At 43.8% G+C, this 72,089-nt stretch overlaps 2 protein-coding genes and 1 long non-coding RNA gene across 5 annotated transcripts in view; all 3 read right to left on the reverse strand.

Moving 5' to 3' along the window:
* The window catches only part of PDK3 (pyruvate dehydrogenase kinase 3), a 59,593-nt gene extending 43,868 nt beyond the window's left edge, over window positions 1-15,725 (reverse strand). The window contains exon 1 of the mRNA XM_064473915.1: window positions 15,435-15,725. Coding sequence (XP_064329985.1) covers window positions 15,435-15,540 — 106 coding nt within the window. The 5' untranslated portion in view covers window positions 15,541-15,725. The remainder of the gene's footprint in view (window positions 1-15,434) is intronic.
* A 13,654-nt stretch (window positions 15,726-29,379) lies between these two features.
* LOC135317606 (uncharacterized) lies at window positions 29,380-40,896 on the reverse strand. 3 transcript variants are annotated; one of them, XR_010376390.1, is made up of 5 exons: window positions 40,159-40,896; window positions 32,960-35,970; window positions 32,747-32,848; window positions 30,275-30,418; window positions 29,380-29,578 (listed from the first exon to the last, which is right to left on the reverse strand). It is a non-coding gene; the product is annotated as an uncharacterized LOC135317606 (long non-coding RNA). The 3 variants fall into 3 exon arrangements; XR_010376388.1 differs by having other exon boundaries at window positions 32,960-38,417; XR_010376387.1 differs by having other exon boundaries at window positions 32,960-40,896.
* A 1,613-nt stretch (window positions 40,897-42,509) lies between these two features.
* LOC104051576 (organic solute transporter subunit alpha) lies at window positions 42,510-54,375 on the reverse strand. The gene is made up of 8 exons (XM_064473954.1): window positions 54,157-54,375; window positions 52,637-52,788; window positions 52,447-52,520; window positions 50,734-50,892; window positions 47,629-47,740; window positions 46,586-46,732; window positions 45,116-45,221; window positions 42,510-44,639 (listed from the first exon to the last, which is right to left on the reverse strand). Exons 1-8 carry the CDS (start codon window positions 54,233-54,235, stop codon window positions 44,452-44,454), a joined length of 1,017 nt encoding a protein of 338 aa, XP_064330024.1. The 5' UTR covers window positions 54,236-54,375; the 3' UTR covers window positions 42,510-44,451.
* Window positions 54,376-72,089: the final 17,714 nt, after the last annotated feature.

Below are 72,089 nucleotides of genomic sequence, written 5' to 3' on the forward strand. Positions count from 1 at the left end.
GGCAAAGGTTAAAACTAATAACTTGCTGCTGAAGCCAGGAAAACAGAACTAAGGAAAGATCAGTGAATTCCACTGATTATACACCATTTCAGAAGCATGGGCTATATATTAAAAGGCAAACAAGCTATTCTTGCACAGCCCAAATAAATGTAGCTACCAAAAAAAAACCTAACCCAAAACAATCCCAACTCCAAACCATTGCTATTCCCAACAGAAATAAGGACATTTTCAGCATACTCTAAGTATTTATCTCACCAACCATTAAAAATACCAATCCGACAAAAGGTATACAGGGTTTGTTTGTTTGTTAAAAGACGGGGCTTTGTAAAACCCGATGAAGATGATGAAGCAAAGGGGAAAAGAACATGCGCATCGTAACTGGAGATGTTAACTTTTGCTGACCCTTACTCTCTGCCACAGGCTGCCTCTAAGAAAGCTGTATGTTGAGATTAGGTTCCCTTTTCCATCCTACCACATGCTACAGGATAGCAACCACCACCTGTACAGCTGTTCCAACACAGATAGCCAGCAGATGGCCAAATTTAAGGATTCGGCCCACACTAACCTTAGGTATTCAGCCTGTTTTTAGACATCCCAGACCTAAACTTCAGCCCATCACTGCTCTCGATGGCTACTTCCACCAACACCTACAATTTTTTCTTTAAAGTGCCCTGTTTTAAGAACATGCTTTCACTTGGTGCATATGATCAGCATATTAAGAGATTGATTCTATGTCAGTATGGGAACTGGAGAAACTCTGAAGTTTCAAAAAAATAAAACTTGAAGAATTAAGGACAGGAAAATACTTTTACATCTTACTGAACTATAATAAATGTATCACTTTTATGAAGCCTGAACAATTAAGTTTTGTTAAACAACCACTGCCAGAAAACCAGAGGAATTAAGTCTGCAAGTAAGCTTTCCCACATAACTTGTTTCTGTTCTTCAGTCCAATTCCCACTACTAGTTGCACCTCTGCAGTCTAAGGGAAAGCACACTGATACAGGTACACCGAGTCTTCTCAATCTGAATTATTTATGTTCATAGATGAGAATTTAGCTGTTAACATCGTATGACCATCGATTTCCACTCTGTGCCATTTCATTGCTAAGTGTAATCCAAACCAGCAAGCCCATGTGCTAGTTAGCCTTCTGGTTAAACTTTCCAACAGTCATGTTCCACAGCATACGGGTAAGTTACCAGAGCTAAAGTACAGAAACAGTTGAGCTTAATAAACCATTTCTGATTTATGCAATTCAACTAACAACAGATTCAAGCACTCTTTGACTGCCAGGCCAAATGCAGCATTTACTTTCTATTCCAAAGGAAAATTTCAGGATACCATTCACTAACGAGAATGCATTAGCCTATACTCTGTTGTCTAAATGACCGGGCCAAATCCCATTGACAAGCCAAAAGGTCTAGACTTCAACTTAAGAAGTTCAAAATTAAGTAAGTGTAACTACTCTTCAATTTGTACATAATAAAAAAATAACACTTATCTCCACTTATCTTCAAAATCTCTAGAAGAGTCAGCTTAAGCCATATGTGTATTAATTACTATGGCCATATACATGAAGGGTATGATATCATAGGAGTAACTGAAACATGGTGGGAAACTCAAATGACTGGGGGATTGCAGTGGACGGTCACAAGCTCTTTCGTAACAACAGGCAAGGTAGAAGAGGTGGAGGAGTTGCACTCTACATCAAGGAACACCTTGAATGTATCGAAGTCAACCCTGGTGATTGCGACTGTTCTATCAAAAGCCTCTGGGTTAAAGTCAAAGGGGTCATCTCCAAGCAGGACCTCACAGTGGGCATCTGCTATCGACCTCCTAACTACAGTGGCGAAGCAATATTTGGGACACTAAAGCAAGCTTCTGGCCAACAGAACCTGGTCCTGATGGGGGACTTCAACTACCCAGACATCTGCTGGAAGAACAATACGGCAGCCCGCATGTCATCCACCAAGTTCCTGGAATGTGTAGAGGACTGTTTCCTGATACAAATGTTAGATGTGCCAACCAGGAAGGAGGCGCTGCTGGACTTGCTATTCACAAACTGAGAAAGCCTGCTTTGTAATATCTCAGTTAGTGATAGCCTTGGCTGCAGTGACCACAATATTGTGGAGTTCGGGATCCTGCTGAGTGTGCTGAAGGTCAGCTCTAAGACAAGGGTTCTGGATTTTTGAAGAGCAAAATTCAGTGCACTCAGGGCTCAACTGGGAAGGATTTGATGGAAAGCTTCCATGGAAGGCAAAGGAGCGAGTGACTGCTGGGAGTTCTTCAAGAACTCTCTATTGGAAGCACAAAGCCAATTTATCCTCCACAAAGGAAAGGGAAGTAAGCAGAGCAAGAGGCCCCCATGGCTCAACCATGACCTCCTGGGTCTACTCAAATCCAAAAGGGAAGCACACCAGAGATGGAGAAGTGGAAGATTATCCGCTGAGAACTACAAGGGCATTGCCAGAGAGTGCAGAGATGCAGTTAGAAAAGCAAAAGCCCAATTTGAATTGAAACTGGCTGTAGACATAAAAAATAACAAGAAAGGGTTCTTCAGACATGTCAACCATAAGGAGAAAAAGAAGGAAAACATAGGCCCACTGTTGAACAGAAAAGGAGAATCAATCACCAACGATGCAGAAAAGGCAGAGGTCCTCAACACCTCCTTCACCTCTGTCTTTACCAGCACTGTAGGGTCCCAGGCTTTGGGAACAAAATTGCCCATTGATCCAAACACCAACCCATCATCAGTGAAGGAAGAGTTGGTATACGAATTACTACAGGAGCTTGACTCCCACAAATCGATGGGCCCTGACACCATCCACCTGAGGGTGTTGAGAGAGCTGGCTGACATCATTGCAAGGCCACTCTCCATAATCTTCGAGAAGTCATGGAGAACAGGGGATGTCCCAGAGGACTGGAGGAAGGCAAATGTTACCCCTATCTACAAGAAAGGCTCGAGGGAGGATCCAGGTAACTATAGGCCCATCAGCCTTACTTCAATCCCTGGGAAAGTTATGGAACGAATCCTCCTGGGGCCATCACAAGTCCAATGAAGCATGTGATCGGGAAAAGCCAACATGGCTTCACTAAAGGCAGATTGTGTTTGACAAACCTGGTGGCCTTCTATGACAAAGTGACTTGCCTGGCTGACATGGGGCAGGCAGTGGACATTGTCTACCTGGACTTCTCCAAGGCCTTTGATATGGTCCCCCACAGTCTCCTCCTGGAGAAAATAATGCATTATGGCCTAGACAAGTAGTGTGTGCAGTGGGTGGGGAACTGGCTGACAGGCCGCACCCAAAGGGTGGTGGTAAATAGCTCTTTCTCAAACTGGCAACCTACCACTAGTGGAGTGCCCCAGGGATCGATATTGGGCCCAATGTTATTCAGTATCTTTATAAGTGATCTTGGATAACAGCATCAAGTGTAGCCTGATGAAGTTTGCGGATGACACCAAGTTGAGTGGGGAAGTAGACACTCCAGAAGGGAGAGCTGCTCTGCAGCATAATCCGGGAGTGCAGCACGGACTGGGATCCACCTGGCTGGAGAGCAGCTCTGTGGAAAGGGACCTGGGGGTCCTGGTAGACAGAAAGCTCAACATGAGCAAACAGCGTGCTGCTGCGGCCAAGGAGGCCAACAGGATGCTGGGTTGCATCGAAAAGGGCATCACCAGCAGAGATGAAGTCATCATCCCGCTCTACTCAGCGCTTGTCAGGCCACACCTGGAGTACTGTGTCCAGTTCTGGTCCCCGCTATACAAAAAGGATTGGACAGGCTGGAAGGGGTCCAGGGAAGGGCCACCAAGATGATCAGAGGACTGGGAAGCTGCCATATGAGGATAGGCTGGGAGAGCTGGGTTTGTTCAGCCTTGAGAAAAGGAGGCTCAGAGGGGATCTCATCACCATGTACCAGTACTTAAGAGGTAGCTACAAAGAAGATGGAGACCCCCTTCTCACACAGAGTCACATGGAGAGGACAAGGGGGAACGGACATAAATTGCTCTTGGGGAGATTCCGATTGTGCAAGCAGAGGGAAATTTTTCACAGTGAGGACAGTCACCATTGGAATAATCTCCCCAGGGAAGTGGTTGCCTCGGCCACATTGGACACCTTGAAGAGTCATCTGGACAGGGTACTGGGCCATCTTGTTTAGACTGTGCCCTTCCCAGAAAGGTTGGACTAGATGATCCCTGAGGTCCCTTCCAACCTGAGATTCTGTGATTCTGTGAATACCTCTGGTGCCAACAGAAAGTCAGTTCACGTTTTGATGTAAATGCAGGTTAAGGACAAAATGTCGGACAGCTGTCATTAGCACACCTGGACAGCACAACATGGATGAAATCGTTACATTTATTATTACATTAGCTATACACTAATGTAATAAAAAAAGTGGTAATAATACTGTAGTAAGTTACAACATGTAACTTGTGACTCCAGTAAGCCTGTTTCAAGTAAATGTTCTTCCAAAGGAAACTGACTGTGCTGGCAAGCAGCTTAACCTACTACTGAACTGGAACAGATAAACAGGAAGAATTAACAGATGCACAATACACTGTAGATCTATCCAAGTCTTAGTCAAACTGTAATCATTAATTTTACCTCTGAAAACCACAGCCTTCCATTCACTGAAAGGACTCAAGGGAAGATGTCCATCTCTCTCAAAAAGACTGGTTTGTCAGACAACCACTTGTAAAAGCTGTAAACCAGTAATGTGTAACGTCTAAGCCAACCTGAATTAAAATGAAAGTATGTTTTTTAAAAATAAGCTTCTCTGATCTAAAACTAATATTTAACTGCTTACCACTCAGTTCTAATAACGTTTTGAGTATTTTAAAGCATTTGCCAAGAGAAAGCACAGTAATCAAAAGGATCTATAAAGTTTAATGCAGAGGTGCTCAAGCAATTACCCATAGGCTGTACTATTTTTTAGACCAATTTACATAGGCCCAAGGTTGTCTTTCCTTAGGATATTTCAGGAATAGGCTGGAAGTCAGAGTTATCATTTTAGCAGCTAAGCTTTGCCTTGCCTGTATACAGGCACTCTCCACAGTACATGACAGGCAAAGAGTCAAAATGTTCTTAGGACAAACCATGGCCCTGATCAGGTTCCTGATCCTAGAGCTACACATACAACTCAAAGACTCCCTCCTTAACCAAGCGCAAGGAGCCTCTAAAAAAAAAAAGTGGCTCTTCAGACTGACTAGATCGGCTCCTCTTCCACTCACACTCCTGAGACCTAAGCATGAAACAGTCTGAGAGCAGAAAGCGGTGCGCATACCATGCAGCACATCAACCCTGGCCTACGCTGCGATGGGCCTCTGTGGCTTTCAAACAGGAGATCCTGAACAAAACAAAATTCAGTGTTTTGTTCTGGTGAGACTCAAAATTTTTAAAATGTTTTAAATTAGTTTTAAAATGGAGATGAGGCTTACAACACCAAGCCAAAGAAACCTTATTCCATTTGTTGCTCTCCGATCAGACTCTGTTAAAACAAACTGACTAGAAGAGACCTCATTTTGCTCCTTTGAGCTTATACTCACCTCTTCCTCACATAAAAGGTGAGGATCTATTTCACATTGAAAGTTATAATTAGATATTCCAAAATTTTAACACTCTCCCTAAGCTCTCACAGATTTAACAACTTCCTCCCTAACCTTTATGGAAAACTTCCATAATTCCCACTAACTGTTCCAGAAAAACACAAATCTATGCTTCATCCTTCAGTCCCTGTCAGCAGGCCAAAGGGAAAAATATTCCCAATAGCCAGCATAAATAAAATTAATGTTTATAAGCAAAGACTCACACAGTTAATACCAATTACATAAAAATACTGCCAATACCACATGGTAGAGTTTCCCTTCAGTCTCAGTGAGGTGAAATGTATTAGACTGTTAACCATGTTGTCACAAAATGCTTTTGATGATTAACAAACCACACTGCAAAAAGGATTAGAGGATTCCTCTATGCCACTGCTAGTTACCAAGGTTTGAATGTATTTATCCAGCCTATAAAATCTTTAAGAAAAGCACAAACAATGACTAAAACAAAAAAGTAGCAAATAAAATGTAAATTATTTTTAGCAAAAATTCATTTTGTAACTTTTTAACTTTGCCTCTTTATTTATACAGACCTAAACCTAATACTGAAAATTATCAGTTAAAATGTGCACAAATATATTATTTTAAGGAATTAAGTAAGTAGAAGTATTTCTAATACTGTGTTACTTATTTTACATTGACTACAAACTAACATTTCTGGTTTTATATATTTTTAAAAATATATATATATACATGTATAAACGTATATACACACACACAGAGTAGGAGTAGCCTCTTTCCAGGCAAAGAAAATAATTTAAACAAACAGGGCAAAGGAACATGTAAGAGACAATGTCACATTTACATAGAAAGGTTCAGAGTCAATATAATAGTCTCCTATAACACACAAAGCATCAGAAAAAGAATTAAAATTGTATATCTCAGTCACAGTTCAGTGCTATAATCTGTCCTTTGAACCTACTATTCCAAGAAGAAAAGTTACATTTAACTGACTCCAGGAACACACACAAAATCATAAACATTTTACAATAGGTAAGTTGCAGCCTACAAAATACTTCAGCAAATTCAGGGAAAAGATGGCTTTTAAAAAACACTAATATATTAAAGATAGCTGGCATCAAGAAAAGCTGCTTTAATATAGCAACTATGGAATTAGAATTGAGCATAGATTTAGGAATTGTTTTATCTATTACAGATTATATTGTTTTGGACCACGGAGAAGTAGAGAAATAGTCCTCACTCTCCACAGAACAGTACTGTGAAGATAAATGACTGCTAGTGAAATGCAGGATACACATAGCGTTCTTCATAAACATGTGTACTGAGCCTGGCTGGGACAGAGTCAGCTTTCCTCACAGCAACCCATAAGGTGCCGGGCTTCAGAGCTGTGACTGAAAGCATTGATGACACACCCGTGTTTCAGCTATTGCTGAACAGCACTTGCACAGCGTGAAGGCTTTCTTTCTCCTGCACTCGGCCCCCACCCCAGCAAGTAGGTGTCGGGGTGGGTAAGAGCCTGGAAGGGGACAGAGCCAGGACAGCTGACCTAAGCTGGCCAAAGGGATGTTCCATATTACCTGATGTCGTGCCCAGCAATAAAAAACTAGGTGGTTCTGCCTCCCAAGAGAGCCATTACACTGAGACCAGCTGGGCATCAGCTTGCTTGTGGGAAGTGGCGAGTGACTGCGTTTGCATCACTTGTTTCTCTTCCTCTTTCCTTCCTTACTAAACTGTCTTTACCTCAACCCACAAGTTTTCCTGCTTTTGTTCTTCCTATTCTCTCCCCCGTCCTGCTGCGGGGGTGGGAAGAAGGGAGCAAGCACCCACATGGGTGCCCAGCTGCTGGATGGGTTTAAGCCACCAGAAAGCTGCACAGCTACTATATAGCAATCTCATCTTAAAAGTTATTCCAGGTTTTTTTGTGTTTCTTTTTTTTTTAATTAAGAATTTGTTCACATGGGACTGTGCCAAAACTTCATAAAAAGCCAGGTACAGCATCTACTGCTACTGCCTTAGCAAACATCAAATTAACCTGAAAATCAGACTGCCTCAACACAATTGATTGTCTCTTTACCACCATATATCTCTTGGTGCTTATCTATGTATTACTTCATTATTAGCTCTATCATTTTTTCAGCTACTTCAGTTGGCCTGACTTAGTCTAATGTCCTCCTCTTCCATTTCTTTAAAAGTAGTGTATTTTCCCTACTTCCACAACCCTGGGGCCATCACCATCAGTTATTTCCTTACAGAAGCCTGTAAGCAACAGCTGAGCTGCACCAGGCCCTCCCATTTGCAGAAGAAAGTGGTCAGCTATGCACAAAACACAGCACTGGCTTAATTCTACTGGCACCCACGAAGCCAAGAGGGTCTAAACATACCACTTACCCCAAAATTGTACAGAGGGGGAAGTTCTGATTTTCTTTAACTTTCTGGATACAATTTATCTTTTTCTGAAGATCAAAGCAGAGATGAATTCGGTAGTCTTTATCATTATGTACGTACTTTAATCAAGTAAATGCTATACTTCAGCATTCTCCCCCATTGCTATAAATTATCTCAGCATCTTTATATCTGCTTTTCTCTCCCCTGACTTTTCACCTTAGCTGTTATGTGTACAGCAATCCAAGATACAGGTCCTTGTTTTCAGACAATTCTTTTTTAATAAACAGTATTTCTGGAATTCCTAACACCACTCCACTGCTCTTTTCTGCCTGCATCAGAATTTCTTTCAGAAATTGACAGATCATCTTACAATCCTTATGTCTTAGGAAAGACCCTATCCACTTATTTCCTTAGTTTGTAAAAATTGTGCTACTTTAAAATCACTAGCTGTCATTTCTTCCATTCCTGAGGGGAAGGAATGCTATCAATTCATTATCATTCTCACCAAAATTTAATTAAGCTTCAGATTTTCAAGCACCTCCTTATTTGTCCAAATCTAGCCTAAAGCAGGCATTTCAATAATTTCTAGCAGGTTGGGGGGGGGGGGGGGGGGAAGGTATCCCAAACATTATTAGATCTTCAAGAACTGCTAATCCCATCTTTTTGCCCTTCCAGAAGGTAGCTTTGTCAAGTTCCCAATTTCTATCAAGCTGCATTCTCTATTACTTGTTACTTGCTAAAAAAACCACACAAAACACACAAACCCAAAATTAAACAAAACAAAAAACCCCTACTCAAAAACAAGAAACCAAAACCTTGTTTACAGCCTCATGCAGATTAGGCATTCTTGTCTTCTTTCTTTCACCAAAAGACATTCCACTGTCTGCTTCAAGGCCACATTAGCTTGAGAAAAAAATGCACAAGTATGCACACATGTACATATGCAGCCTAACATTGTCTTCCTTTCCGAGCACCTGAAGGCAGAGGACTGCCGCAGCACCTTTGGTCAATCCACAGACTAAAATTTTCTACCATTTAGGGAAACAAAATAAAATCAGTCCCATCAGTCAGAGGATGTTCACTTGCAGACTACTAGCTTGTGATTACAGGCAAGAAGTGGCCAGTCAAATCACCTACTGAAGGCAGAAATTCCTGTGCTTAGCCTTTATAATCCTCCCTGCCCCACCCCAAAAAAAAAAAATCTACTGCCTTGGTGATCCAGTTCAATCATCCACAGCAATTTACGGTATTTGTACTATAACTATACTAAAATACTGAATTCAGACTATATAAAGTCTCAATTACTTGTAGAAATTAAGTGTTCCTTTATTACCTTATTAACTATTTAATCAAAACAGTTAGAAACTTAAACCAATGATAACATTTTCCTTGAGAACTTTGCAGAACTGCACTTAGGAAGATTTAACTAGCAGCATAAAATTTGAAAACAAACCTTTCCTAAAAAAAAGCAAGCATACTTAATCCCTGAAACAGTCTCCAAAAGTGACTGATACAGATAATTCTGTAAACGAAATGCACCATGATCTAATACTACATAGTGCTCACACACACAAAAATCTCTCTACCATACCACAGTTCAATAGTGACTGCTGAACAAAGTTATTTAACCACAATGGCTCTTCCAGACCTACACAACAATCAATATCAGGCCTTATAAAAACCTTCAATATTATATATAGTATTGGAATATCCTGCCTGCCAGAGGCTGGCAGAGTTGTAAATAGTAACAGGTTATAAATAACAACAGCTGCATCACACAAAGGCTTCCAGCTACTTGCTGTGCTGTACCCCACTCAAATAAAACCCCTTTTTATACTGGGAAACGCAAACTTTATCCATGCGCAGATCTAGAGAAAGTAGGACCGAATTTAAAGCAGCAAGAACCCCAAAATAAGAGCAAAAGCAGACAGACAATCTGGCTTTCACTGTGACAAAGGGATAGTCTTTCAAGGTAAAAACAAGAGTAGTAAAATGATTCTACTCTGGTATTAGGCAAATCAGGATTCTATTTAAAGCTTTAACAGACACATTTTAAAGAGTAATATTGCAAATCCTGGAAAACCCAAACAAGTTAATTCCATGGTATTTTCATGAGGCTTGAAATAACTTATTTAAAGAATGTATTTAGCTTTACAAAATCAAGATAAAAATATTCCATCACAATTACAAATACCTCAGTGAAAAACTCCCAGACATCAAAGGATCCCAACCTATCAATGAAAGCTGTAACAAAATTGCTGTTTGGAAGTTGAAGCCAGTCAAATGAAAATAAAAGACAGTAACGTCTGACTAGCATTCATCTTTCTGATCCGATTCAGTGGTTAACCTACCAATGCTTAACATTCATGTTACAAAGAAATTTTTTTTCAAGATGCACTGAAACTGCATGTAAGGTTTTAAGGTCAATGCAGAGACAGCAGTTGAAAAAACACAGCTGTACGCAATAAATGGAAGGTAATTATTTAACTGTATCTTCTAGCCCAAAACTTTGTAGGTGTCTTTGATGCACAGTCTCTCCACTAATGTTGTGTTTAAAAAAACCCCAAAGCCCACATTAATTCTAATTTTTTTTTTTTAATTAAAAAATATTCTAATAGTCATCTTCCATTAGAAGATTAATAATTATGTTTGGAGACATAAGGCTGCTTTCAACCTTTGCTTTCCTACCCCCACATCTTGTTGGTCAAATGGTATCTGCTAGTTACCTTTTCCATGGCACAGTTCCAGTTCCAGCGCTGATGCACGCCTGCTGTCAACATGACAACATGCACTGTAAACACCCTTGCAGAAACCTGATCTAACACCGCACATACAACTGACAGCAATCAACAGCAATGCCAATACCCAGCTTCCTCTTTATATCAGTTTTGGAAGAGGCCTACAAGTTTCCTCAAGACAGGTAAGTTTAATAGGTACCACATAATCTAGATTTCATACCAAAAAATTACGTTTAAAAATGGGGAGGATCCATTGCTCAGCTTTTCCTCCAGATATGCCCCAGCACACAGCAGTTCCCAGACTGCATGCACTCACTGTGATTATCTGCTGCATGCTCAGCTGTTTACGCTACAGTAAAATTACTAAATTACAACCTTTGTGATATTTTCAATGCCAGTAGCTGTAGCAGTTGCCACAGGTATTTTGATTGTAACGTACGAAATCAGGATCTCCTAAGCCACGTTCCACAAGAATTCACTATGCTTCCCTATCTTCTATCTTAAGTATAAGCATGACTTCTTTTGACCAAACTCATTAGTAGCTATGTGGTATATGAACACTAACAGATGACAAATAAGGAGGGGTAAGTGCCAGTTTGTTAAGTTCTACCTGTACACATGAAGAGCTAATCAAAAGCAAAGTTATATCTCACAGGTACAAAATTCATCCAAACTATTTGGTTTGAGACTTGAAACAGAAAACCCTAGAATATAGTTAAGTACAACTGGCTGAGAGAGCTTCAGTAGTAAACAAGCTCCAGAAGCACACGGTACGCATTTCTGATGAAACAAACCTCAGACTGGCAAAACCTCAGGCACTCCATCAAGCTGCACAGGGGCAACGAGAGTATTACACCAGTGCAGAACACTGGCATACATTCACAATACAGCACTAGCACAACTTCAAATTACTTTCATACATGATCCAAGGATTACACAATCTATATTTCACCCCGTCTTTATCTGTGCTTATTTTATATGTAACATGTTTAGTACCACCATTCAATTAATGGAACCTTTATTAATACCTTTACTGTCAACTGAGGTACCCCAACATGACCCAAACCGAGCAGTTGCATGAAGCTTGCTAGCTCGGGCACAGCTCAGCACTAGTATGGCTGTAAGGAAGGGTTTTGGCCCACACCTAGCCCTTACCCAGGCAGCTTGTAGTGCCCACAGAAGGAGTTCAAGCCTCTGAGTCTTCCTTTAAACACTAGGCACTTCTAGACACAGAAACTCTTCTACCCTCAAACAGACCTGTCTGATGGGTTATGTACTTTCCCCAGGCATACGTGACAGATTGGTTACCCATGTATGTAGTTGCTGATGAATATTATTGGCTATGTGGGATTACCCTGTCAAGATTGGTTACCCATGTATGTAGTTGCTGATGAACATTATTGGCTATGTGGGATTACCCTGTCACCCTCTAAGGCCTGCCTTGCATGCTGAAGCAAATCTAAATTGAGGTGCTGTATCAAAGCTGACACAAAATGCAGTGCTCCAGTATGGGCATTTTTTTACCCCAAACAGTCTAGCCCAAAAAAATGTACAAAGATTCATGTACTTAAATGTTAAACTATATCTCTTCTTATAAATTTTAGAAAATATATTTTAGTAATTATAGCAGACTGGGTCATCTAGGAACACCTGCACTTGGAAATCTGCAGGATAACTTCCACAGCTGAATCCAGTGGGTTCATTTTTGGCTTTGTTTTTTCCAGACCAGAATAATTATGGAGGCCTGAATAAACCTAGAATGACATACTAACATTTAAACAAGGTCAAAACTTGTTTATATTAGAACACACTTAGAGGTCATGATTTTGCAAAGGAATGAGATTGCACAAGAATCTTAGGAAATGCACTTTATAAAAAAAGAAATTGAACGAACAGTGTTCAAGAAGAGCTTGCCAACAGAAAACACACACACAGAAAAAAGAAAAAAGCAGCACAATCTGAGCACTCGTAGTTTGTGACATAGAGGTCCCACAGTAACCTCTTACACAGTTCCAGCAGCTACAAAGACAGCTGCAAGCTTGACAAAGTAAATCACACAGGGCAGAACTCGGTATGTAGACACAAACAGGACTCAGCTATAAAAACCAACTGAGAACCACTGCTTGAAGTATTGCTTTCTGGTTTGTTTCACAGGTTTTTAGTACTAGTCAGTTAGCTTAAACATCCAAACTGCCTTTTACAGTGGTTTAATTAACTGAGTTAAGCTACATGAGAAAGTTTTTAAATAATCATCATTAATTTCTGTCATTGGAAAGCAACACTCTACAGCCCCACGGTGCACACATACATATACATTTACGTAGCTCAACAAAAATACCATTTCTTTTGAAGTGAGACATTAGGTAGCCTCTATAAGCTGACTACAAAACGGTGCCTTCTTCCCATCAAACAGTCAGGCTAGGCAAACACAGCTGAACTGCACCTTTAGTATCATGTCCCTTATGCTTGGCATATTTGCTTTCTTGAATACTTGCCTATGCCACCAGCAAATTCTTTTGGGTAATTCAGGTAGAAGCAACACAGCTCCCTGATGTAGTGTATACTGCCCAGGCCTTCCACCCCTTGAGTGTTAAAATTCTTGCACTAACATCTTACATTTTGTTGCCCATTTCTTTCCTAAGCCTCTGAAATCCAAAACAGAACTTTAAATTACCCAAAGCCATCAACACCTAGGATCACACAAGCCAAGTAACTACATCGTTTTTAATGTATTTGATTAAACTGATGTAATCATCTGACTCGAGGTTTCTAAGTAAACACATGCACTAAAGAGAAAGTAAATGGAGACGTTAAGTGGCCCACAGGCCTATTAAGATCAAGCTGATAGTTTTAGCAAGGCTGATGCGACATAAGACTACTAATCTTAGAAACTCCTGGTTATCTTAGAAGTCCAGAGCTTAGAAGAACGGTTGTAGGCATTTTTTTCTTCAGAGGTTTTAAATGTCAAGGACTATATAGTTTGCCATTAGTCTTAAGACATGAATACACTGAAGTATATAGCCTACGCACACACAAGATTCCACAGACACATCCAGTGACAACAGACTGGAGCGCATCCAAAGAACAGGGCTGGCCAGGCTGTAACATACCGTTCTTATTCTGTTCATTTCCACTAACATAAACCAGGCTTACAATCATAAAATAAGACTACTTCTTCCTGGACAATCATGAGACACTTTTCAAACCATAAAGTAGTACAGACACTACAAGGTTAAAAAAAAAATAGCATTATTAAAAGGCTGCCACACAAGATATGTCCAAAAGCAAGTAGTACTGCAGGTACAACTTAGAACAGTAGAAATCCCTACCAAAAAGCAAAGTTTTGCCAAAACACCCAAGTCGTTTAAACAAAGACTGAAACCTTTACACCTCTCTAGTCACAACTGTAAAGCCTCACAAACATTAGTATTTCCACAGCAACAATTTACAAATGCCATTGCCACGTCTTTCTGTACTGGCAAGAGCCTAAGGAGCACAAATGACAGTGCAAGGAAAGTAGAGCAGCAAAGGAAGGGGTGGGGAAGTGAGAACAGACTCACGTGAGCAGAGACTAGAGAAGGAAAGCACAGGTTCTAGTCAAGTTCTCCTTTTAGTGTAACACAGGACATGGCATGATTTTATTTTTTTTAGGATAGTAGAAAACCCTGTCTCACTGAGACGTGGTAGCAAGCCCAGCATTGGCTCTTTAATGCTTGCAGCATTCTTTCACTAATACCATTGCCATAAACGTGCAATTGTTTCCACTTTTAATCACTTTCTGGCTTAACACCACTGGGTCATTTTTGTGTTCTTGCACCTTTAGTGTAATACTAGAATGAAGGAACATTCTACCAAGCTTCACAGTGTTCCACATGGCATTTATATTCACTCTACCAGCAACAATCATACGATAATAGAATCTAAACAACTCTTGTGCCAGACGGGGAACCAAATAACCTCTGCAACGGATATGAGGAGTTTATTGTTATCTAGATCAAAACATCAGTCCCCTAGCAGCAACACCAGTCATTCCTGGGTTTCAGTCCAGTGCTTCCGAAAAGAAAAATGCTATTTATTCATCAGCAACACTTCCTAAAGCGTGTGAATTTTCCAAACAGGCGAGTACTGTTCGTGCCGGAGATTTCAGCAACCCAGTCTCTGCAGCACGGCAGATTAGAATTTTCACTTTCAAGATCAAAGTAACTTACTCTTTCCTTCAGCCGCTAAACTCGCAGAATTTCAGGTCAGAAACCCTTATTTCGACCCTCTTCCCCGCGGAGCTCGCTATGCGGAACAACGCGAGGGAAGGGGGGCGAGCCGGCCCCCCCAGCCCGCCGCCACCTACCCCCGGGAGGCCGCGGCGGCCGGGCTGCGCGGCGGGGGCGCTCACCCCCGGGCTGCCAGCGACCGGGCGCGGCCGGCTGCCACCGCGGGCGCCCGCCCGGCACACGCCGTCCCCATCGGCCCGCGGGGCCTCCCGGGGCGAGGGGAGGGAGCCGGGGCCGGCCCAACGGACGGCGGCAGCGCACCCCCGCGCACCCCGAGCTCCCCAGGCCGCACGCAGGGACCGGCCCAGGCGCCAGGCGAGGAGACGAGGCCTAAGCACCGGCCTCCGCCGCCGCTGCCCCCGGCCCGCCCCGGGCCAGGCCCCGGCCACTCCTGCGCGACGGGAGAGCAGGGGTGACCCCCGCGGCGGGAACGGAGGGAGGAGGAGGGGGGAGCGCGGCGGGCGGCCGCTGCCACTCACCGAAGTCGAGGAACTGCTTGATGGAGAGCGGCGAGGGGGAGAAGCGGGAGTAGTACTCGATCTGCTTGGGGACGGGGCTCTTCAGCAGCGCCCCACACAGCCGCATGGCGCGGCGCGGCGCGGCCCGCCCGGCTCCGCTCCTCTCCGCTCCCTTCCCTCCCCGGCAGCAGCACTAAGGCGCTGCGGCGGCGCAGCCACCCGCGCTCATGCCAGGGGAGCGGCCAGACCGCCGGCGACCGTCGCCCTCTGTGGCCTGGCCCGGCCCGGCCCGGCCCGGCGGGAGGGGCGACCGGAGGGAGCCGCCCCGCCCCGCCCCGCCCCGCCCCGCCCCGCCCCGCCGCGCGCTCACGCCCGCCCGCGCGCGCGCTCACGCCCGGCCTGGCGCACGCGCACGCCGGCGGAGGGAGGGGGGAGGGAGGGGGAGGGAGGGGGAGGGAGGGGCAAGCACGAGCGCCCGGCGCGTGTCGCCCGCCCGCCGCCCTTCCCCAGCGGCTGGGTCGCCCCAACGCGCAGGCGCGTGGTCTCGAGGCGAGGGGCGGGGCCGGGCGTGAGGCGGGCGGGTGCCTGGGAGCTGGGCCGTCGGGTGGGGGGGCAGGGGCAGGCCGAACGGGAGGGGCGGCGTCCTGTCCCCACCCGGCGGGGTGCCGGCGGCATCCTCTCGGCTCATCCTCTTTCCCCCCCCGACATCCAGCTGCCAGCGCTGGACCAGCGCTTGGGATCGATCTACTGTTAATCTGCCTCAGCCAGTACAGAAAGTGTTGCACGCGCAATTGGCTTTAGCCTGAAATTTAGCCTTAATCATACCAGTGTTCAGCAGGTTTTACAGTTTGTGCGAGACTTAACAAAGAAAGGCCACCTTTGTTTTATGTAACAAAACAAGTTTTAAGCAATACAAAGAAAAAGGTTTAAAAACAGAAGAGTCCACTGTATCGTAACACGAGGCCTACTGTGGCTGTAGATGGGGCCCTACTGGCTCTCCTACAACACTGTACTCCCTGTGAAGACAGTCCCGTGTCCAGCGTCCATCAACTTTCAACTCTTGATAATATTTTAAATCTGCTGAAAAGACCATTTTTACCCGAGAAAGCACATGATTACAATTAAAGTTAATTTTGATTGCTAAAATCAAAAGTGAAGCCAGGCATTTGAGAGCTAAAATGTACCACCAAATTAAATCCCTGCCTACTTTTTCCTGCTTTGTTATCATGTGGTTTAGGTACGTTTATGACAAATGTACCTGATGACAAATAATTGGTCACAGATTCTCTTTTTTTGTTTTTCTCCAATGAATTCAGTATAAACTTCAGCACATAGAAGATAATATTACTCTAATTTTATAACTGACTTACAAAAGCAACAGGTACTCTTCAGTCACTGAAAGTCTCCCTCCATCCTTCCTCTTGTGATTGTCTTTATAGAATTTGAGATTGAGAAATCCTGATCTAATGTACAAAATAGCTTCTAATAGCTGGAAAGCGTTTTAAAATCACTTCAATTGCAGGTTATAGAAATGACCGCCTTGAAGAGGCATGTCATCTAATCAAGGCTGACAAAATGAAACTTCTCCTGTAATTCTGAAGCTTTTCTGGCAGATGAGAAAAAGTGTTTTAAAACTTTTGTTATACACTCTTCAGGATTTGATTTTGGTTTATCTATGGGATAACTCTGAAAGCAGTCGCAGAATTATCTGGCAGAAAATAATATTTTATGTTAAAGACAGAACAATGTTTCCCCAAATTAAGATGAAATTAGCAACTTCAATGAATGAGACATTTTCAAAATTTAGGCCACTTGATTTTATAACCTTTCACATTTTTAAGTAGTCCTAGTGTTATTTCACTTCTACCTCAAAAGATAGCAAGACAACAGTTAACTACTGAGTTGTCTTTCTAAACGCAAACCCTTTCTGCAATACAAACAGTGTCACAGCATTGAATCATAGAATCATAGAATCTCCTGAGCTGGAAGGGACCCACAAGGATCATCAAGTCCAACTCCTGTCCCTGCAGAGGACAACCCCAAAAGTCACACCATGTCTCTGAGGGCGTTGTCCAAGTGCTCTGTGAATATCGTCAGGCTTGGCGCCGTGACTGCCTCCCTGGGGAGCCTGTTCCAGTGCTCCACCACCCTCTGGGTGAAGAACCTTTTCCTAATATCCAACCTAAACCTCCCCCAGCACATCTTCCTGCCATTCCCTCGGTCTTTGTTGGGAATTTTTTTAACCTATATTAACCAGCACATGTGAAAATTGGAATTGTTTTTGTCTGTGCTGATATGGACTAAAACCAGAATGAAGACATGGGCAAAGTCACTGGAAAACAGAGGTGTGCTGTTCCCATCAAGTGGACTCTTGACAGCTTCTCTCGAGACTGGAGAAACCGATGACGTAACCAATAGATCGAATTATCTGAAAACTGGTCATACACACACTTAAGACAAATACAAATCCCAGACTCGGCCAACAGCTCTGCCTAACCTTGTATGTAAGGAGACTGCAAGACTTGCTTGAGAGAACATAAAATGCACATATATAAATCTATCGTCGTTTTACCAGTGCAAGACAGGAACAAGCATACACGTAAACCTCACTCCTAAACAATCCGCCTGAATAAAGAGAAGTTAGTGGTACAAACTGTGCTAAATAGAAGATGCCACTGGGATCAATAGATTAAAGGATAAGCTGAATATTGCTAAGAGCAGCGATTTGGACCATTTGGATTTCTCATACCTCGTATCTGCCTCCTTTATGTATTTCAGCACACATCTGGTGCAGAAATGCTTCCTGCAGCTCATTCTGCCAGTGCCTTCCCGAATTTTTGCATATATGATGAAGAGCCTCTAAAGGTGTGCAGGGAAGGAAGGATTTGCCGCTTAGGAAAAGTTAATTACAACATTGATAACACAGCTAACACTGCTGAATTTCTTCGGTGCTTAGCACCTCCCTTTTATCAAGGGAATTATTTTCATATTTTCCAGTTAAATTCAAAGACGGAATAACTAGAAGTAAGCTGGGGGTCAAAGATGCCCTGGTTTTACATGGCCCTTTAGTAGCCAGAGTATTTTAGTCCCCGTTCAATGAAAAAATGTCAGGCATGCAGGCAATTGGGAGCCTCAGCACCTGTTAGGGAATTAGGGTCTCGGTACAGACGCCTGCCAGAACCCTACGCTGAGGGTAAGATGGCCAGGGTGTCCTGGCCCCGAGGGCAACACCCAGCCTAACAGCCCCTGCCCAGTGCCCCCAGGGAGTCCCAGCCTTCGCAGCACCCTGACACATCAAATTAGTTTCTGTTGGGTCATCAGTGTGACAAAGCAGTTGGGCCATTGAATCTGAGTAGCCAATCTTGCCTTTATTATTTTTCTTGGTTTTCTGCATTGCAGTTGGTGTAAAATCAATGCTTCTGACTCCCAAACCACGGAAACTTTGAGAGGCAATATCAGGTTTTGCTGCAGAGTGATTCCCTAAAACAGGGGATCTGATGCAGAGTGTATTCACACAGGCTTTTTGGCATTTCCTACCCTGCTTCCCACTGCTTTCCAACTGCTTCCTTTGGTGCCGGTATGTAAAACCCAGCCTCCCCTAGTTTTGTGCTTTGGGTATGATGGGGAGGGGCAGTTCCCTAATGGCAGAACATATGCAGAAGAGCCTTTGCTACTTAATCGCTGTGCATGTAAATAGTCTCTATACATGAATTCCATGATGCTGCAGGGATGAATGAAGAATGCTTGTGTGACCAGTAGGCAGAAAATTGAGTTACTGGAAGAGAAAAGTCTCCCTAAGTTTGAGTTTTCTCAGTGCTTGGTTACTGTTAGAGATTCACTCCTATTCCTGCAGAAGTTTATAGCAAAACTTGTTCTGGACAATTTGGCAGCCATATTTTTGTTACATTTTCAGATCTTGTTCTTTCAGGCCCTTTGTATTACATGGACTTCCATTTTCCAGGAGCAAAGCTTTTGCACTTAATGTTTTGTCCAATTAAGATTTATTCACAGCAAACATTTCAGATCGTTAAAACACCAGAGCCATAATCTTCTTAGCAAAGTTTGTTTTTCTTCACTGCAGAATACTTGGTAGGTCTATAAACTAGCTGCAGGGGATTCAACATAATGAACTTCTTTGTATGGATGTCAGAGGAGGGGATAAGGAATGTTAAACTGTAAACCAAGAAAACATGGTTATTAGTGTTTTCTAGATACATTGACTTTGTGGAATTCATAGTAATTTTTTTAACAAAGAAAAAACCCTATATTGAAGTTATTGTAACCCCTATATCTTAAAGTTCAGAAGCAGTCGCTGAGAATGGGTATAATACAATTGAAACACTAACAATAACAGTAACCAATAACAGTTATTTGGGGGAAATTCACACAGAGAATTATAGTCCCGAAGTACATTTTACAAGATGACAGAAAAAACAGCACAAAATGGGAAAAACTGGTATAGAGTAGTGTGATGTTTCATACAAATTCCTTCTGTTCATAGTACTAATTTTTCTCAATAACACTGCTGTATTCTCCCACCTGCCGTTATATGCTTTCAAAGGTGGATTCGAGTAGTGGGTCCTGTAAAGCCACATTGGGAGCACACAGAGTTAGAAAGGGATAAGGTTTCTTCATGAAGCTTTCCTAAACGTCAAAAAAGACCTGGATTTATTTTTAATAATGTACCTCTTTCTAGTATTTATGCACTCAGATGGGTGAGTTTGGATGGGCTGTTACCCTCAATGGTCAGAAGATTGACAGCACTCAAAGGCAGGAGTTTCAAGTAAATATGGTGGTTACATTTGGGAATGCACATGTAGTATTAGATTCTGTTACTATCGTATTCTACATTTTCAACCGTTCTTGTTTATTGCCCAAGAAAACAAAGTTTCTTTTCCAAGTATTTCTGCCAGCAAAAGCTGGTAGTCATTGCATTTAGTGTTCCTCATCCCAGTTAGCTCACCAGCAAAGTGTAGCAATTTTTCTAAAGGAACTATCAGGGACTGTGAAAAATTATTATGTTCAGCAAACCTAAGAGGTAGGAAGTTAAAGAAATTCTTGGTTCTCTTTTTAAAGAGAATGGCTTGGGAAAGTGTCTATAATTACCTGGCTCAGATGTATTAGGGGGTTTTAGAGTATGCACTCCACGACTCGTTTAATTAGGTAGCTATCCCCAGTAATTTGCTATAGAGTAAGTAGAGCTGGAGCCACCATGGTGGTGATGTCAGCTCTCTGTCAGTTGACACCATCTGTGTGTCCAGTATTAATGGGCAGAGCTACGTTATTCTTTAATAGCCCATAAAAATGTCATCTCTAGGGAAAAACAAATAGGTGAGTTTCTTTTGAAATTGTTAAGGCATGCAGGAGAGAAAATCCTTGCCACTGAGATAGCTGAGAGTGAATGGAGAGAAAAAGAGTTTACCCATTCCTCTCAGCCGTGAGGAAAGCTCACAATAAGTTTTTGAGTTTACCCACTCTTATTTAACACTACACCATTAGCCATGCTTTTTCCTTTTGTTTTGTGGGTGTTCCTCTCTCTTTCTTTCCCCAACAGAGTTTCGCACCTGCCCCTTTCTCAAACACACTTTAGGGGAAGGAGGACAAACCTTTGTGGGCTCTGGGCAGGAGCCAGTCTTTGTGGCTGTCCAAGTGCCCCGCCAGTGCCACAAAGGCACGAGCAGAGTTCTGAACCCAACACTCCTGTCACCAGGAGGCTGTTCTCCCAGCAGGCAGGTAAAAATGTCGGCAAGGTGGAGAGTCCCATTTTAACCTAATGGACAGGATAAAGCAAAGTAACAGTTGTCAGAAAGGAACAAGGACACTGTCCAGGAGGAGTAGCCTTATTGCCACGGTATTTTGTCCTACTTCGGACATAAGAGCGACCCTTGGAACAAGTGTGTTAGAGCTGTGATCAAGTGGCACAGACCCATACCAGAAAAAACCCTTCCCCATAAGACTATGTCTTGGTGTTCTTTTTACCATTATTTTTACCATTTTTACCATTTTTACCATTCAAAGGTCCTAACTCGCATCTAAAGCATGCAAAACTGAATCCACCAGTCAGTACACTTATGCCAAGGATTTACATTCGATCTCTTCCAGAAACAGCTTGCAAGAACACCAGCTGAGGAAGAGTCACTAGATATACATAAGAAATACATCCCTGGGTTTTGTACGAGATCCTTTAAAATGGGATTGTCAGTCTACTGTGAGGAGGACAGTACTAGTTTGGCATTAGTAGGAGGGGAGTGCCCCTGAAAGAAATTCCATCTCTTGATCTTTTTTTATCTCTCTTGCTAAAGAGTCTCCTAGGGGAAAATTCAAAATGCTGTTTCAGTTAGAGTTGCTGTAACCACACCCTGGCATACCTTTATCTTTGGGAAAAATCATCTCAGCACCTTTTTGTTTGCAGAAATTGAAGGCTGCAGGGGCCTTGTGAGGAAAAAGCTGAAAAGGAGTTAGATCTTGCTACATGGAATTTACCATGCAGCAGGAGAAGTTCTTGAATCCTCAGATAAATGGAATAAAATCTGCCATTTATGGCAGTAGATTTGAGTTGTCTTGGCTCTGGAAATTCTCAGCTGGAGAGAAATGCACTTTTCGTTCATTTTGCATAGAGCATTTGTTTTCCATGCACTCAGATGTTCAAGAACAAACTGCCAGTCTTGTCTGAAAGTCACCATAATCTCAAGGAAGTTGTTCCCATCTATGCTGGTACTTGGCATGCTATCGAGCGGGCTGGAGGACTGGAGAAGCATGTTGCCCAAAGCTGTCATGCCCCAACCTCCACAGCTCTGCCGTACAGACCGTACTGAAACTGGGGCTTTTTGGTTTCACTGCAACCCATGAGGTGAGAACTAAAGATTCCAGGAAACTTCATAGTTTTTCTAGAAACATCAAAACGTTCTTTGAGAATCCACCCATTTCAATGGATTCTTTAAACAAAATAGTAGAGAAGTTCAGCTCCAGAAACAACTGGGAAGAAGAGCTGTTGTGCTTGTTATTGTGGAGCTTTCTGAATGTTAAGAGTCTTTCATGGGATAATTCCTGCCCCTGAGCTGCACTTTCCAGAAGTGTTGGTGTGCCAAGAGACAAACAAACTAATAAAAAATCTGAGTCCAAATACACAGGTTGTAATGAATTATTAGCCATTTTCCTCTGAAAAAAAAGGGAAGACATTTTAGGGAAGCACAAGTACATTTTCTGATTGCCTCCTCTCCCAGATATTGGCAGCAGAAAAACAGGATGAGAGAAGAGTCTCTGTTCGATAGCAGCTCTGCCCTCTGAGGATGCAGTGATACAACACTTTGTTCCTCTGCATCGATCCGTCACCTTTTCACCCCATTATGATATTTCCTTGTATCTCATGCACCAAATGCTAAACCTTTTGTAATTCAGTATCATATCAAGTGCTCTTCAGAAATCTATAAGCATTACATGCGCTAGAATGCCTTTATATAACACACATGCAATTACAGTGCGTTTGGGTATCAGGTTTGTCCGACCTCTTATGTTTTATTAACCCACAGTTCTTACTGTTCATTGGGCTTTTTCACTCTATAGGTTTACACATGAATTGGCAGGGCTTTTAATCTTAACTTGAGCCCATGGAAAGTTTAAACTAATGATTGCAACTTCTCCAATGTCTCTGTTAAAACCAGTTTTCATTTATTCGACCAATAAGTTTTTATTGTTCCCATTTTCATATATTTATTCAGTTTCTTTATTACAGATTTGGAAGTGCACAGTAAAGAAACTGAATTGGTTTACATAGCACAAGTTACACATAATCTTTAACCTTTTTGTGGTGTCCTGAACTTCAAATATACTTTTGCATCTTTTGCTGATACTGCTTTTTGCCAGATTCTGGGGTTCCTCTTCACTGTAAACAGCAAGATATATTTCATTTGATTTTCTGCCATAGTTTGCAAACTGTAGCTCATAGACTGGTCTAGAAGAGAAAATAGGCAAATACAGCGATTATGTCTATTCACAGTAACTTAACAATTAGCCCTAAGCATAACTTTCAGCAGATGAGGTTCCGCAAGGAGAAAGAAAAGAACCATTAAAGGAAGACTGTGTCTCCTCACTAATTCAAGAAACCTTTGTCTGGGTTATAATAGCACTAGTTTTCGGTCAGAGATAAGCTTTTCTGGTACGTATTGTACAGCCATTCCTGTACACCATCCTAGTTTCCAGTTCCTCTTAAAGGCGGGGAGTCACATCAGGATGCAAATATGGTTGCTCAGGTTTGTGCCTCCAGTGGGTCTCAAGACCAATGCTGAATAAGAATACCACAATGTTTTAATTTGTCTTTATATACATAGTCCAAGGGAAAAGTAAATGCATCGCGTTCACTTGGCATACCTGTGCATCCCATCTCGGTAAATGTAGCAGGCCGCAATTCAGGCTTGAAGGCCTGCTGTCAACAGCAGGGGGCTTTTCCAGGAGTGCTGCTTGGCAAAATTTCCTGGGCCTCTATACAGAGCCTCCTCAGAGAAGATAACTGGAAAAATACTGTAATTCAGCAAGAGAAGCAAATGAGTAATTTTTTTCAACTGTTCTACCTACTAAACATAATCTGTGGCTTGTTTTGCAAGTTATTCTGATGATCAGTGGGAAAGCATAGCCCGAGAACTTCATGGATGGGGAGAAAACTTTTGCTTCAGTGTTTGCTTGTAGATGTGTGCTTTGAGATAAGAGGAGTGATAAAATGCCATTCCTCAGGTGAAAAACGGATTCTGTGTGGAGACCTAACTACCTGGAAGTCTTACTTTCTCCACATTGCACCATCACCCAGGGCTATACGTTTGTTGTAGGATGGATTAGCTTTGATTAGATATGGATATGGATGTGGACATGGATAAGAATGGAATTACTGGTGGTCCAAGGTCATCTTTACACTTCATTAAGCAACTGAATACTCAACATGAAGGTGTCACACTCAGATGATTAACAACATTTCCACATCCACGTAGTTTTAATGCATTTCTTCTCGGCTGAAACCAGGAATGGTGTGTGATGGACACACCAAAAACCAGAATGAAGGGCACAGACAATTTTATTATTAAGGTTGCTGAATGCTTGTCTTTAGAAGCCATTTTCAGTTCTGTTCAGCAGATGTTCACCAACCCTTAACCACTTGACCAGTATTGACTTCTGGTAGTTTGGTGTTACACATACATAATGGATAAGATACAAAGACAGCTTTTCTAAGTCCAGGGAAAGGAAAAAAAGTGTTCATCAGGTGCACTCACGGCTGAAGCCACAGCATAAGCAGGCCTAGATATCTGTGACCTATAGCTCAAAGGGACTGTGTCTTGTTTGTGCTACAGATATTACCCTTGGAGGAGCACAACTATTGCATCTCATGTTTCCAGATAAGATACGGTGTCAAATATGAGCTGGACTTCTCTACAGAACACATCCAGGCAGCCTGGGGATAAGCAATCACCGGGGATAAAGCAGTGCTGGAATGAGTTGCTCTAATAAATTGTCCTTTGCTTGACACTTTCACATCACTCTGAGGGGGACACGAGGGGACTGTGACCAGTGTCACTCCTCGCTATCCTTTTTTAATGCATCTAAGTGAAAGCTGGAGTCCAATTCTGCTAACGGAAAAATAATCTTTCTGAGCCAGGCACAGTGCAGGGAAGGGTAACAATACCAGGTGTAAGGCTGTATTTTTCAGGTGTATTGTTTTGTCTCGTGGCTCACTGGTTATAATGGTATGGTATTTAACAGCTTGTTTGTCACACTTAGACCTATTGTATAATTTTTCACCTGTTAGGATCAGACTTTGAATATTTTATTGTAGTCTGTATTTCTACATGAAAAATGTTTTCATTGCTATTCAGTAGCAGCTGAAAAATTAATGCCATAAGAATATTAAATATTGTTCCTCCCAAATAAATGCCTTACTATACAAGTGAAACTGAGCCCCTTTCCTTCTCACCGACACGTTATAAGTGACACAAACTGATAATGTGATTATCTTGTGTGTGAAATATTTCAGATGTGCTGCAGTGGTGGTCAGCACGGTATTATATTCAGACTGTAGAACATTAGGAAACACACAGCATTTCTAAGACATTTTCCTGTCCTTTTCATTCAAACTACATCTCCCTTCCATATCACATCTGACGTATTCATGAGTATCATAGTTGCAATTCTGATCTTACAGGTTTGAGTTCACTAAGTTATCAGAAAACCTAAATGTAAAATGTTTTTCTTCTACAAAGTCATTTAATATCATCCTTCTAAATAATTTTAATTGTGAAAATAAATATTTCAATTGTTATGATTATTGCCAGCATTGCCAGCAGGTCGAGGGAGGGGATCCTTCCCCTCCCCTCAGCACTGCTGAGGCCACACCTGGAGCACTGGCTCCAGTTCTGGGTTCCCCAGTACGAGAGAGACATGGACAGACTGGAGAGAGTCCAGCGGAGGGCCATGAAGGTGATGAAGGGACCTGTGAGGAAGGTCTGAGAGAGCCGGGACTGTTTGGCCTGGAGAAGAGAAGGGTCAGGGTGGGGGATCTCATCAGTGTGTATAAATACCTGCAGGGAGAGGGCACAGAGGATGGAGCCAGGCTCTTTCCAGTGGTGCCCAGTGACAGGACCAGAGGCAAGGGGCACAAACTGAAACACAGGAGGTTCCTGCTGAACATCAGGAAACACTTTTTCACTGTGAGGGTGACCGAGCCCTGGCACAGGTTGCCCAGGGAGGTTGTGGAGTCTCCGTCCTTGGAGGTATTCAAAGATGTCCGGACATAGTCTCAGGCACCAGCTGTAGGTGGGACCCCGCTTAAGCAGGGGGGTTGGACTAGGTGACCTCCGGAGGTGCCTTCCAACCTCAACCAGTCTGTAATCCTGTGATTATAGAACAGGAATGAGGAAATTGATTTTCATATTTATTGTTACTCAGCATTAACACTGAGAAATTTTATTAAATGTTTGCATATTTATTTATTGTCTCAGCCTCCACCAAGAAATTTGTTTAAGACTAATGTATTACTTTCAAAAGCCCAATGTCTGACAATTACTTTTTACTAAAATGTTTTGTTACAAAGTCTCCTGGCCACATATACTGATATCACAGAGGCTTCTTTTTCTTTTTAGTGAAATACAGACATTCCACTCAATCTTTATGATTTGATGTAGGTTCACATAGAGACAAAGACAAATGTGAGGCACGTCTATATAATCATGTGCACTTTTAGGATGTGGGAGAAAAGTGCACTTAAAACGTCCAGCTCAATACAGCACAGTATTCTGCCTTGCCACGCTGAACAAACCAAAAGAAGCTCCTAAGAATAATATTCATGATATAGAAAAATAGCTTAAGACATCTCTTGGTAAACAGTTTCAGGGAAGGTAGGGAGGTGAGACAGCTCTGAGGAATAATCTGTGTCCTGGCCCCAGCCGAAAGTCACTCAGCTGCCTTGCTAAGGCTCAGGCTTAAGAATCAAAGGGCGCCCAGCAGTTAACGGCTCTAGATAAGCCAGTCCTGAGTCATCATGGAGCGCTGCCTGCAAAAGGCTGGACTTGGCAATGCCACCTGAATTTGAGGATCCTGTTCTAACAAGTGAAAAGTACAGCTGGCAGCAGTGGCTGTATCAGGCTCTCACCTTGCCACGGGCACCTGAGCTGCAGCGAGAGGCCACCCCACCTCCCCTCCTCCCTTTCCCGGGTATGCCTCCTTGCCCCGCTGAGGGCACAAACCCAATCTCAGGCTGTGCCGTCTTAGGGAGCTGAACCTGTAGAAGCAGAGAGGTGCTCCCACTTCCCTGCTCCTCACCAAAACAGCAAAGGGAAGAGGTTACAGAGCCTTTCCAGAGCTGCGAAGGAATCAGGGCAATATTAGAGCCACTCCTTTCAGCGTGAGATTTGTTCAGCCATATTAAAGTATCTCGTCTTTAAGCACGGCCGGACTGTAACTATAGCAGATTCAGACGTCAGGTGGGACTTCACTTAAATCAGCACAATGTAAAGCAGATTTAAGAACGTGCGACCAGTTACTGGTTTCAAAGGATGGTCATGGCAACCTGAACTGAAAAGCGGGGTGTTTTCTCCCACCAGCTACCACCTAAATTGCCTTCGAGAAGATTACAGGTGTGTTATGATAAATCCTTTTGGGAGACACTAAATCTCATTACAAGTCAGCAACAACCCTGGGCCTGTACCAATCAAGGTTTTCACTGAACTGATTAGAAAACCTCTATTGCCCAGTAGGGCAATCAAGACAAGCACACATCCATTTTAAAAACAAACAAAACCAAACAATCTGTAATCTTATGACTGTAAACACTTGTTTTATTGAGCGACTCATGTTCCCCCTATGGAGCAAAGCAGCTATAGCATCAAAAAGTCAGTCGTTTAGTCAGAAAGGCAAACACGGGCATTGCCAGGAGAAAGAGCAGCTTTATAGCCTTTAAAGCAGCACATAATCTGACTGTACCTCCTGCCACCTTTGCAACAGGCAGTGCGGCAGAAGTGGATTTTAGCCACCACTCTCGGGTATTGCAGTGGGAATATCCAGTTGTTAAGAAGCTCAGACTAGTGTTCCTTCATAAGTCGACTACTGTGATTACCCCAAACAAACAAGTGGACTAAAACTGGAAAACTACCATGCTGTTGTCAAATAAAACATTGTTTTCAAAATCATGTGAATGTATTTGCAGATAAAAGCAGGCTGGCTGGGGCGGAGAGCATCATATCAAGTCACATTTGCAGGACTCGGCTGGCGAGCGGTGCTGTGCTCTGTACCTCAGAGTGGCCCAGCTCTGATGCTGGCAGAGGCAGGAGTAGTTGTGCCACCAGAGCAGACTTACTGCACGCTCCATTCTCTGCTAAAGGAGGCACTTAAAACAAGCTGCAATGGTTTTGTTTTGCTTTAATCATTAATCAAAGGCAAATAAAATGCAATGAAGGAGAGCAAACACGAACGCCATGGGACAAATGCAGGCAGGTGTTTGAAACGCAGGGTAGGTTACCATGGCTAATTCAGGGGAATGGAGGTGGGGAGAAAGGGACAAGAGGAGCTCAGGAGGCAAAAATTTGCTTTCATTGGGAAATTGTATTCACAGCAGAGGTTCCTGAGTTTTTACCTCATGTGAGTGAAGACCGTCGTAGTCTGCTGAAGGCGGCTTGACATGTTACAGTATGTGACTAGGCTGTTTGAGCTGTGTGGTTGTAGACATGTGGGTGGCTGCCTGTGCTGGAAACATTCCTGAAACCGTCTCCACAAGTCTTTTCCCTTCAGCAGACACTAATTCTACTGTGTCACTGCAATCTAGCTTACTCAGCAACATACTGCTGCAAGCTTGTTTTGTTCGCAAGGAGTACATCGGTGCTGAAGGCAAACCTCTCTGGCGAGGCTGACAATGCAGTCCTCTGAAAAAAAAGATTTGGTGAGGAAGGAGGGAGTCCGGGCTGGTCTCCCAGTCAGATTCTTACTTTGTAAGTATTTTTATAACCGTCAGGTCCTGAAAAGTGAAACTGAGATCCAAAAGGAAAAATGAGGAAGCGGGGAGAGAAAACAAGTTGGGTCACTGATGGTTAGATTTGTAGATTATGGCTGTTGGTTAAAATGACAGCACCTGTAGCCTGATGAGATACAGCAGCCTCTAAGGCTGTTAATGCACTACAAGTAACAGGATTTGGGGATATGAAAAGAGAAGAATCACAGCGTGAGATTTAAGTCCTAGCTTCTACTTTGAAAACTGCCTTTTCAAGAGGCAGAAGTCCAATACTCCCCCTTCACATGCTAATTCCCTTGTTTCAACAAACTGGTATTCTCCTTCACCTCTTTACATTAGCATAAAATGAGGAGTTTGAATCTGCATTTTTCATAGGCTTCAAAAGACAACCAGGCTTCAAAATTTCCAAAATGCAACTACTCGGGAATAGTTCATACATGCAAAATGGCAGAGTATCATAAATGCAATACTCATTTGCCTCCGGCATCCAGAATGTAATTTCCATTTTTATTTTAATCACTAGAGATCCATTGTTCCAAATTTCTTTAAATAAATGTCCCCCACTGCTGCCCATAGCTTCTGCAGAAACAATTTTGAATATTTTGCAGGCAAAAATAGCAGAAGTGTTGAAATTCATGCCGTTCCTCTCCAGACTAGATGGCTGATGAAATGCACATTTCAAAGCCTGTGAAAATATGAGCCAGAAATAAATAGCAAATGAGATTATCCTTATATTGATTTCTCTGCAGTACATTCTGATTAACTGGCAAATCAAAGAGGTTTTTTTCCAGCTGCCCCACCAAGATCACATTCTTCATTCTCCATATGCGTGGTTTCTGATAAGTAAGTGCTTCTTTTCATTATCAGATACCTGGGGGCTTTTCTGCTCTGCTTTCCAAAAAGCTTGGTCTTCTTCCTGTATGTCTGAACTTTCAAAAGGTGGATTCTAATATTCTCTTTGTTCTCTACAAAAGACTTCACCACAAAATTTATTGTTCAGATCTTTTACAGCCCCTTTCAAAACCAGCACGCCTCACTGAAGGCATTCTGGTGCACTTGGTCGTTCTTAAGGTGTTAAAGCAACCACCAGAACAATTTATCTGAGCCTGTGGGACATTTTCTATAACTAGAAGGTTTTTTTTTTCCGAAACCAAAACCACTGCGTTTATCTGAAAAACTTTCTGTGATATAATCAATGGTTAGTTGAAGGACTGTTGCTGGTGTTATCATGAGCTGTTTAGCCTGAACTTCATGATGGTACCAAAATATCTGAAGGGCTAGTAGTCTCACCTGCCCTAATCACAATTAAAAACCCCCAGTGTTAATGATAAGTGTGACACCAGTCTAGGTGTCATGACAGAGAGCAATATTATGCCTTTACCTTTGTTCTGATAGGAATGTGCAGCTAACTTTCAAACACTAAACAGAAGCCCAGATGTTCAGCTGCCTGTGACCTATGGCTTGCTTTTGTGGTGGCACAGCTGTGACGCCTGGGCTGAGTTTTGCTTCAAAAGTTGTTGTCTATCTGCAAGAGAGAGAGTGAGATAAAGCCACATCAAAGTAAGTACATAGGCAGAAACGAAATTGTAAAGGCAGTAACAGTCACCTGGGAAACACTGCGGGGGAGGGGGGAGAGAAGGGGAAGCAGAGAGTTGGGGTGAAGATGCAACACCCTAAGAAAGAAGGCAGAGACTCAGCAGACAGCAGCTTGGCCGGACGAGGGATCACGACCCTCTCCAAAGAGCCACAGAAACAAAAACTCCCCTCCTGACCAAGAGCTGCCTGCCCAGTTACACTTGTAATACTTAGCTGAGCAGCCTGTACTTCAGTAATAGTTGATACTCAAGTAATACCTAGCTGAGTAGCCTGTTAGTTGTGCCCATGTACTGTATGCATCAGTTCATACAAATAGTTACCATATGTTTTTAAACATTGCAGTCTTTTGGCATAGTAGAAGGTGCCCAAGGAAAAATGACACAATGAAAAAAGGTTGCAGGTGTGAGTGCTATTCCTGGCTCTTTCCTCCTCTCCCTCTGTCCCTGCTTCATTTCTTCTTGCCATGCAGTAACCTTCGGGGCCTGGAGTGACCACATGCCACCAACTAAAATGGAGACGGATAACACGCATCATGATATAGTATTGCTACCTAACAGAAAGGGTTGCTGTGAAGGGGTGAAGAATTTTTTTCCACGAGTAAGTGGCATCAACAGGCTCTCTCCAGCCCTATTTAATAGGAGAATAGGACATTACATTCTGACAGTGCCTCTTTAACCAGAAGGAAGGAAGGAATAGGCTCTCACTACAGGGCACATTGAGCTTGGATTTTCTACATCCTATTCCAAACCACAACGATAAGACAAAAAACTACAAGGTTGAAAATAGCTACCCTGTATGACTGAATCCTCCTAGATGGAAAATTGCAGGGTGCCTTTAAAATGCTCCTTTAAAAGGCACCATGGACTGTGAGGCAGGGCAGTGGGTTATGTTACTTCTCCGTATGAAATAAAGTTTTTCCTGTGTGGTACCATGTCCATCAATGCCGCAGAAGAACAAATCCCTGGGACAGTCATAACTAGTACTTCATACAGGGGCAAGGGGAAAGGAGGAAAGAAAAGAACCACAAAGTAGACACATTCTCACTAATTGATAGCAAAATTCTCTAAAAGTTTTAATTTGAAGGAAACAACATACAGTATAGAGATTGGTGAGGGACAAATTCAAGGACTGCTCCCAAACAAAGACTGGGGGAAATTTCACATTAAGCCTCAGGAACAGTATCTCCACATACATTTGGCAGGTAGCGTGGCATCATGGGGGTAAACCCACGCAGTGCAACAGTTTGTTTTGAGGACTTGATATCTCCATTATTCACATTTTGGCCTAGCTCTAGGCTGATGCTGTGGACTGGAAGCCTGCTGGCAGCTGAGGAATGCTAGGTGCACTCCTGGAGCACATCTTCCCCTTGAGCTGCCCCCAAAAGGCATCCCGCCAGAGCACTCAGAGATCAGCCCCCTGGGCAGCCCAAGGCATCATTAGAAACATGATTAGGAGATTTGGTTCACAAATGCTAATCCAATTTAAAATGTTACCCTAGGCGCATCCAGTCTGGCAAGCTGTAAAAATGCATCCCTGAGGAGTTGTTTGCTTTGGGCCCAGCAGGGGGTGGACTTCAACACAAGTTAGAGAACCAGCCCAAGGTCCCCCCACCAGTGCCTCCACTTGGAGGGCAGGGCTCAAGAGCTGTAGGTGTATCTAGCTTCATGTCCCATAAACAGTCTTGTGTTGGCAAGGCTGAAGGTCAGAGCAAAAGGTGGGATAGGAGTAACTTCAGTGAATTTGTGATTTTGAAACAAAGGTGTACTGCGAGTAGCACCCACCTGGCAGGGCTAACATAGCAGGATCTGAGCAAGAACAACTCAAACTGCCACCCCCCTGGTTTTATTTACGGTTTTTCTCTACAGGGATGGTTTGAAGGTAAACCAGTTTTGATTCTTACTGCTTATGCTATTGGCAGTAGTGATAACAACAGTAACTCCTACTAAATATTTTGGGGAGTGTAAGTAAAAGGAGTGAAGGGATACAAATATTCTGTAAATACGTTTTTTTCAAAACAGTATCCAGGAGGGGCTGCACCATGCATTATTTCCCCCCAAATAGATCCCTCTAACCTTGCAGCTGGTGTGATGTGACCGCTGCTGGAGTGACACACCAGGTTCACATCACTTTGGGCAGACATTCCTCAAAGCAGCCAAAACGAGCTGTCCTCCAAAACTGAAATCAGCAAGACTAATTTAACTATAACTGAAGGCAAAGAAATTGAGCTCTGCATGCTAATAATAAATTGTAAGCTTACCAATGAAGGCAGGAATCTGCAATACAATATACACAGAACGAGACTGCGCATCAAAGAATCCCTTGTCTCCCGTGGGAAAAGCTCTCCACTACACCCCAGCACCTGTGAATCAAGGTAAGAAAGCGCAGTGAGTTGTTTAAGTGTGCCATCTAGTGACTGCCATATGCTTGACTGAGGACTGCCTATGGGTAAGTCACTACTTGTGGTGCCTACATATAGGAATTCCTCGCGCTTCTGTTTTTCAGAACATCCCTATGTCCCAGATGTCACGCTGGATGCTTCAGACTGCTGGTGACACCACAGCTGCCGGTAATCTGGTTGTTGGAGAAGGTGAGAGAGAGTGGATTCAGCCTTTAGAGGCTACTTAGGTGGAGTCACTGAGCGTTTGACAGTTACCGTCACTCTGTAATCCATGAAATAACTGCCTTACCCTGTGGGCGCTACATTTAATTCCTTAGCCGTGAAGAAGCGTGGAAACGGGAGGGGGAGGAGGGAGGGTGACACCCAATTATTTTATCATATTCCTTTTTTTTCTTCCTTTCTAACAAGAGTGGGGAATTAAATACAGTGATTTTGACTTTATGAGCAGAGTGAAGTTTCTTCTCAAGGTATAGCACTAAACTCCCTATAGAGACTGTAGAATTAAAATAAATTAAATGTAGGTGAACTATATTTCCCATCATGGCACAAATATGAACACCAGCCTCTTTTGCTATGTCAGTGACGGTGTGCTGGAACCTCTGAGACTGAGGCAGCTGGGGAATTACTGCCGTTATCCTTGGTGACTGCCCCTTCTTCACTGATGGTTCTCTGGTAGCTCCCCTTCCCTTGCTATGTTAGCCACTTCTGCACATGCAAATTTAAAAAGCTAAACATGTTAGCTGCAAAAAATAATGAAGTTCACTTGATTTAGCTCTTACTGATGTATAGAACCACCAAAGACTAAACCAAATAGGCTTTGTTTGGGGGACACACAGTAAGAGTAGGGCAGATGTTACTCATCAGGAAAAAAAAAACGAGAGGCATTTTGCTCATTGAGAGCATCACGGGGAGATGCTTAATATTTTTCTTCCATGGGAAATATCTTACTTTTCTAGTATTTATTTGCAACATTTTAAGAAGTCACATCTATCATAAAACGTCCTTTGATGTGTCCTAGAAAAACAAAATGGGTATCAGATCTCTGCTAAAAATTTTTGAAAGATGGGACAGTACAGACAACAAACCCAGGTGCTGTTCTACCTGCAACGTAGGACAAACAGAGATGCAAGAGGAAAGGGATGACCACATTGCACATGCGTGCCATTTTCAAGGATTATCAATAACTAGAAAAGAGAAAAAAACCCTCAGGTGGCTCAGGGATGGGGATAGCTCTTGCCCATTGCTGGGCAGTCAGCCTGTAGTTTTCCAGGAATACAGGAGTTCAGACAGGGTAAGATGGTTGGCCAAATTTTATTAATCATCTCTCACTATAGGTTTTTTAGTGTGACACAATTACAGGGGTCCTTCACCCATGCTTTGGGTGGTAGTAGAATACAGACAGAAGGTAAGAAAATTTGGGAGTAATTAATAACACAATTTTAAAGAAAAAACAATCAGCCAGCAGGCACTCAGTGACACTTTTCTCACCTCTCCTTAGAAGGGGGTTTCATCAGAGATTGCTTACTCGCCTGGAGGGAAAGCAGGGGTAGCAAGTCCTGTCTCAGACAGCCCACAACTGTTTACAGCCAGGTTTTGCCTTAGAGTCAGGCAAGATCCGTTTAGACCATCAGTGGAAATCCAGCTTGAGGATGGGATAAGGTCAGTAATATTAGCCAAATCCTATTAGACTAATAAAGGATTTGGATCGCTTCCTCAAAAAGAGCCATTCAAATAGTGGGCTTAAGCCTAGCAAATTAAGAATGATAAATCCAAATTAAACCCTTTGAGTCTTTCTCCATTTATCGGCATTCTTTTCCCTGAGGGAGAAACAGGCTAAAAATTATGACAGTGGTGTCGGTACAGTACTAGCATTGTCTCCTCTTTAACATTACAAAAGCAATTCAAAATCCCATTAGAATCATTAAAAGAAAAAAAATGTAATTAATTCCTTTGCAAGAGATTTGTGAACAGTTTTACTGAAAAAGCTGTCTCTGAGGGCACCATATGGCAGAAGCAAGGCTAACCTGAGAGCTGGCTTCTTACCCCACCGGGCTGCTGCTGGGTGCTGCCTTGTAACATGGTGAGCTGTGGTGGCTGTTCAAGAGTTGGAGGATCTGAACAAAGCACACACCTGCCTGTTCCCTTCAAAGGGATGCTGTCTGCTGGGCCAATGCTTAACAACAGGTCAATTTATGTTAAGGATAGACAATGGCTGGATAGCTCTGATCGTGATTTGGAAATATCGGTGTAAAAATTATAGTAAAATAGTTTTTATGTTGGATGGGACATAGATAACTCCCAAAAACCTTAATCTGGCACACTTAGCCTAGCATACATGTGTTACTTCATATGGCTTCGGCACCAGTTTTGCATGTCACTCAAATCTGTGTGAGTGGTTAAAAATAGAGAAATTATAGGAGGGATTTGTATGTGTGTGCACACATTGGGAGAATCACCAAGAATTAATAATTTTTTAATGTTTTCTTTTTTAGAGCTGTTGAGTAGCAATTTACATTTGACATCCACAATCTGCTGTAAGAGAGCAACTAACATTTAACTCATTACTATTTTTAAGAGACTAATATTAGCTTCCAGAAGTTGGCTGATTTTCTGACGCATAATTATAGTGACAGCAAAGACCATCGTAACTTCACAGCCACTTACCTGAGGGCTCAGTGCTGCCTTGGGTCCTCAGCAGGCAGCCAAACAAGGTAGCATGGCACCAGGGGACTTTGTCACACATCTCCCATTTCAGTGGTAGGAGCTGTTCTCCCCAGGCAGTCTGCAGGCGGGAGGCTGCCATCTTTAGGCCTCCAAGAAGAAAGTTTCAAAGGGAGGAGGGAGCATGAAAGAAGAGGGTGCCTGGTAGAAAGCAGCGCGTAACCAAAAGGATGAGAGAGGAAGAAAGAAACAGTTGAGCTTTATCTCCTTAAAATTATCCACAGGCAGACAACAGGCAGGACTTGGTCTGGCAGATGACCTAAGGGCTTTGATCTTCCTTGTTTATGCAGCGTAGGTTCCTCAGCAACTCCCAAGGCAGCTGGCACTGCAGAAAAAATTATCCCCGAGTTGCCAGGTGTGTCCTGTAACACAACAGCTGCTCAGTAAGAACCAGAATGAAATGGCCAATGTATTTCTTGTGAAATAAGGGCTACTTAACCAGAGCTTGAAATTTGATCCTTTTGGGAAGTAAAAGATAAGGCACACAGGGAAAATAAAAAGCTTTGGAAATATAAACAGTCATCTCCAATCAAAAGCATGAATTTTAATGTATTAGCCCCTCAGGTTCACTTGCTCATGCTCCCTTTTTTGTGCTACATAGGAGCACCAAGGGGGGGATGCTCCATGTAAGAGAGAAGAGAAGATGCTCTCACAGCTCTGGGGATTTGACATAGGAAATATTGCCTATAACCAAAGCAACCAATTCAGAAGCGAACGATTTCTCCTGAAGCACAGAAGTAGCAGCAGCTGATGTCATGAAAAACAGTAGGCGGGTGAATAGAAATAGGCAACAGAAAAATGGCTATGAGAATTGCAGTCCAGAATTTCAGAAGCAACAGTAATTCACAAGCAATGAGCTACAAAAAGCAAAACTGACCGAGAAAGGGAGCCATTGTCAGCTTGCATGAAAATGCAGATCCCTACCACTTGTGTGTACCATTTCTGGCGGCATGAATTCTACTTGATGGGCATGCACACAAATCACAAATGCTGCTTCTTTGAAGAAAGAAATGCAAGCTCTGTTTACATTCACCCAAAAATACATTGAGGAAAAGAAAAACAATTAAGATATTGGAAGTGTTCAAAACAGGTCACCTAAGTCAGAGATATTAATCCAGTAAGAGAATTCCCAAGTACTGACTCACAAGTACCTGAAACACAACTCCTACCTCAGTGCAGACGGTTGCCAAAGATATCGGTGGACATGCGAGAAGACAGAGCTGCGCAGAAAGAGCCATGTTTCCCTCCTAGGGCTTCATGGGGCAGACTTTCTGCCTAAAAGATGCTGCTTGATGAAGCCTTGGTAGATCAGATGCCATTTAAAGCTACCCTATCCTTGCTGGCTTGCTTTTTTGTAGGAGGGTCTGCTCAGAGGTTTTAGGGGTTTAAAGGCAATGCGGTGACAGAAGATAATGAAAGGCCGCACATGCTAATTGTGAGCAAGCACAGCTCACATACCATGCTCTGTGCCACTGAGCTTGTGGCCAGATCTGGATGGCTTCTAGAATAGACATTAGTCCAGGTAACATACCTGTGCTCTGCTGCACGCTGCCTGCTCACATGGAACAGGCTCTTCTTGTCTGTAGCTGTCAAGTCACAGCCTTCTTGCCAATAAGCTGCAGTATACTCACACCAGTGGGACTAATGACAGCCTTGGGGGGAGAGTTGACTTGGCTACCAGAAATTAAATCGCTCCTCTCCCTTGCACACTTTGTGGTGAGAGGTCACTAATGCCCTGAGCTGTACTAGTGCCATGCTCTAAACTATAAGGGTAGTGTCATTTACCAGAAATAATATCTGGTTTAGGCAGCTAATATTACCTGATAATACATAGAAGTGGTGATGATCGGGGTTTTATCAATAGCTGAAACTTTAAGATAGAAAATTAGTTTATATTTTCTGGCTACATTTGTACATCCCGTGTACACATCTGCTTTCCTAATTAAGTGTCCTACCTGGACATCCTTTCTTTTTGAGTATTACACGACATCCACATTCCTAGGAAGAACGCCCTTAAGGATCAGCCCATGGCTCTCCTGCAAACATGTATTTTAACATTTGCAGAACTCAGGCTAAAGCCCTGGTCTAAAATCACATTTTATGATCTCCTTTTAGAGATAATAGAAGTGAGTAATTCTGAGAAAGTCTGTATTGACAGGAAGAAAAAGAAATAAATAGAGCACCTTTCAAAATAAAAAAATTACTCATAGCCTTGGAAAATAAGGTTCAATTTTTCAAAGTTAACATGGAAAAAGTACAAGTCTGCAGAGAACCAGTCTAAATAAATACTAGAACACCCTACACAGCAGATACGGATACCAAAAGGACAGTAATAGAGCTCTAGGGAAACAGAACACACCATTTTCATGCCAATGAAATTAGTCCCTCTACCATTAGGCTTTACATAGGTTTTGATGTTATACCATGTGTTAATTATTTCCAAATCACAAGTGCAAACACTCACCCTGATTGGAAAATTAGCAGATTTCAAACTCAGGTAATTTCCCCCTAATGAGGAACTTGTTGAACTGAATTTAACAATTAGCTCACACCCTTTGCTGGCTGGATATGGCAAGACTAGAAGGAGACACTGACACTCACCTGTTTTGGTACTTTGGAATAACGCATGACTATAAATTCAGAAGTCATTTTCATGCTGTTTCTAACTCCTCCTTTGGTTCTTAAGGCAGTGAGCCTCAAAGGGTGATGCAGGAAGAGGTGCTGCCCATACTGAATAGCTCTCCCTTGTTCTGTGACCTTGCTCCTCTGGGCCAGTTCATTTGGGTGCCTTTTGCTATGCACCAAGCCTCTGCAAAAAATATTTCACAGCTTTGAAGAGTAAAACTTATGATTTATTCATCAATATATGTAATGTGTAGGTAGAGCTAACATGCTGATACAGCACCTAAGGAGCCCCTACTGGCTGGGCAACCTTCAGTCAAGAGGGTGAGGATTGGCTTCTGGTGCTGCTTGGAAAGGGCTGATGATTGACATTGTTAAACTGCTGTCCCTGAGCTACCTAGTTTTGTTTCCGTAGAATTTTGTATGGCTTTCGTGTTGGTTTTTTTCTCTTCAAGGACCCTTGAGCTGCTAATTATCCCCGTATCAACACTCCCCCCCCCTTAGCCAGCAATCTCACCTTTCTTCTAATGGCTCTGCTCTGCAAAATGTCTCACAGTGCTTTCTCACATTTTAGCAGTTCTCTAAGATGTCTAAACCAATTTCAGTCTGTATCAAAACTATGCCTTAGATCCCAGAATGCATCTGTGATCCCATGCCTGAATCTCTTGAGGGGAAACTGACACTTTTCAGCTGCTAAATTGCATTAAAGGAAACAAAAGTCATTTTATCCTACCATTAGTTCTCTACATAGGCGTGACCCTGTCTGCAAAATGAATGCTGGGCAGTTGAGTCTTAAAGAGGGTGGCCTATCTGTAGTTGTGAAGGGAAGAGACATCCACAAATGAAAGAGAATTGCCTTTGGACAAATATGTCTCCCTAGAACTGACCAAAACCATCCAAAATATTCCCAAAATATAAGTCCAACTTTTCCCCAAAAAGTGTAAATATTATTCAATAAAATCTTCTTTTCAGTGCATTTTCTGCAGTAGGGTTTTCTTTTCCTTGTTTGAAGAACAATAAAGAATATTCTGAGGCTTCAAGCTGCCTTAGGTATGTTACAAAGCACCTGTGCCTTCAAGTGCTGTGCTGGCACACCAACTGCTTGATTGTTTGGCAGTAAGTGGCATCAGTATAGGTATAACAAGTTTTTCTGAATGTAAAGAAAGGGTAACAAGAATTGAGAAATGGCAAAAAAAAGAATATTCCTCAAAAATAGAGTTCTGAGCTCTTTAAATGTGCTGCTTTGATTGTCTTTGTGTATAGATATTTTAATAGGAACTAGAATTTTGAGAAGTAAAGAATGCAGGTTTGTGGAAGGAGATGGTACATCTACTAATAAGGCTGCACAATGATCTGCGGGGAGTTATACTAAGATGTGACTTTGCAGAGAAAAATAGCCTAAGCTACTCTGCCTACTTTCTCTTGCAAGTCAACAATACAAAGGTCTGTTCTTCACATCAATTCCACAACTGACAAAGAGATGCTCTAACCTGTAGCTCTTACTCAAATGAGGTTATGAATGCTGAGAGCCCCTCATTTTATCATTCTGGTGGATGCCATGTCTAACCATGATCTAACTCAACTAACCAGTATTTAACTCAGATGCTCTTAGCTTAATTTGTGATCTTACCACATGTAAGAGGCAGCATTTTTGAGAGCAGAGAGGTGAGACTGGGGTAACTCAGTAGCCTGATCCTAGCTGACACAAAATTCCCCTGTGTGGCTTTGAGCAAGTTCTCTAGATTTCTCTGCCTCAGTTCCCCTTTACTAAAACAAAGACAATCTTGCTCACTGAGTCCAGACAACTGTTAGAATTATCTAGTTAACACTTTTAAAGGGATCTAGAGCAGTAAAGAAAAGTAAAGCAGTATGTTATCTAGCCCTTTCTCCCCACAGATTGCGCTTTAAAAATAACAAATCCATTTTACCTGGGAGCTAGGGACGTGCAAGCAGATTGATGAACTGCCCTGAAGGAATGTGTGAATGGCTGTCAGGAAAACCAGTAGATTCCAGCTGTCAGCGGCAGTCAGACCTTGTTTAAAAAGGTAAGGAAGCCAAGTGGCAAAGTATTGAATAGGTGGAGTTGTTCCAACAGACCTGTTCTAGCATTTGCATTAGCTGTGTAGCAAATAGCTGCTGTCTTCCTCTCTGTACCTACACTCTGTTAGCCTACGCTAAATCTACCTATTCCTAACTTGTTCAGTTTACTATGATTTGCATTCTTATTGCGTTATCTAACTTTCTCCTCTACTCCAGTTCCGGGAACCATGAGGTCACAATTGAACTCCTGTACCATCATCTTTTTTTTTTTTTTTCTTAGCCTTTTTTTAGAATCAGACTCTGCATAGAAAGGAGGCTCTGTTGTCTGGCTGTCCTGGGCCAGCAGCCATGAGCCTACACCCTTGCACCTCCTCCCTGAGGAGCACTCCCTGTTTTTTTCCTCTTGAGCAGGGAGAATGAGGCAGGGGTGAGTATGAGGGTACAAGAGTGGATGGGACAATTGGAGGGAGGAGGTAGGGATACAAAGGTCTATAATCAGCAGAGCACCCTCTTAACACCTGAACCAAATCCTTTGGGTTTTAAGTCATGAGGCTTTTGCTGCTGAGACTCCTGAAGCACAACGGCATGTACTTAAATACACCCTTCACTGCCCACCCCCCATAGCTACCCCCTACCTAGGGAATGACAGCTTGCCTGCGAGGAGATCTGCCGAGGAGACCTCTTCAAGGTTCCAGCGCTGCCTGTGCTGCAGCCAACAGGAGCTCACACCGTGGTCTTCTGGAACAGAAGGGATTCAGTTAGGGTTGTTTTAAAAATAATAGCTTGAATGACAGATGGAAAAGAGGAGCACTGAGCAGCTTTTGTTTGCCGGCCCACTCCTGCAACATTACAAGGTGCTCGCAATCATTCTACCCCCTTGTGCGTGTGTGCTGTTCACACTGCGTACCCCTGTGTGACGCTCCTGGAGGCTTTGTGGTCAGTGTTCACCTCCACACCTGCATCTTTAGTGCATGGCCATCCAAAACACGTAACTCATCTTCTCCCCCTGCGCCGTGTTGTAATGAATTGCTTCCAAATGCCTAAATTCTCTTAACCTTTGATCACACATCTCTATGTATGCTTATCTATTTAATGGTGGTGTGCCTTTTATCATCACAAAAGACACTGATAAAATTACCTTTACCCTTCCTTACACGATAATCCCGAGCAAACATAGCATAAAGGTTATGTGCTCTCCTTAACACTCATTACTTTACAGCAGCTGTGTAAAATTAGTTGTGAAATTTATCTTCTAGCTTTCGTTAAATGTTTTCAAATGCTTTAATCACAGAGATGTAATGGAAAGTGAATTTTTTTCACTAGCCTGAAAGGGATCCTTATCAGAACTGAGATTGGAGGAGTTTCCGGCTTTCTGTTTTGCTTTTCCATACTCAGACTTGCTTAAGGTCCAACCTAGAGGTTGTGATTTGCGATGTTTTAATTTCAAGAGCACCTGAATGAATGCACTGCAATGCAGACCACCTGCTGCCCCTGGCTGCTAGCTCCCAGATGCCTGCCTAGATGCCACGCAGACTACAACTATTGATCTGAGCCAGAGGTGGGGAAGAAATACTTAATTTTAAAAGCTAAAAAAACCAATAAATTGTAACAATAAGACCCATACATTCTACTGCATTCACATAAGTTGTAACTCAGGAAAACTCTTAGGCATATATTTAAGATCAAGTATGTCCAATTTTCCTCTGAAAAGGGTTCTGTGTAAGCAAGTGACTTCTGGAATGAGACCTCCATGACTGCACATAGTCAAAAGAGACGTCTTCGCTGCCAAATCTGAAGTCTGCTCAACAATCACTTCGGTACATTTTATTGCTGAAAAATGTCAGATGACAATCTCAACAAATAGTAAATATCTGCCCAAAAGCATAACAGCTAGTGACACCTGTGGCTAAATCAGGCCCACACTCGTGTTTACAAGATATATTTAACAGGCACTTCAGAGACACAACAGATGCCAGACCAACAGTGATGGGTGAAGACTCTTGCTGTGCCCCGGCAGCTGCCTTCACTGGACCTACAGAGACCACTACTCCTCCATACACTCCATCTGTTTCCGAGTGCACTGTCCATGCTACGGTACGTAGATCTGCTCTGCCGTGCCACAGTTCCCACCCACCAAGGCATGCTCCTCACAGAACCGCTACAGAAAACATTTTCCAGTAATGCTCATTTGTCTCATTTGCTCTAGTAATTAAAGTGTTTCCACAGCAATTCACAAAGATTCCTTAACAACTCAAAGAATTTTATTTTCCAGATCTGAAGCTGCTTGAACTCACAGCCAACCATTCCCAATGCCCTTATGAAGTTAAGTACTGCTCTGCGAGTCTACAAATGTACCTGTGGCCCAGACAACATTGATATAAGGCAACATTAGGAATATGCTAATAGCCATAATCTTAAAATACATTAAGATTGCCCATGTGAAGAATATGTTAGCTGACGCCAGTTAATTCTACTGACACACTCTAATGCAGAGTGAAAATTTTCACCTAAGCTATTTTTCAAAGGAAAAGTGCAGATTCTGTCATGTTAATGAGTCCAAGAATCTGTATTGATTTCCCAGACTGCCTGCTTAGGAAAAATTTAAATCTAAAAATTGTTTCAAACACTTCAAAACAAAAATAATTCAGTTTTTCTACTATAATGGAATCCTTCAATTGTTAAAGAAAATATTGTTTCTGACCTCAATCAGAGAGAAGAAAACATTTTGTTTGATTTAACCCCCTTTTACTTCCAGATGGTTCAGTAGCCATTGTCAGAATACTTCATTTTCCACCAACTCCCAAACTGAGAGTATTTTTTTAATTCCTAGTCAACTAAAAATAAAGCCCCACTATCTGCCTAGCTTTGCTCTGATGATAAGCTATATTTGATATAATATAGGTAAAAGATGTTATTAACGTATTTTCCAACATGAAACTTTTTCCCAGCCTACATATGGAATAAGAATTCTTGCTGCATGGATTGGGTATTTACTTCTAGGGCTCAGATTATATGAGGATAGACAAGTGCTAGCATATGGCACTGCACCTCCTGCCCCAACAAACAAAATACCCAAATGCTTACTAAACACAGTATCATTTTATAAATTATAGTGAGCTAAATCAAAGCAATTAAGTTAATCCAAAAACATTGGGGTCATTTGCAAAAAGTAAAAATTGGTTTATGTGAAACAGAGCAATGGGTGTGAATTGAAAAGATCCTCTGATAGTCAATGTCCTACTGAATGCCAGGGCAGGTCAAATTTGGGGTGAAGAAGCTGGGGAGGTAAGGATTTTTTGAAAGAGACTCCTTTCAGTAGCTCTTAGCCCCACAGACACCTTTATCACAAGGATCCTGATTATCATTATTCCCATTTTCCAAGCAGAGAAGCAAAGCTCAATGAACCATCACAGAACAGTGGCAGAAGACATCTCAGGCTCTAACTCCTACTTTCCTTTTCTGTGCCGGTGACAGAGAACCTGCCATCCCTAGGGAGAACATCTGCCAGTGACATATTTACAAAGAGCAACTCTGTATTTACCAAGTTAGCAGGCGAGCTGCAAAGGAATTCACCTTGGAAAAGGTGAGTAAAATGTCTTGCCCTAAAAAGATCATCATTTATGTAGGTGGAGAGCCCAGACAGGTTTGGGGATTTCAGAACAAACATATGCAAATGTATTTATTGATCAGAATTAGCTACGGTGAGCTCATGGCATAGAGTGAGAGCTGATAAATTTTAATGGAGGAAGGATGGAACATATGTCATGTTGGATATATGATGGTAACCCAGGGTCAAATAAGATTTTCAAAAGTCAAAAGAGAAGAATAAGAATGACTCTGGGTTAACTCTAAATCATAGCCATTCTAATAGCTGAAAAATAAAAATAAAATAAAATCACACTGTGAGATAATCTGGCTACCATCAAGTGCTCAATAACGGCATGAAAGTACATGGTATGAAATCTTACTAAATTACATGGTATGAAAACCCTCACACCATGTATATATCACTGGAGAACAAATGGGGTTATCTTTCCACTAGTAGTCCTTCCAGTACTGCAGCTCACAGGCGTTTATGTCAGAAATTGTTCCAACGTGGACAGTGACTATTTGTGGTGCAAGAATATACAAGCTCCTGAAGCTGAGCTTCCAGCTCCTGCAGAATAGGAGCACCAGGGCTTTTAAACCCTTGGCAATCCATCTTCACTAACTGCACCATTCAGGATAATCTTAGGGGTCTGCTTGTTGTCCCCAGCTTCTTCAGCCGTACACTCCAGAGGCTCTAGGTCATTGTATCTTCTCCGATAGACCACCCTTGAGATTAGGGTTATCAGAAACATTTCCATGATGAGGAGCTGCTGGGTGATATCTGCCACAAAAACAATAAAAGGGAGACACAGAAAAGTCCCAAATGACTATCAGACACGAAGTGAATACCTGGCTTATTAATTTTCATCTATGCAAAAGGAATAAGCTTTACCAGCCTGTCCCCATAACAGAGTGTCTCTCACACTCAGCAATAAAATCAGTTACAAAATTACAGTATTTCCCATCAATAAGCATGCAATAAGTTACACATTCAAAATGCAAGAAATTTAACAGTAATTATGCATGTTGATTTCTTGTCCTCTCATTTCTGACTCCAACTCTTCTCAAGTTTTTCTCTGCTACTATGACAGCTATAAAGCTTTTGATGTTGTTTTTTTAAGTAAAAGCTGACATCCTCCAAAAGCTACATGATCCCAGGAAATTAATATTTTGGGAAAGCACCAGATACTGCAATTAGCAATGCCAAACCGGCACCTCTATAAGTAAACGAACAACATTCTTCCCAAAAGAACTTACATGCTCCCCTTGCTGAGGAGGAGAGTGGTGGAGCACAGGGAATAATTCTTTGCATGGCCAAGATGTTGATAATAGCTGCCTGCAAGTGGTTCAGAATGAGGATAAACTGAACCAGAAAGAGAAGAGAGATGCCTTAGCTACCAGGAAAAGGTTTACAGTTCACACAACAATTCTGCTTTCATAACAGGCCCTCTTTTTCCTCCTTTCATGCCCTCCCTCTCTTTCCATCTACCAGCAGACTGCCTGCCATTCTGCAGAATTCATCTTTAGGTCAGGATGATATTGCTCTGAATGTGAGTGTTAAATTAAATCTCTGTTTGAAAAGCAGCCCTTCATTTGGGAGGTGCAATATACACAGAGCTCCCAGCTGGGATTGTAAACAATACTGAGCTCTGAATAATGGGTAACAATGTTTCAAAAACTTCCTGTTAATCTAACTGAGGAGTTTGTGGTCTCCCTTAGCGGAGGAAGGACTCAAAGAACGTTTTTTCTGTTGTCTCCTCTTTTGGCCACAGCAGGGAGATATGATGCTCCCCAAGTTATATGGGACTGGCTCTTTAGCAGAAGGGATGAAGGACTCTGCAGCTTCGCTCCAGTAACAATCACTTACGCATCATATTACCTGCTATTAGCTGAGCTAGGCCTTCACTGCCCTGGAGATATCAAAGTGTCTCTCTAGCTGCTGGGGTAACTGCGGGAGTACAAACCCTCGCATTAACAGAGATTGCCATCCTAATCCTGGATTCACCCTAATGCAGCTTTGCATGTGTGACTATCCTGTGTACTGCATTTCTAAGTGCTTAACAATTTACTTAACAGAAACCTCAGGGCACCAGCCTTTCTATATGTCCCGTTCAAGAATGATGATTATCCAAGGATTCTGCTGTACTCTCTTCAGAGTGAGGTGGAAGAGGGTGGCCCTGTCCCTGGACTTTTTCAGTCTAACCTATCTGGTTCTGTTCCTTACTATTTAACGGTTCCCAGCCAGTACTTTCATTATTATCTAACTCTGAAGTGCAGAATGGTCAAGAAAAATATTGTCAAAACAGAACAAAGTGACATGCTGAAACAGTTCAAACAACAGCCACCTCTGCATCCTCTTCTTGTTTTAAAAAGTAAACACCAGCATTTTAACATTGTGTTTCAGAATGCTGCATCTACAAAGCTTCCTTGAAGCCCTGCAGAAGCTGCTGTTTTGATTTTGGTTGCCTAAAGAGGAATTGATTTTGCGCTGCTTTCACATCTCCAGCACTCCTGAGAGACCAAACTGGCTCAAGCTGAAACTGAACAGCAGCCAAGGAGATCACTTCAAAGGGATGCAGCTTTCATTAAGTAAAAATATGCCTTTGCAAAGTGCATTTAATGGGAAAAAAAAATACCATAACTTTTCAACAAAGGGCCAAGAACCAGAGAGACAGTGTTATATCAGCAGTTAAGAGACATTCTTATCAGAGATATTAAATTTCTCACCTGATAAAGAGCAAACTTTGGGATGATCTTCTTACAGATAAGGAGAGTCCTAACTTGTTGAAACATGATTCCAACCGGCCACAGGGCAATAATGGTGAGGACACCAACAAAGCAGTTAATCCATATTGCAGCTCCTTTGGGAGATAACTGAGAAGCAAATCAAACAAGCGTACCTATAAAACTTTACAGTGCATTTTACTATTTCCAGGAAGAAGTTGTGAACTGGATGATGCAGATGTTAAAATGCTTGTTTCTATCTCCATGAAAACTGATGGCAGCAGCAGTTGCTGGGACTTGTATGGGGAAACTGCACAGTACCAGCTGCAGTGTTAGCACAGTGCTCTTGCCCAGCAGGCACAGACGTGTAAATCTGTTCAGCCTGGGAGGGTAACAAGTGACACAACCCCTCAGTCTGACCCCAGCAACACCTGAGAACGCTCAGCGACTCACAAGAACATATTCAGTGTGACATCTCAGAGGGGTAATTTATTTTATACCATGAAACAACAACAAAAAAATGTATTACTTTTAATCTGAGTTATCCAAGAGGTGCAAAATTATTAGCAGATACAGGCTTCTCCATCAACTTGCAGCTTACATGGTACAAAGCAGAAGTACAGTACTATCTTTTCTACTTTGCACAGATATAAAAATCACCATGATTTGTAGAAAAACACAGAATTAGACTTCCTGTTTACATGCCAGTACACACACTTGTTTCTTAAGGCTGTACCTTGCAAAACACAGGGCAGGTACATCCGACAGGACAACTTGCAGTCCTGCTGTTCTAACCATACAAGCTGGGAAACATACTGGAGCATAATCTGATGCCCAGTTTCTTTCCAAGAGAAGCCAGAAAATTGAGAGTCTGGGGGAAGACAGAAATTATATGCTTCAGGGTCTCTGAATACAATGAGGAGGTCTCTGAATACTTCAGCTGGAAGTGCTCCCAGATTTCACAGTTAGTTGTAGGCTAAGATACTAACATCAACCCTAAAACCTATGGATTTTGTAGACCATCCCTGACTAAAATATTTACTTACATTGTAAAGGGTGTAATTGCCATTAGTCCAAAGCACTATTGATAAAAACATGAACACAGGTCGAAGGAAAGCAAACTGAAAGGTGCCCAGCTTCAGCCAAAAGAGGGTTCGCCTGGCAAAAAAAAAAAAAAAAATCTTATAGGTCAAAATGTTATTAGCAACCTTAATAACATTTTTTGGATACTGTCAACAGCCAAACTTTTCCACTCCTGTAGCATGTGGCTAAAATCTGGGGAGGAACAGCTTCAAGACTAGAAAATCGTTCCAAGAATTACCCACTGTTTATTTAGTAAGACTCTACAAAAATAGTATGTTTCCTGTTCTGCAGCAATTACATACTAACCAAAGCTGGGCAAAACATGATGTCTTTCTCTGCCTCGAAGCTAACCAGAGTGCTGGTGGAAGCAGAATCAGTTTCTGAACAATAATGCCTCCCGCTCTTGCTTACTACTTCAGTTTTCCGATTAAATTGGGCAATTTAGCCTGCCTCCTCAGACACTTTCTAGCCCTGTGGCAGATCAAGAAAGGGAATCATACAGACCTAGTGAAAGGACTGGTAGTTCTTCAATGCATCACGACTACTACCATGTAAGCATCCAGTTTTGCTCCTCTGTACTCTAGCAGGAGAAAGGAACTACCTTTTACTTGACCAACTGCACAAGGCCAGCAGGACAGCTCAGGGTTTCCTTACTTCTGTCAGTATAAACTGTGTCCAGAACACAGCCCATACACAGCACCTGGCCAGACAGCATTAAAGGTCACTGGGAAAGGGGCAGATGCACTTTCTAACAGATGACACGAAAGCTGACTGACCTGAACTCTCCTTCAGTCTTCAGAGGACAAGCTGTGGCTGCTCTTGCTGGCTCACATTTTAGTCTATCACCGTGGATTTCCCATACTGTTCCTGTTGTCTTCACTGTAGCTCCTTGTGCCCTTGAGACCCATCAGAGATGCCTCAGTAGACAACAGGCTGCCTTTGATTACGTTACAGGATATAGCCATGAACCAGGAATTACAGGAATTGCTCAATTGATACAGCTCATAACCACAGGGTTATGAACAGAACAAACACATGTGGAAAGGCCTAGAACTGGCCAGCCATTTAGTGTGTGTGCCTTTTCAGACTTATTATTCCCAAAGGGCTTTAAAGAATCATATGACAAACAGTGCAGTCGCTGCTATGCCAGGAATTGTCTTCCTTGTGAACGCAGGTCTATCTTTCTTAACCATCAGACCTCTTCTGCCACCTCTCTCCCTGCTGTACGGCTTGTTACTTTGCTGCATCAGACTGCTGTACCTTCTTAGCTTTCCCAGGACTGCTCGATAGTATCTGGCTTTTTAAAAGAACTAATCCCTCCTTGGGAGTAGCTCCCTGTTTCCCCAGAAGATACCTATGGGAGGAATATGAGACTGAACTTTCTCTGGCATAGCTTGCCCATATTTAAAAAATACTACACCCTGCAATGGGATAAGGCTAGAAGTCAGAAGGAGAGATAGCAGATGGGTTCCTCAGTGCTAGAGTTGCTGGAGAAGGCGGCCTAGGCCCTCTGCAGAGCAAAAAGCCTTATTTTTTAAACAGACAGCTGTCCTTCCTTCCAGCAGTAGTAGGCACTATCCAGCTCCTGAAAGGAGTTAATATTAGCTAATATCATCCTGAGTAAGTTGTCACTGGGCTGATCAATAGGAGGGCAGAGCACAGGACCCTATCCCAAGCTCTCAGCTACCACGACCTATACAGAAGGTGACAGACACAGAAAAACAAATACACTGGCGACATGTTAGATCTATAGCACAGCTCCCTCCCCCAGCATTCCTTCAGCTCTGACTGCTGAAACGAGCCTGAACCAATGCCCATGAAAATCACCAGAAATCATTTAGATCCATACCCGTAGTTGCTGATTTTACGTCATTGTATTACATCCATTTTTGGAGGTATGTTTTTCAGTTGGTTTACTACCTATTCTTCTTGGTGCCACCTCCATGTAAATGATTACTGTCATTCCATTAAAATAAAATGATGGAAAAATGAGTTTAAATTCTAATACTGAATGAGGCAGTTTAAGGAAGAATTATTACAATAAAAAGTAAGAATTTTTGCAAAACCATCACAAACCGCTATGCTGTTTGCCACTTTCATTTAACAAGACTATAAATTCCCTAAGGTCCCCCTGACACTAATGACCAGGCCCTCATAGAAAAGTCTCTGTCTTGCACATTCAGTCCTTCAGCTTTTGCTTTTAATGAGAGAAACATTCTCATACTCTGTGCCAGCAGGAAAGCCCTGGGAAACACATGAGGCTTCCAGGCTGTGGAGCAGCATGTAAATGGCAGGGTGACACTAGCCAGAGGAGGGGCCCCACCAGGCAGTGCTCAAAGGAGGCACGGTTTCTGTTACAGTATATTGGCTCCTGTAGGTGCAGGTCTCCATCCTCACCCTACTGCTCAAAGGTGCTTTAATACTAAGTTTAGTAGAAGAAATTATTTGCTCTTGGCTCACCAGACAATGCCATTTCATTGAGATCAAAACTTTCCAGGAATTACATCTATTTTTTGTTCTAAAAATTATTTTAATCTGAAGTAGTTTGAAAGTCAAAATCAGAATGAAACATTTCAGTTTCACTGAAGTAAGAGAAATTTTCTTTCATGACAGCCTCATTTTGACAATTCTGCGTGTGAAAAATACCCAATTTGGAGATGTTTGTTCCCTTCTGGAATGAAAAGAAACTGAAATCTCAATTACTAGGTTTTCTAGAGTAGAAATTCCTCTTCCCACACACCACTGCTTACTATAGAAATGGTTTCTCCGGAGAGAATGGGACTAGCTGGGGAGGTACCACAGTGCTCAACATTCCTGCGAGTGGGAACACTGCACTGGGTTAAACTGAGAGCACTCATGCTCTCGACTCTTATGCAAAAGCCTGCATTATAAAAATGAAATAAATTAGTGGTGGCATAGAGCCCCAAAGTAATGGCACTGTTTAAAAGAGACAGATTGAGACTGACTTTCGGGAAGGAGGAAGGCCCTTTGCTGTAAGCCTGGCCTTGCCAAGTTGGCTGAATTCCAGGAGCCATTTTCCAGCTGGGAAATCTTAAAGGGCAACTCACCTAGTGATGCGCACATGAGGGAGGCAAAGGCAGCAGCAGCAGCAGGGACCAGTGCTGATCTTGCAGCGACAATTTTCAAACCGCCTGAGGAGCAGCTTTTGACCTCCACACTCTTTAATCATCATCAGCAGGAACTTGTGGATAACTATGGCAAAAAATCTAGGAGAGGAAGAAAATGCCAGCTTGAATTTGCCTGTGTGTCTCTTGCATGCCAGTGCCGCCTTCTGCCCAGGGTTTTTACAGTTTGCGCTGTGCAATCAACAGAAATTCTAGCACTAGCTGTGAAAAACCTCCAGCTTTCTATCACTTTGGAGGACCAGAACTGCCCTAACCTCACCGAAAGAGGAATAAACTGAGGCACAGAGTAGCTGTGGAATTTCCCAAAGCCACACTGGTGGCTGGTGACAGAGTCAGTATTAAAGCGCAGGCTTTTCTGGCCCAAGTCATTATGGCCATATTTTTTCTGTCTGTTACCTAGTCCTGACTGGTCCAAACTTTTCACAAGTCCTACTCCTCCTTTAAAAAAAAACACTGACCAACCACCACCACCAAACACGGCTAGGTTCATATATTTATTTATATATCATTGTATGTGCTGCTTCAGTCAGGGTGTGGTTCCTCTGCAAGCAATGCTGATCCAAGCACTGACGACTCAACCCCACCTCTCCATCCTTCATCAGCTACACATTCTCAACTCTTCCCAAGAACTGAAGATTGTGCAACCACCCTCTCCTACCTTTCCCAAACAGATTTAGGGAACTGACTCACTGAAATTCAACCCTCACCAAATAAAAGAGGTCCTCTTCAGCTGAACTGCCTCCTTGAAGAAGCTTGCTATGCAGCTGGAGACTGTGAATGGTAGTGGATGCAAGTGAGGGGATGGGAACCTGCAGCTTGGGCAAGAGAGGAGGGGGAATTCGGATAGGCTTAAAGTGCCACAGAACTGGATCCTTGGAAGATTTTGGTAATCTGCACCACCTGCACAAATTGCTGCATGCTCACAGTGTTCCCTACTACTGTGTTTTCCCTCCTTTTTTTACTCTATGCTCTTAGTAAATGCAATGTGACAAGGGGTGAGGCTATTCATAAGAGTCTGTGATACTGTCCTGCAGTGGGTTCCAAAACCATCCCAAAATCAACTGTGGAGCGCCCAAGGCCACAGCACGCCCCTCACCTGGCTCTGCCTACCAGGGCTGTGCCATCACCACCAGAAAGCAAGGACGGCATTTCTCCGTTCTTTGTGCATGTCAGAGCTGTCACGCTTGTACAGAAAGTGCTTCTGCAGGACAGCTGCGGAACACTTTTACACTGATATACCCATCGGGGGCTCACTTGCCACCATTAATAATAGACCTCCACAGCTCATCATTAGTAAAAGCACAGCGAAGTCACAGGTCAGAGACTCATTTCACATGACATGCAGAGAGAGGAAAGAAAGACTACAGCTTCAAAGCTACTGTCAATCCAAGGGATCAATTACATGCGAGTCACAGATCTTTCATACTGAGGTTCCCACACTAGGGGACTGTAGCACTGGGAACTGCTTCAGCATTTTCCACCTCCCAGAAAAGAGCTGCCAAGAGATTTCAACTCAAACCAAAAATTACTAAATTGTTAAATTTACAAAATGACTGTGTTTACCAAGAGCAGCAGATGTTTAAAGGGAAGAAATGCAGGGTTTGGGGCAACATCTAGAAAAAGCAGAATACTCACACTGCTGCTGTGAATTCTGTAAACATTGCTGAGCGAGGAATCCACATGCCAATGCATGATGTAGTACCGATCACCTACAGAGAAAGGGAGGAGGGTTGTACAAAGGGCAGAGATAAAGCAGGTTCATGTGGATTTTCAGGGAAACCCTATTTTCAACATTCAATTTTATCTCTTTTCCATGATAACCTACTGGAGCTGCAGCATTAATCCAAATTATGATTGAACTTTTGGAGGAGGGGATTTTCCTGTAGATGTAGACCGCTTCCTCTATAAACACCAGATTGGCAATTAGCATCATCAGAGTCAAGATTGCAAAGAGAAATCTCCCTGGTAGGTCAAGGCCTGCAAAGAGAGAAAAGAAAGCAGACAGTTCTGACTTATTTCATAAGCATTCCAAACATTTAATGTAAAGACACCATCTCTGAGGGGCTCCCAAGCCCCTGTTCCTGCAAAGACTTGTATTCATCCATTAGCTACAGCAGATAGACCATTGACTCCGCAGGATGATTCAAACGAAGTTCATGATGGAATCTTTCTGGGATCCACAGACAGCATATGGGAAGAACGTGCCCCTGTGTTCTCAAAGCATTATACAAAAGTCCCCTTCAAAAAGGTGGAGTTCCGGGACAAATGTCCTTAGATGAATGTAAACACGTAACGGAATACAAATGAACACATAATACATAATATAAATAAATACAGTAAATACATATTCTGGGAACTTTTCCAGGCATACTACAAGCAAAAATGTATTTACTCAGTGTTGGTTCTTTGCTTCCGTCGTATGTTCATCGGAATGTTTGTGTGTAACTTCCTTAGGTGTGCAAACTTTTTAGAGGCTCGGTGGAAGTTTGTGGGGCCCACAAAGAATGTAAGGATAAGCCCCTGTTATATCCATCCTGAGATAAAACTTGATGCCTTCACCGAATTGTTTTTTACTTCTCCCTTAAAGCTGGATACGGATACCTACCCATGGCTGATGGGTTTTTTGTCTCCATTGGCACTAGGTATGGATATCAACTTTTATCGACACTGAGGTGTATTTTCTCCCAAGAAAGGTGCTGCCGGCGACTGAAGAGAGTGCTGCAGCAGAGTCATGTTTAATTAGGAGAAGTTCACGCTCATCACTGGTACTAACTCCCGCCGTGGCCGTAACCCATCTAAAGGCATACCGAGCAGCGCCTGCAAAGGTGAGCGGCTGCCGCAGCCTCTCTAACCTCACCTGCTTCAGAAAACCCCGACACTTCCAGACCCGGCTGCCGGCGGGGCAATCCGCCCCTCCGCGGGCACCTGCACCCCTCGGACCTCACCACGGGGGCAGGCTGCGGCCGGGAGCGGGCCCACCGCCCGCTTCGGTGCTGGGTTGGGCAGGCAGCGGGAGCCCCGGCGGCGCTCCCCGCCCTGCCCCTCGCCCGCCACCCGGCTCTCTCGCACTCTGTCCCCGCTCCCCTCCCCGAAGCCCCGGGCAGATCGGTGCCCTGCCGGGCGGAGGTCCGGCCGCGGGCCCGCCTCCGCCCGGGGGATTTCCTCGCCGGGGAAGGACGGCGGCGGGGCAGGGGAGAGGCAGCCGCCGCCATCCCCCGGGGGCGGGCTGCCGAGGGCGGCCGTTAACGGCTGGCCGTTCGCCGGAGGGCCCGGCCGGCAGCGCGCAGCCCCCTCTCCCTCACGCCTACCCCCTTCGCCCCGGCCCGGGCGGGCGGCCGCGCTTACTCTGGAGGAGCTCCTGTGCGTAGGGCGGCTGGCTGGCGCCGCACGACGGGTGGAGGGTCCCGTTCGCCTCGCCCTCCATGGCGGGGCGGCCCGCCGGCCCCCGCCGAGCTGCTCCGGCAGCGCCGAGGGGACGGGGGACGAGCGGCAGCGGTGCCCGCCGGCTGGTCCCGGGGGGACAGGGGAGCCGCGATCCCCACGCCGCCTGCTCGGGGCCGCCGCCGGGCGGTTAATGATTAAGCCCGGGAGCCGGGGCCGGGCGGGCGGCGCTCGGTGCCCGGCCTCCGCCCTGCCTCCTGGCGCCCCGCGGCCCCGGGCACCGGCGGGGCGGAGGGTGCCGCGCCCGGGGGCGATGGCTCCCCAGGCCGTGCGAGGAGACCGGAGAGGTTGTGGAGTCTCCTTCACTGGAGACATTTAAACCCCCCCTGGATGCGGTCCTGTGCCCCCTGTTCTGGGTGTCCCTGCTCAAGCAGGGGGGTTGGACAAGATGATCTCCAGAGGTCCCTTCCAACCCCTACCATTTGTGATTTTGTGAAACAGCTCTTGCCAGCACCTCTGCCTGGCCTCCTTGGAGGGGCTCCCCATCCTGTTCCATCCCATCCCTTCTGTTGGAGGCCTGGGGTGTTGGAGGCCTGGGGTGTTGGGGCGCCTGGGGTCAGGCCTTGCACAGGAGTGGGGCTGCAAGCCTGGGGAGGGGTGGGGAGGTAGCCGAGGAGCCAGCTGGGTTCCCCAGTGCCACATCTGCCTTTGCCCCAGCCTGGTCAGAGCAGCCCTGGGCACTGTGCTCTCTGCAGGGGCCTGTGGAGGCGGAAAGTTGCTTGGTCAATGTGGCGGACAGTCAACGGACTTTCTGTTGAGCCCTTTGCCAAGACTTCCCAATATTCTTGGCTGCAATGAGGTGAAAAGCAGCACTGGCTGATGGAGAGCACGTCAAGGGTAGGAATGCACTGAGGGATTCTCCAGTTTCCCACATATTTCACTGGCTGGAACGATCCTTTCCAGAGCTTGGAAAGATCTTTTCTGGAGCCTGTGCTGTGCAACATATCCAGGTTGTTTCCAGGAAAATGAAATGAGTCATGAAATGGTGGAGTTTGGTGACCCACCAAGTTGTTCTGGATAGCCAGTCCGAAAGCTGGCTGCAAGAAGCAGCAGAGGGATCATTACAGCACCAAATGACAAAGCAGCAGGTGACACTCTGTATTGATAAACACCAAGTGGTGCTCAGGGGGAGGAGGACAACGCTAACTACCTGCACTACAATTAGCTGTTGCCACTCAGGAAAAAGATCTTGGGGCCACAATGGATAGTTGTCAGAAATGGCAGCTGAGGAATCAGCATGGGAGAAAATGCAAAGGAATGTCAAGAATTAGTGGATAAAGAAAAGAAGACACAAAACAGCTTAAAAGGGTATAGAGTCCTCCCTTCAAGGTGGTATTCCAGGAACTTGATCAAAGTGAGGGGAGGTGGGGGATTTAGGGACTGTGGGACATTCATAGGCACCATGGGCCCTTGTGGTAAAACCTGACATCTTGCAGTTTTCACAGGGTTCCCAAAGGTTTTACAGGAAGGACAGGCTGGACACTGAAATGCTGCCAGCAAGAACACAGGGATGCAGAGAACTGAGCTGCTCAGTGGCTAAAGACCAGCAAGTATTAAGAAGAGGCAGATCCCTTCCAGCATGGCAGGATTTGGGAGTGAGACAGATGAGGCAACCAACAGCCTGTTCTGTTACTGTCAGGAAGGCTTGGCTGTAGACTAAAGCCATTTATTTTGAGTTCTCCTTGGCATTGCTCTCATTGTTTTCACTGCATTGAAAGGTGAAGAGGAGAGCTTTACAGGTTCACTGGGGGGGATGCAACAGTAACTGGCCATTAGAATGTGGTATCTGCCCAGTCTTCATAAGCTTCCCAGGGCATCCTCTATCCAGCTCATCTGCTGCTGCCCAGCTGCAGAAAGATACAGGCAAAATTATTGAAATGTTGTTCCAGCTTATTGTCTATTTGGAAGTCTCTTTACTCATCCTGGAGAAACAGTTGCTAGCAGAGGATGAAATAGCCTTAATACACCATGCTTTTTGTACCCCGTTTGCTTGATTTTTATCAAACTATTTCAAGGTGATCGCATATTCTAAAACACAACTGAAAGCTCAAGTTGGGATTTGCTAAGATGGAAAGATGGCCCAAAGCCTTTGACAGTCCTTCCTGAGCAGAGACAATAGGATTCCCATCTGCTGCTATTTTGGTTGCCAGCTTCTTGCATTCCCTGAAAGCTAAAAATAAAAATCCCTTTCCTATGAATCCCTTCTTTGGATGAGGCAGGTTTGTCAATGCTTTCGTTAAAGAAATTCACACATTAAGTGCAGGAGCGGCAAAACTCATGGCTATTTTACCATATTTAAAAGAAACCCAGAGTCTGCATTGACTTAAGAATTCCTTGAAGAATCCACACAGTAACAGTTTTGGATTTGACTGTCATATTTTAATCATTCAGCAATACCAGTTTGGAACAAATACACTGGACATGGCATTAGAGAATTTCCTGTCTCATGAACCTATAGAAAAGTAACAGGCTGAAGTTTAGAGGTTAAGGATTAATTATCAACTGCTGTTGTAGAGATCCATCCTACTCTCTCTTCTGTTGGAGTGTGTTATGCAGAATAGAGCCTGAAAACAAAACGATGTATCTACTGTGATTGCTTCTTGTTAGAAATGCGATTTGCCATCTTTGGGTCAAACATTAGATCCACTTCCTTAAAAGCTGCCATAGGTCTGGTGGGAGCACGCATCATCTATTCCTCACATTCTGGGCTATTTCTTGGCAATGATATTTGCCTGACAGTCCTTAAACTGAATAAATCAGACTGAAGAACATGCTGTGACCCCTCAGCTACTGTAGTTGGAGGTCTGCTGCTCTGTGCACACTTCTTTTCAGCAGCGCCCCCTCCACATGGGCCTCTAAGCCAAATGCCGGGTGTCTACACCAACAGCAAGCCCTTCAAATCACCCGAAATATAAGTACATTTTCCTCACAGCTCCACTATTTCGGTTTTTGGTTTAACCTTTTAGTTTAATACATTATATTTGTCACAAAAAATGCCTTCAGCAGTAGAAAAGTATTTATAAATGGATCACCTGTCTGTTTAGATCCATCAAGAGATGTTCACTGTTCCTCAGAATAAAAAACACCCATGAAGGCAGTCCCTGCCTCTGTTAACTGGGGGCTTCTGAGTACTTTGTCGTTCAGCGCCCTTCCAGACACTGTACTGCTCAGATTTGTTTCTTCCCAAGGAACATGCCCCTTTGCATCTACCGGTGCGCTCTTTTTTCAAACTGCACCACAGATGTTGCTTTTTCTTCCATTTTTATGATGACTTTCATCTTTACCTGCCTCACTGCCTGAATAACTGCATCCTCTCAGCATCATTGAACAAGATGCCTGCCGTGATCATTACCCCCCCGGCGCGCAGTCCGGACAGAGGAGCTGATGCCATCTGTGGCTTCTCCCCAAAGGAGGCATACTGGCCTTCAGAAGGTGACACAGCCCCTCTCTCCCATATTGATGGGCCAAGCCTATAGGCAAAAGTGCTTATGTCAGCCTTGGCTCAGAAGCTGAACAGCAGGAGATCCTGCAGGCTATCGCAGGACAAACATTAAGCTCCACCGCATAGGATATATAGGATAGGCTAAGGTATTTTGGTTTAGGGAAATCTAGCAGACATCATCAGTGCAGGTGGGAAATACAGTCAACGACCTTTCCTGGGGGGAAAATTATGTTCAGCTGAGTTCAAGCTAATAAGAAAAGTTTGTATTAGAAAAATAAATCAACAATTTTCAGTGCCGTAGGACTATACATCAGATTTCTCACAAGTTTGGATACCCAACCAGCAAAGAAAAGTCAGTTAAATTGTCCAGCTTCCAAAGGCATGTACAGGTTTAATAATGAAATTAAATCTTGCTTCTCAGCTATAGCATATTATACAGTTGAATTAGATGCAACTTGGCCCTTTCCACTATAAAGCCTTTGACTTTTCACCTACAGCCAGTAATAAACTACCCGTTTCAGAAAAGGTGGCTTGTTAATGTAAGAGAAGGAACACCTATATCACTGTTAGAGAAATTAATAATGGGGTTTGCTTGTTATTTGGATCCTGGCAGCAACTGCAAAAATAAAGAAATACAGTGACTACAATGAAATAAAGTAAGATAACTAAATTGTAGTTTTCATGCCTATTCAGATGGACAAATTTCTACATGAAAAAGAATATCAGGTGTGCCAAAAGCTTTACAGATGTGCTTTTAAGAGGAAAGCTTAGACAAAGACTCTTATCAGTGGAGGAGCAATAAAAGAGGAAAGAGAGAGGCTTTCTTTAAATCTGAAGTTAACAAGTTTCATTTTATCTCACTTCCAAAGTAGCAAATCAGTTTCTGGCAGTCAATATAGGGCAGAAATCTAAAGAGGCAGAATCAAACTATTATTTTTGTAATATATTGTTACACTTTCATCCAGAAACAAGTAATTATTTGCCTTGTGTTACCTTTTTTAAAGTAACTTATGAGCAATTGGATGTGGCAGTAGAACAACAGAAAGGAAATTCACAGTACTTCACAGTAGAACAAAGAGCTGAAAGAACCTTATAAAATTAGGACCCCAAATTGGTGGCGGGGGGGTAGCCAACAATCAGCATCCTGAGGGAGAATAGAGGCAGGTAGTGCATTTTCTCTGCTATTGCTGTGATAAAGTACATATATTTGATTGCAGAGCTTTTTGGCAATGGGAGTTTTTCCCCAGATGAGTGTTGATGAGCAGTAAGACAAATATGTCTTAAGGACCAAGTAAGTGCCACTTTGTGAGCATCTCATATGTGTCCAAGGGCACTGATGGGCAAAGACAAACCTCACAGATCTTCAGCATCAAAAAGAATAGGATTAAGAAGTTCTTTCCCTAGGGTGAATTTCTGTAGATTCTTCCTTCCTAGTCTTACCTCATAATCCCCAACTTCTAGAGGAGGGCTGTCAAGAATTTTGAGAAGTTTTTGTGTCAAAAATGCCAGTTCACCTGAATCAAAGCTTCTGATAAGAGGGGTGATTTTTTAAGAGGTTTGTTGGCACGAAACTGTTTTCTAATTTAAGTTTACGTGGAAACATTTCAGTCTGACATTTCCTACATGAACCATTCTGCATCTGCTGTTCAAAGCAAATTTTGAAATCTGAAACATTTTGAAACTCATTAAAATAAAAAATAAAAGTGATGGAGATCCAAATGCAATGTTTCAAAATTAGGAAATTCCACACAAACTGATTTTTTTTTTTTGTTTATAGACATTTCTGCTTTTCAACTTAATTCAGGATAGCAGATCTTAACAAAAGCTAAGGACCTCTTTATGGAATAGGATATGTAGAGTCAAGGCAACTATGCTCGAGATCATGTTTTACAGCTGTTTCCCAGAGGGGAAAGCGGGGATGTCTTTAGAATTTACTGGTGTTTTTCCAGTCGGAGGACGGCATCTCAGGGATACTGCAGTTAATGACTAAGCCTGCTTTTTCCACAACAGTCAGGGGCTGGGCAAGACAGATCATGCATTTCTTTCCACAGGTCATAACATGACAGAAATTGTTTTTTGCTCCTTTTGTATTGCTGTTACTGGGAAAGGGAAAAAACCCAAAACCAGAACATGTACACACAACAGTAAAACTGTAATATAATAATAACATTTTTTAAAAACCCGAACCGGAACACCCTCCAAAACTAGAGGTGTGTTGTTTTCTGTAGCTAGCAGACCACACGTTAGCAAGCAAGGTGAAAAAAGCATACATGTATGAATGCAAAACGTCAGCATAGGTTTCAGTCACCATAGCAGTGAGACTGCCTGTGCCAGTGGCCTGGCCATGGGCAAAAGCCTGGACTGTCCACCTGCAAAATCAACGCTACAGCCTGAAACTGTACTTTTCACCTTTATATAATCACAGCTTGTGAAATTCTGAAGCTCAGTTTGTGAGTAACGTTCCAAGTAATGGCTGGGGAGCTTAGGTTGTGTGCTTATATTATCTGTTTCGTCTTCCTCCAGAATGAACCTTACTTCTGGCTGGACATGCACGCCTAAGGTTTTTTCCTGTAAGTAATTAATAGAAATTAGATGAAGAAAGTTACAGTCAGAAAAAAATGTATGTTGTTTTCAGCTTGATGTTATTTGAAAGCTACCTCAATTCTACAGCTGTCCCTACATGCATGAGAAATTCACGGTTTTAAAAACATATTGAAAAGCCATAGGCAACATCTGAGTTTGCACTGAGCTGTGAAGGTGAAAGAAGAGCACAACCACCCTTCAAATGGTGTTAAACTATGAATTTTTGTCTTGCGGTTCACACACAAACTGAGCCAACAGGAGCAGCAAAGAGTCTCTGGTAGAGAAGCAAGACTGTCTGGAACGCAGTTTGGCTGGAAAAGAAAAGCAAATCCCTTCAAATAAGCATCAGGCATGAGTTTGTAATAGCTGAAAGATATACTGCCTGCAGATGGAAGCTGGAAGTTAGGCTTCAGACGAATACCAAAACTGGACAAGAGTAACTGAGTGATCTGAGATGTTATGAAATAATACACAGGTCACAGTAAGCCCCAACAAACCCCTATGAAACTGTTGGCAAGAGTGAGGGAGACCATGTGGCTGTCTCTAGCACAGCTCCCTTCCTTTGTGCAAATGGTGTCTGCACCTTTGATCTGCGGTGGGGGGACAAACGTGCCCCAGACATAAAAGCTGCTAAGCCAGGGGCAGCTCTTCTCTTGAGGCTGGCAGGTCCCCTCCAGGACTTACAAAAAATGTTTGCAGTTCTGCAGAACAACAACAACAACAAAAAAACCAAACAAAAACCCTAACTTACAAAAGACGCTGTAGCTTTGTGGTATGCACCCCTGGATGTTTCTACAACGTTTGACAACTTGTTACAACCCGCGTGGGGCTTCACCTTAGGGAGCTGGTGTGCTTGGTGTGCCTGCACCATTGCCCCCAGGGGGTTCTGCTGGCTCCTCCCAGCAAGGGCAGCCCAGGCTGCCAGAGGGAAGGGGGGCTTCAGAGAAAGCTACAAGGTCTTTCCCAAGGGAGCGGCCATTTTTTGTGTTTTCCAGTGACAGCTAAATATTCACGTCTCGTTAGTATTGCCTTGATAATGAGTAACCTCTACTGCTCTTGGGTGTTATGATATTGTTCTCGTAAAAGTCCAATGTTTTGTTTCTGCTCTGTCTGCATTTGAACAGAAATATGGTCTTGTGAATACAGTGAAGGGGACTCACAGCAGCTGTGGTGTCTTTTTGGTTTTGGCCAGGGCTTCTTTCATCCTATCGTAAAAGTCAGGCAACCACAGCTTTCCTGTCTATGCAATGGCAAAAAACTGCGCTTGCCTGCAGAGCAGAGCAGTGGAAGGGTCCCCCCGGTGATAGTTGCAAAAGGACAAGGAACATTAAAGTGCTTCTTGATCACTCTACAAGTAGACAAGTGAATTCTGATGCTTTTCATATTTTCATATTTGGAAATCTTTCAATGATTCTTTAAAAAGTAGTCACCAAATTCAGCTGTTTAGCTTTGCTGGGCAGAACTGTTATGATTTATTCTGAAGTATAGGGTTAAAGGCCTCATTTACAGAGAGAGAGAGAGAGAGAGAGACTGCACAATTTTATTAGCTGGTTTTTTTATCAGCCAAAAGACAGGTTCAGGTCAGCTTACTCCTTGAGCATAATTAACCGCAAATGACTATAAATATTGACATCCTATCAGCAGCTGTCACATCATCTTAGCAGCTGTCGGGGGACAGCCAGAAGTCTGTGACTGCTGAAAGAGCAAAATGGAGTCTGAAGTAATACAAAAAGTCATCACCAAATAATTGAAAGAACAGTTTCATACCAGTCTGAAAATCTAAACAGACAGCATCACTGTAGTGAGCATATATTTATATTTAGAAGTTTCATTTTCTGTGCGCTTCTGCCCTCTCAAACCTTTGAATGGAATCTGATAGCCATGATTTTGTTGCTGATGCTTTAAACAAATGTGCTACAAAAATGCCACCTTCTCCTAATGCAGCTCTGCCTAAGCAACACTGACATACCTCCTGACAGCATTAACTTTCATGATCCACCAATACGGAAGATTATGCATTAAGCAAATTTGCAAAGACCTGCCAGAAATGAAAAGCAATTTGAAGTGCAACAGGGGTAATGAGGATTGTCATCTACTGCCTATGTATCTGGATTTTACCTGAATACAGTTTTCTTCCACACATTCATCCTACTTAGTTCAAAGTGTTAATTTGTCATCCTCTTCCACCTGGAGTAAATACACACATAGGACGTAGGCACACACCATAGTCATCCTGAACTGAGACACAGGCTCCTGAGTGATTGTGAATTAGGGCTCCAGCTTGCAGAGCCAGAGGGCTACAGAGCAGGACTTCCAGGACATCATATCTGGCTTAACTCCAGAGGGGTTTCCCTGGCAAAGGCTCAATACCTGTTTCATTAGGTAAAACTCAGAGCCTGTCTTTCCATAAGGAAGCAAAAGTCATATCTGCCAGTAGACCGCTTAGGAGTTCCCATTACAGCTTTCAAGCTATGAGAGAAATTCCTGCTCCAAATGTCAGAGTTTTGCCACTCCTGCACTTCCAGAAGGTCCACAGCTGGCATGGTGGGAGACTGGGGGAAAAAAGATATGCTGGGGCAACTCAGCTTTGGGTAGAGTACACCTTGCACTTTCCACTTGTGCAGCTTTGGTGAGGGCAGGCTGATCTGCCCCAGACACAGCCTGGCAGCCCGTGCCAGCCCAACTGCCGGTGCCATGTGTGGCAGATGTGGCAGCAAAGTGGCATCAGCTGGCTGCAGGCAGGCTTGTAACCTCAGGGGAGGATGTCACCCACACACAATGCAGCACCCAGTGCTTATAATTATATGAACAGTTATTCTGGCACTTTCACAGCAAACTCAAGAGGGATAGGAAGGCTGGGCTGAAGAGCAGAAGGACAGATGTGTGCAATGTTCCTGGTGAGGGCTGGGACCTTGGGAATGCAGGACTTGCCTTGGGCTCTCACCTAACAGCCAGCAGCTGAGATTTAGTAGAATATCAGCCACATCTTTCCAAGGTTTCCCTGCTTTCAGGCTACTCTGAAGTTAGCAAGCTGATTTCTGTGGCATTTCTGCATGGCTGAGGATAGCTGCAGCATCATAACCCAAAGCTGCACCTTGTTTTAGTATAAGGAAAGCCTCTTTTAATGTCCATCCCAGGACACTATTCTCCCAGACGAACCTGTCAATATAAATGCACACACTTTATCAAGGTGAGTTCAGCCAGCATCTGTTTCAGGAAGGAAATGCTCTACAGCCACACTGGCACTGTATTGCTGGCCACTTACTTTGTATTTCTTGGATCATATTCAACACGACTGTCACATATTCCCCTTACATTTCATCTCATCTCAGGACATGCAATAAATATGTTCCTGAGGGGACAAAGATCATTATAAAGAGATTGTTAACAAAAAAAAAAAATAAATCATAGAAAGGAAAGAAAAGGAAAAGCAGATGTTTGCATGCTAATGAGGCAAATCTGTAGGAAGATATGATTAATTTTATTAGCCCAACTTGAGTAAGCTGGGAAAAAACAAGAAAGCTTTCAGATGTGAGGAACCATCAGGGACAGCAGTGTGTTAGTGACATTTTAATGGATATTTTTGCTTCCCCAAGAAAATTTTTGGCTCAAATACAGTAACCTTAGGCAGCTTTTTAACTGCAACTAGGCTTAAAAGGCAGAAGCAATTTTAACGTAGTATGAGCTGGCCCCTACAGAGACCTTTTCTGTACATCTTTCTCTTGGTTAGATGAATTCACTAAATATTTTCAGATATTGCTTACATTCCTAATAGCCTCCTTCTCTCTTCCCCTCATCTTTTTGTTATGTTATTAGAATATCTTTCTGGTTTACAGGAAAAATTGTTCGTGTTAATGTGTAAGTTGAAGGGTGTGTCGTCTATCTGAGACCCAAGCAAGCTTTCCTACTCTTGCTTGGCAGTTCCCATGGCAGCATCTGTTACCTCTCCCTTGGTCTAACATGTTTCTGATTTACTTCCACTTGCCTCTTCTATTATCTCCTCTTGCCACCAATTTCCTCTTCCCTAGCATCTGACAAGTTGACTAGCACCTTCATAGAGCAGCTATCACAGCTCCCCCAGCATCTTTCAGCCCTTGCTGACAGCTGAATAATACAGTATCTGTCCTGTTTCAGAACTGTCATTCCCACATAATGATTTTTGGAGAATAATTTCTCTGATGCCCTTTGTTTCTTTTTCCTCTGTCCCCCAATTCTACTCAGTCAGTTTACAGTTTCTCCAATACTTACTCCCCAGCAATTCATTCTGACTTTGTAAGTGGAAGCAGGAAGCTGAATAAGTTCCACCCGAATGCTGAGCTGTGTATTTTGAGGGGGGGGAGGTGTTCAAGTCTTACAATAGAAAATGAATATCTTGTCTGACTGACAGGTAATACTTAGGGTCTGATTTCTGCAGTGCAAACATTTGCATGGCCTGAAAGTAATTTATATAAACATTTGATAACAATTGTTTGGAATTTAATATGGCTGAAAACATTCACATCAGTAAAACTAATTCAGTGAAATGCTTGCAGAAAGTCACATTGTGATCTCTCTACAAAGAATGGAAACTTCATAATACTTGGTATTTTCCTTGAAGTCTCATTTTCTGCAAGAATCTCAGCTTTTGCTCAAAATAATTGTCCATTTAAAAATATATTTTTATTTTTAAAAAATCGAAAATGCAATCTATAGCCTAAAGATTAAAAAGAAACCAAAACCAAAACAAAAAAAAAAACCAACAGAATATAATAGAAGGTATATATCTCTTTAAATCTCATCATTCTGTGAAGCAGGCTTGTAAGAGTTTAGTCCAATAAAACAGAATACTGAAGAAAACGTATTCAAACCAAAATCATGCTTTTAATGATTCTTGGGCTATTTTTGCAACACTTGATGAACCTGTTCACTTTTTAAAAGTCAGGTATAATGCCTCTGGTGTTTAAAAATAGCTAGACATAAAGCACAGCATTGTTATACACTGTGGTTTCCAAATGTATTCATGTGCTTCTGGTTCTTGCAATTCTGAAAGAAGGAGTGTTTTCTTGCCTTTACTGCTTTCTGCCCGCAGTTCCCACTGCCTGTAGTGGCCTTTGTGGAAGCTGTTTCTATCCTACTGGAAAGTTATTGACCTGTATGAGACACTGTGGAGCTGAGAGCGTCCCTGAGAAGCCGTGATGCAGCAAAGTCAGTAAACATTCAGGAGATGAAAGATAAGCCTGTGCCCAAGCAACTCACTGCCTTGCTGTGGCAGTGAACAGCAGCTCTCAGCTGTGTTCCAGTACCAGTTCTCCATCCAACCCTGTCACCCACGTGTGGGACACCCGGGAAACAGCAGGTGATGTTGTTTTAGGGAAACACCATGCTGTCATGCTGGATTACGCAGAATTGCAGACTGGCTGAGGAGGGACGGCACCTCTGGCGATCATCTATTCTGCCCTCCTGCTCAGGGCAGGTCAGTGAGAGCAGGTTGCTCCAGGCTGTGTACAGCTGGGTATTTAACATCTCCATGGATGGAGACTCCACCATCTCTCTGGGCAACCTGTGCCAGGGCTGATCGGCCTCACAGTGAAGAAGTGTCTTGTTATGGTTAGTGGAACCTCCCATGTTTCAGTTTGCACCTGTTGCCTCTCGTCCTCTCTTTGGGCACCACTGAGAACAGTCCATAATCTTTACTCCTCTATAAATATCATAAGGTATTTTTATATATATATATATATACACGCACACCACCACCATATATAAATACTAACAGGGATTTGTATACATGGAGAAGATCCCACTGAGTCTTCTCCAGGCTGAACAGCCCCCGCTCCCTCATCCTCTCCTTGTATATGTGCTATAATGTATACCCACCAACCATTTTATGTGCTCAGCTGCCTCCCTGGAATATTCTGGAATATTCTGGTTTCTAAGTGCTTGATTACAGAACGTGGGTACTTCTCTGATTTATGAATATACCTGTGTATGTTTCGTATGCGCAAATAATTTTAAAATGCCATTATCTTCTTACCTCTGCATCTACAGCAGACACATACTGGTCAACAAGAAGTAAACTACACTAGCAGGGTCTTCTCATATACCTGAAAAAGTAATGAAAAATTACTTACATTATATTTTGTGTATTTGAGACAACCTCAGTGGCAAAGCTCTAAAGCAAAAGTGAACCCCCTCCCCTCCCCATTCCCTGCAAGGATTTCAGAGGATTCAATATCTCATGTAAAAGAGGGGACACTGGAAGAAAAGACCAGTGAGCAGGTCTGAGACATGTAAGTGTGGCTGATGCTGCTTCATTAGGCCTGAAAAATGTTTCTGTTAAGAGTCATCCCTCAAAGTGAAGCAGAGCTCTTAATGGCAACAGAGCCCAGGAGCTGGGGCCAGCTGGCCTGCTGAAATGTCTGGCAATAAATGGAGGGGGAGAAGAGCCCCAGCACTGGGCACAGCAGTACAGCCTGCCCTGAGGAAGGAGGGGTTGAGGAAGTCCAGGGGCCCCCTGCCACCTGCGGGAAAACACCTGTTTGAGCTGCTTCTTGTGTCCTGAAAAATGAAAGTAGAGATAAGGGTTTTTTCCTGTCTGTCGGGGTGAGCAGGAGCAAAGTGTGGTTGGTGACACAAGGGCCAAAAGAAGGTCCCTTTGCACAGCTGAGGTGCCAGCCTTTACCATGACACCTAATGATTCCAGACACCCAAGCTGGGGTTGCTCTGGAGGGCACAGCGACTGTTGCCCCACCAGAGGACAGAAAAGGGTAAAAAAGCTATAGATAAACTTAGATAATTTATGTTGTCCTTTATGTTGACCTTGCAAATGTTTTCTTCTTTAACCTTGGCTAAAATAATGTGAAGGCAATTGATTTATGTCCGAGAATGAACTGGGAAAATGAACTCTCTGAGCACGAGGATGGTTAGGTGTCATTTTCTCATGCAGAATTGGAGCAAGGGGCCTGAACAACTCCACTTAAATACGCCCCTTCGTCCTCCCAGCCAAGCCCTGGCAGAAGGGCTAAGCGGGAAAAAGAGGCACCTTCAGATCTGCAGCTATTGACTTGGTTTAATTTTGGCAGGTTCCTTGGAATTTCAGGACACGAACACTCCCTGCAGTCAGGGTCAGTCAGTTGTTGTTCTGACAAATTCATTGTAAAACCATTAATTGTACAATCCTGTCTAGCTACTTCTTTGGGGGTGTCATTTCAGCGCGCTAACAGCCTGTGAACAAATATTACCTATCGATTGCATAAGCTGGGTAACCTCCCAAAAGGAAAGGCACTCCAAACCAGAGCGAGCTCCTTGCCACTGACATGTGCACCCCTGCATGGCCCAGTGGGATTAAACCTGGGCGAAGGGGAAGCCCCTCTGGATGAACCTGGCTGAGCCAGGATGGAGCTATGCATGCCCTTAAGCCCATGGCCAGGCTGTAGGGCTCTGCCTTGACCCCACTGCTGAAGGAGACTATGTCAGGAGGGCCAGGCCATGCCATGGGTACACTTCTGCCATAGCAGAGGCAGCACAGGGACACCTCTGCGCCCAGGCCTTAACAACACGGTGGCCACTACGTGCAAGGCTGGACTGCCTCCCACAAAGGGCGTCCATCACCCTCATCATGGTGGTTATCATCTGTCATGGTGATCCATCATCATCATCATGGTGATCATCATCTCCTGGCAGCAGAAATGGGGTGGGGAGGGATGGAGCTGGGGAATTTGGCACCCTGCCATGCCCGGCTAGTTTGCACACGAGTGTGCACAGGTGCAGACGACATACATACACACAAACTGTCAGGAAGCCCTTTCTCCTCCTCTCCTTCCTCTCCTAGCCTCTGGCATCCGGCTCTGAGGGCCCAACACCAGGGGCCCTGGGGGCTCTTCTGGGGAGCAGAAATGCAGAGAGAGGAGGTGCTCACTCCACCTAGCCACAGTGAAGGCCAAGAAATAGCTACACAAAACTGGACACTAGAAGATCTCCTTGGGAAACACGGGTCCAGTGTTCTTGTTTACTACCACGTACGGGAAAATGGGGGCACCCTTCAACCCACCCAATACCTGGATGAAGCCGTGCTCTGCAATAAAGGGGTAACACCGGGTGCTATTGAGGTGTTGTCAAAGGTTTACCTGCTTTGCCATATGGTATTATCACACTCCATCTCCAAGTTTCAGCTCCATGTAGATATTTCCAGAATGAAGAGGGGCAGCTTATTTTTTGCAGATTGATCTCATTTTCCCTCACCTGCTTTGACTCATATTTGAGCATATTGGCATTTCACATTCTCATAGCCATTCTGCATATACTATTAGTCCTTGAAGAGTGCTTCTCTCTAATCACATTTCCCAGACCTCTTTCTTTTCTAATCCAAAATTAGACCTGGCCGGTAAATTATTTCTCTGTATCATAAGATTTTTTTTATATTTTAAAAAATGGGTTTTTTAAGCTTTGGAAAATAGAGGTCTTTGAAAGTAAGGCTGAAGACAGAAAAACTAGCTAGAAGACAAATATTGCAGAGAGGCAGCATGGAGGCTTTGTGAGAGCCCCACTGAAGCTGGAAAACAGGGTTGTTTTCATGAAAAGTTTTCATTTTAACAAATATGTCACTTTTATGATGACAAAATTAAGTAAAATGCCCTAACCATGTATACCCCTGATTCCCTTCTTCTACAACTATGCAGTACCTTTCTTTCATTTCTCCTCAAAATACCAGTATATTTCTCAGCTTGTTCTCCCTTTCTTAAAAAGAAATGAAGCAGAATAGTATTCATAATTCTGTAAAGAAAATTACTTTCGATCCTATTCCCTTGCATGTTATTTTTGTAAAGGCTAGCCATAAATCAATCTCTCTTGCTGCATTTCTTCTTTGCATTGAAGTGGTAAAATGTGGAGTGCTCTGTAGCTAGAAGTGTAATTGTGTAGACATAAAAATCATATCCATAACCATCCTACAGATACTTATCGCAAGATGTGTCTCTGTGTCCTTCAGAGCAATAACTGTAGCAACTGAGAATGGGACAGGGGGAGCTTAAATGTTATGACTCATTTATTTCCAGCAGATGTAATACACTTCAGAGAAACCATAGTGGTCAGGGCATAAGGGGCACTCTCAGGTACTGGAGAAGCTTTAAAGCCATTAAAATAAAATATGAACTATTAAATCTGTTCAGGTGTTTTTCAGCTTCTTACTTAAGGCACAGACACCAAAGATCGCAGTTGTGTTATTCTGCCTGATGTCTAGTAATTCTTTTAAAAAACTAAAAAAAGGCTGTGCTGTCAGGCTGCCTCTTCCATAGGAATAAGGAAAATCAACCCAGTTGAGCAGGCATATTTTTGTCAGGCTGTGTGTAAAACACTTTTTGCACGTGAAAGAGTGGCACGTTCCCCCCTCTTGCAGCAAAAGGATTTTTATTAGATACCAAAAGATAAACAGCATAACGTGCAGAGTAGAAGTGAAGATCAGGAGCCCAGAGGTGTTTGCTAAAGGAGGACCAGCCTGTGCCCAGTGCAGAAGGAAAGGGCCAGACCTAGAGGGAAGGCAATGTTGAGACAGAGCATGTGGGGAAGGAGGAGTTGGCAGGCACTGCAGCTGCTGCGCAGAGCTTGCAAAAAGTGCCTTTTTTTTGCAGCCAGTTGAGGAACTGCAATTTTTACAGGTGAGCTGCAACACAGATGTAGGAAAACCTGCAAAGCCATGTGCTTCATAAAGATCTTAAGATGTGGAGGTAAAAGGAATGTGAGACATGCAAAATGCACCATACATATAGTACATTTCTGGAAGGTAACTGGTGTGGCTAGACACAGAGAATCAGATGGATGCCCAGTAAAGGGATTTGTTCTTACAAACTGCCTGGAGGAAAGCAAGACTGTAAATCAGAGCCCTTTAGGAACATGAGGAATATCTTTATGGGTATCTGCTGATAAATGATGGCTTTTGCTTATGCAGCACTGCCCGTGGTTATCATAAAGAGAAGAGGTTTTCAAAGGCTGCTGGACTCCTTTGGCACATCACTCCTTTAAGTGTCTTACGGTGACAATGAAAACTGTCACACAGCATGGAAAAAAAATCCCTGCATCAGGTGTTATTCTTCACTAGAAAGCTATACTGCAGTTTAAATTAGCAAGGTGCTTCTGAACCTGTATTTAAAATGTGTTTGCACTGACATCCTGAGAAAAGTGTTTCTTTATTTAATTGCACTGTCGTTGCCAATGCTTTCAGCTCAAACCATCTGGAGTTAGACCTTTTAATAGAAAGTGACAATTTAAATTGCCACAATTGCAGCATAAATGGTGCTTAAAGTCATTGCTAACTTGATGCTGCAGTTGGCTCCAGACCAGTTTATTAAAGCAAAAGAAAGGTGGAGGAAGTAGGGGAAGGGAAAATTAAATGGTGAATCATTAATTCCTTTGGTATTCGCTGTAGCAACATTAGCTGTGATGAAGGTATTTGCCTGTCCGAAGGAGACAAGGTATAATCCCATCCTCGCTTTGCGTTGACTAACATCCCTCGCTAGTGAATCGGTGCCGCTGATTTGAGCTTGCTTTCCCACGGCGTGCTGGCCCAGTCTCCTCGCTCACTGCCAGGGCCCATAGGGTGGGCATCTTTGGTTTGTCCCGCTCTTGGGGGCTTGGCCGGGCACCAGTCGCATGGAGCCCAAACAACAGGTTTGGGGTAAAGCCCACCTCCCGTCGCTGCTGGTGCTTCAACTTCTCCCTGGGATTTGGGCAGCTAATGCCTGTCGGGGCCAATGCTACTGGTCCCGGAGGGGTGGTAGGTCTGCAGGGAGGTCTCGCTCCTCCACCAAGATGCCCTCGGGTCTGACACCCCTGGGAAACGACTTTGCTGACACGAGTCCCCCAAGCTACCGGGGGGTTTACCAGCGACCTTGGCAGCGCTGTCCCCGACCCCCGGGAGAGCCGGAGGGCTCCCGGAGGGGAGCAAGGGCAGGTGGGGTGCACTCCCGGGAGAGCACACGGGCTCCCGGGGCTCGGAGGGTCTCCTTCGCCGGCGGGCCCCGGCGGGAGGCGAGGCCTTATCCGGCACCGCCACCTAGCGACACGGCCCCGCCCGCCCCGGGAGGCCCCGGCCCGGGGAGAGGCCCGCTGGGCGGGGGTCGGCTGCCCGCGCCGGGGGCTGCCCTCCGCGGGGGGCCGCAGGGCGGGGAGCGCGGGCCTGGGCTGACGGCTGAGGCGGGAAGAGCTCAGCGCCTCAGGGCGTCCCGGGGGACCGCCCTTCTCCCTGGGGAGGCAAACGGCCGCCCCTCGCGCCCGGGTGCAGGAGCCCCTCTGCAGATCAGTTTGGCCTCGGCGAGCCGGCGGTTGAGGGGGCTTTGCCGCGGGAGGGCGCGGTGCCAGCCCGGGGGGCTGCTGCCGCTGAGCCAGCGAGAGGTGCCGAGGTTAGGGCACGCTTTGCGTGCGGGGGCCTTTCCAGCTCCGCCGGAGAGCGATTCCCGCTCCTCGCCCCTGCTGCCCCCTGCTCCTAACGGCTCCGAACAGGAAAGCTCCCAGCAGCGGGAGCCTGGCAGGTCAGGAGCACCACAAGCTTTCTGAGCACGCCTGGGCCGGGAAAGCTCCACAGTCTGCCCTTCGTTTGGAGACACCCGTCAACACCACTCCCCTAAGCCCTCAAAGCATTGGTGTGGGTTTCAGCATCGTTTTGGTGCTCAAACCCAGTCCCTGCCAGCTGGGAGCATCGCACACAGACGAACCGCCCTCTATGGTGACGGAGGGAAAGCCGTGCACCCCTGAACCATGCCATCATTTGGTCGGCCAGCAGGGTTTAGCTTGACCTTGGCCAGGCCAACTGAAAAATGAAAGAAAACCCTGTGATCTGTGTCGC

Source organism: Phalacrocorax carbo, chromosome 1 (genome assembly GCF_963921805.1).
Source record: "Phalacrocorax carbo chromosome 1, bPhaCar2.1, whole genome shotgun sequence".
Lineage (NCBI taxonomy): Eukaryota > Metazoa > Chordata > Aves > Suliformes > Phalacrocoracidae > Phalacrocorax > Phalacrocorax carbo.

Bases quoted from the DNA above. Each gene is read 5' to 3' on its own strand.
- LOC104051576 (XM_064473954.1), bottom strand. From the start codon at position 54,235: ATGGAGGGCGAGGCGAACGGGACCCTCCACCCGTCGTGCGGCGCCAGC. The intron at 52,789-54,156 runs GTAAGCGCGGCC...CTCTCTTTGCAG, and splicing joins CGCACAGGAGCTCCTCCAGA to GCCTTGACCTACCAGGGAGA. The intron at 52,521-52,636 runs GTAGGTTATCAT...CTTTCTCTGTAG, and splicing joins GGATTAATGCTGCAGCTCCA to GTGATCGGTACTACATCATG.